This window comes from Symphodus melops (assembly GCF_947650265.1).
Source record: "Symphodus melops genome assembly, chromosome: 20".
NCBI lineage: Eukaryota > Metazoa > Chordata > Actinopteri > Labriformes > Labridae > Symphodus > Symphodus melops.
Window position 1 is genome coordinate 4232363 of NC_136710.1, and position 71265 is coordinate 4303627.

Here is a 71265-nt window from a genome sequence, read left to right on the forward strand (position 1 = left end):
GTGTACATATTTTACCAACTAAACACAAAACAATTGTCATACAAATTGTGATTCTGGTTACATGTTAGAAATCATATTACGGTTGAATAAATACAGGTTTACTTGCGATGGAGTTTTTTCTCACCTCACATCTGTATGAAGTTAAAGATCTGTGATTTGTTTTCCTCAACTGGTGGATCATCAATTACAGGAACTGTTACTCAACTGCTTTCAATCCCATTGACTTCCTGTTGCTCTTAAGTGTCCTAATGTGTGTTTTTTACGCTGTCTCAACCATGACTCGCTCCCTTTAACGTGCACGTATCACCGTCGAACAAACCCACCCTTTCATCATATTTCAGGAACATCGATTACAGGACATTCAGTCCAGGTGACTGATCTTCCTCGTGATTGCATTTCTGTGTGTGTGTGTGTGTGTGTGTGTGTGTGTGTGTTTGTACAATTGGACAATTGGAACATAACCCGTGAGTACAATAAAGGACCATAAATAAGCATGATCAAAGGAATGCAGTGTTTCTAACAGGTTGTAATCTGCCTACTTTACGACCTACATGAATGCACAGAGCGAGGCGTGTCAGTGAGCTCTTACTGGCAAATATAGCAAAAAACTAAAGGAAGCATCAGGAAGCTTTGCACAGCTTCGAGGTTGGGAATGAAGTTATAAATAATGAAAGAAAATAAAGACTCATTGTGGGTTATAAAGTTGTTTCCTTTGACCTGTGACACATATTGCAGATCATCCTTACATTGAAATGTTGTTTGATTAGGGCTGTCAGCATGAGTTCATTTTGATTAACTGAAATAAATGCAGTCACTTGTTTTAATCAGGTCCTTATTAAAAAGTCAGGATTAATCACGTTAAAAAAAAAATAAAAAAAAACGACGCCGCTGCACCTTTGAATGTCTCATTTCACTTTAAAAAAACAAAAAACAAACCTCAGCTCGCTCAGATGAGTTAACAGTGACATCCACCTCATGACATCAAACATTTCCCTTTTTTAACGTTCCTTTGAGACGTTTTTATTTAGTTTTTGATCCCTAAAAACCTGTGGCCTGGCACCCGGGTTCAAATCTGACCTGGGGCTACTTTCCTGCATGTTGTTTCTCACTCTCTCTCTCTCTCTCTCTCTCTCTCTCTCTCTTCCTGCCTCTGTCCACTGTCCCGTCTCTCCAATGAAGGGGAAAAAAAGCCCAAAAATGAAGGATAATAAAAAAGTTTTTTTTTTTAAATTTTATGCTGCTTACTTTATTTCAAAACAAAAACAAAGTTGAAAATTCAGACTGAAAGTACTCTTAGTGTAAGACAGAACATAATTTCAAAATAAAAGCCTAATAACTTGTTTTTAATGTGAAAAAAAATGGAATATCAAACATGAATAATTATATTTAACAATTGAAAACTTCAGATTAGAATTACAATTAATAAAAATAGAGTTTGAGGATATTGAGTTTTGTTAGGGTTCTGTGCATTGATTCATTGTTAAATCTAAACGGCAAATTGTATTAGAATTTGGTCAAAATGACAGCTTTTATTAAAAAAAAAAAAAAAACTCAACCAAGTTAACAGCATTGTGTTTAATTATCATACTCAGGCTGGTATACAGATAGACTTTGTCCATACGTCAACGTGTGTCCTGATGTGTGCCTTACTGTCCCCGTCAATGAAAACACAAACAGAAGGACAGGTCACACACGTGAGCATCAAAACAAAATGTTTCCCAACAACCAAAGTCAAGGTTAAAAACACATCACATCTTGTTCCTGTTGCGGTACAATAACCTGATCATTGATCAACAAAAGCTGAGAGCTGAAAGGATGTCCTTTCCTGTTGACATTAATGTGATGGACTTTTAAAAAGTGGCTAATAAGTCACTGATACTACTGCAGGGAAGAGGGAGGGCGACGAATGGGAAGGGGCATGTTGATCAGAAAGTATATTTCCTCTTCTAGTTTGGGTTCCCTATTGTGAAGGTGTGTTCCAACAGCCAATGAGGATTGTGCAGCTACATGCGTCATTTTTGAGCAGAGGAGGTGTGGTGTTTCATGGGAGGGGGCTCTGGGTCTATAATAGAGCCGGCAAATTGCTTTTTCTTCAGACACAACTGACAAGAACTGAAGACTTTTTAACAGGAACACGAACTCAAGAAAATATTTTTTCTTCTATACCGTACTCTACTCGTTCATCAGCTGGACTCTGATTAAACTTTTCCCTGCCTTGGAATTAGATTTTTTCCCCTGCGCCTACAAACTTGTGTATTCACACATTTGCTCTTTCCTCGCAGCATCAGACACTTTTCTTTTTTTAATCTTCCGAGATGTTTCCAGAGACAAACAAAGGGTGAGTACACTTTTGAACAGAGTGTTCTTTCAGCTTTCACTTTCTCCATGCTGCCGGGGGACACATGGTCCATTCATGGGCAGGTCGAGGGCGAAGGGTAGAGAATAAAACAGGAATGTTTGGCAGGGGGCCCAAAAAAATTGTGCACATGTGCTTTGGTCAGCAGATGTTACGTAACGACAGCCATTCATTTTTCAGAGGAAGTCTACGTGGGGAGGAAAAAAAAGTACTTCTTTGGCCCTTTAAAAGCTGCTTTTTGACACCATAATGAATCTTTAAGAACATAACACCACACGGACTGATCCAAGTCTGGGTGGCAGTGAAAGCAGCAGCTTGTTAAATGTACTTCAGTTAGTAAAACTGTGTGAGTCACCATGAACAAGGGGAAAGATACCGCATTGACTCTGCAGGAATGAGTTTGTGTACTGTGTTCAAAACTCATATCCTTATTAGTATCAGTTGTCAGATTTGACGTGCTGCCCAGAAAATAACTTTTGTAATGTGATTAGCACATCACATGTTACTAAAAGTGTTCGGTGGCGAAGAAGGATAAACATGCTTCTAGAAAAAGCAAAGATCTGACAGTCTGATGACATCTGTTGGACAGAATAAGTAAAAATGTGCAAAAAAAATGCACTTGTATTATATAACTGCTGATCTTTCTGGGTTCAGTTTGCATTATTTTCTTGCTCACTTGGCTTCACACAAATGTCTCCCGCAGCCTTCCAAGACAAATCTGACTCAGCTCACTTGAAATATCGCCCCGACCTCTGCATTCACAGACAACAACATCGAGTTCATCCTAACCTTTGACTCTGCTTTTCATGTCATGCAGCTACAGCTATGACGACTGCAAGGCCACTGCCGATTGGCTGCTGGCCCAGACAGACGTCCGACCCACAGTGGGCATCGTGTGCGGCTCAGGGCTCGGAGGGCTGGCTGACATGCTGAAGGACCAGGTGGCCTTCAACTACAAAGACATCCCCAACTTTCCCCAAAGCACCGGTGAGTTTAACTCCAATAAAAGTGGCCACGTTTTATTTTTTTTGTTTTCTGTTCATATTCACTGAGTGAATGTATTTTAACAGTGCACGGACATGCTGGTCGGCTGGTGTTTGGCACCTTGAAGGGGCGGCCGTGTGTTTGCATGCAAGGGCGCTTCCACATATACGAGGGCTACACGATCCAGAAGGTGAGTGTGGTGCAACATCTTAAAGAACAGTCATATACTTGTAATTATATTAGAAAATACATTAGCCATGAAATCCACAGCCTTTAAAGAAAGATCTGCATCTAGTTATGCTAGTTGCTAGTTAAATATCCTGTCAACTGGAGATCCTTCTAATAGGTCTTACAACATACGTCTTCCTTTCCAGATTACACTGCCCATTCGCATCTTCAAGCTGCTCGGCGTGGAAACAGTGATGCTAACCAACGCTGCCGGTGGCCTCAATCAGGACTTTAAAGTTGGAGATGTCATGATCATCAAAGACCACCTCAACATGCCAGGATTCGCTGGCAACAACCCACTGATCGGACCAAATGATGAAAGGTAGCGTCATGCAATTCTTTTCTCTACCAACGAACAACTCAGGCCTGCAGAAGTGGTCTGCAGAAATTCATTCTTTTTACCTTTTCCCACTAAACCTTCCACCTGTTCTTCTTCCCCTCCCAGGTTTGGTGTGCGCTTCCCCTGCATGTCTGACGCCTATGACAGAGAGCTCCAGCAGCTAGCCATGGACGTCGGGCAGGAGCTTGGTTATGGAGACTTCCTGAAGGAGGGCGTGTACTGCGTGCTGGGTGGACCTTCCTTTGAGACCATCGCGGAGTCCCGTATGCTTTACAAACTGGGCGCCGATGCTGTCGGTGAGTACTCTGCTGAGAAGAAAAGGCAAAACATTAGTAGTCAGTCACCAACACAATATATCATAGTTAACATACAGACAGTACTACTGTATTCAGATAGGGTTTGATATGAAAATGTCTGTATTCAGCTAGCAAGATTAGCTCTACCGTTCTTCCACTGAAAAATGTACTTTGATATTTATTTTGGCATCCAGTTCTTTGTTTAATTTCAATGTGAGGTTTAAGCACCGGCTTTGTTTAAAGTTCAAACGATAATGTAGCTAGCCCCTTTGAGCGATACTAGTTTGAACGTGTACCCTTGCAGATATGATAGTAAAAATAATCTTATGCTTGAGTCTCTCTTATCTATCCAGTTACACTTTTTTAAGGTTTTATTTTCATGTGCTTTTCCTTGGTATGGGCACAGGTGGTTTTTTGAAAGTTTGTTTTACTGTAGCTACACTGATTAGCAACATTAGCTTTTTGCTCCTTCTTATGCTTGTCCTTGTTATTTATTTATCATTTCTACTCACTAGGGATGAGCACAGCCCCTGAGGTGATCGTCGCCCGTCACTGCGGCATGCGCGTCTTCGCTCTCTCGTTGATCACCAACCAGGCGGTGATGGACTACGACAGCCAAGAGAAGGCCAACCACGAGGAGGTCCTTCAGATTGGGAAGCAGAGAGCGGAGCAGCTGGAGCGGCTCGTGTCCACCATGGTGACCAGGATCGGGCACAACAACAACTTTGTCTAAGAGACACGATGTTCTGTAGTTCTACTTAGAGGCTAGATTTTTGAGCGATGTAGTAAGAATGTAGGAGACTTAAAGTGGTCATGGTTCAAACATCCTGCTCTTGTGACAAAGAAAAGCTACACACTTAAGTATTAAGATGAGGATTGGACTTCTGTGATATTCTTTAAAACAGACCACACCGTGCCTTAATGTGACATTTTACATTCCTGTTTCGAGCGGCTCTAAAACAAAAAAAAAAGTTGCTCATCAGTTTTCTTTTTGTATCATTTGAAATGAAACTTGTTTGTTCTAACTTAAAACATATGATCAGCTTGTGTAAATGTCTGCAATTTAACTTAACAATGAGCTCAAATCTGCTGTAAAAATTGAAATATTGTGATGTGGAAACGTGTACATTAAGGTATTCTACTGTATGTTTGTTTTTTAAATATGAATGTTGTTACTAAAGATGCTATTTATTATCGTATCAAATGTGTTTGTGCTGTTCTTAAGGGTGTATTAATGAGGCGAGTCATCTCAATCATAAAAATAACCATAGAGCCTTTTATTAGATGCATCAACAGAAAAAATTGATTATTAATCCAGACAGTCATAAATCCTCCCTGTTTAATTCCAAAGTGTGAATGGAAGTTTTCCAGACACACTCCGCTGTAAACCAATGAAACGGATGATGAACGAGTCCAAAGGGGGCTCTGAATGTTTCTACTCGAAGCGTTCGGTTACATAAGCATTACACTGCAGAAAGTGAAGACAAGAATGCTGGCATTGCCATAAAAGTCAAATAAATCAAACACTTCTGGGGTCACTTTTTGTGAATGTTTCAAATTGAACCCCTCTATTTACAAAATATGATGAGGGTTAAAAATATTGGCAGGACAAGCTGTTTTGGTATTTGAACGCTTGCAGGTCACATTTTCAGATAACAGAAATATGACACTGTTCATGCATCCGAGACATACATAAAAGTGACATTATTTAAAACCTCTTCAACACTTGCTCCCCTGGTTGAACAGAAAAGAGGCAGGCAGAAAACATTTCAAACAGCATGCATACGACATCTACTTATCTTGCATAATGCATTTACCGTCACTGTAAATATTGATTGTTCTTGTTCCCTTCTGAAAGGTAAACTAACAAGGCTGACTCATCCGTTTTTTTAAAAGCACTGACATCTAGTTCCAGCCTTGATAAAAAAAAGAACATTTCATTCATTTTTGTATTTTGTAAAAACAGTCTATAAAAAGTGCCATGCGTTAAGAAAAGCAATTTCTCTAAGTCTTAAACAGGATTAGCTTTCAAGAAATATAACTAAAAACATTCTTTTGTGATACAGAACATCACCATTGTCTCCGCAGTGCAGGGTCTGTAAAAAACGTAATAATATACCCATGATGCTCAGAAAGCTAACTTTGGCACCAGATGTAAACAGAAAATGCCAGACAGGCAACAGCACTGCTTAGGCAAAGTAAAGGTCATCAATAGATGCTGAATATTGTGTGTAAAAAAAAAAGATGTGCAGAAAACAAACAAAAATAAAACAACAAAAAAAGTTCCCACTTCAAACAACTTTTGGCACTCACACAGAAATATTTTGTAATTTTTTTAGGTTTTCCCGGGCTGATCAATTCTTGGTTGACTTGCTGCCGGATTATTTAATAACAAAAAGAAGCTTAACTTTCTCACTACAGATAAATGTCACTATCCCTTATAACCAGGTAAACATTCTCATTGAACAGTAATCATTCATTATTAATGATTGGTTGCCAGACCCCCCCCCCAAAAAAAAATAATTATTATTGATTGATTTAAACATCTTGAATGGCAGACATTAGTTTTGGTGTTAGATTGAGCAATTGTAGCAGAAATGATCATATCAATTATTTGCACTGCTAAAAACAGTATGCCTCGCTAACAGCCGGGGCTACCGCAAAATGAACTGCTAGGCTACAAGAAGTACACTCCCCGTGACAAATAAAAAACAGGTTTCCAGTAGAGGCACTGTAAAGATGAGTTTACAGTACGTAAGCGTTGGGAGGACCTCAGAGGAAGAACTGGTGAGGAAGAAAGGCACTTCTGAAACAACAAAATACTGGGAGCAGGAGCTGCAGCAGGATGCAGTGCAACAGGTACAGAAGAGTCCACTCAGCTTTAGGCAAACATGGTCAGAGAAATCCACTGTAGAAAACAGAGGAAGGTGAATGAGGTCACGCTAACAACAGGCACTTTAATCAGAGAAGTGGTTTTAAAAGTCCAACACAACATGAGAAAACACCAGCTACATAAAAAAAAGAATACAGCCATACCTGATAGAAGTTGAGCGATATAAGATTGTCATTGTCTGTGTCTATTGTCTTGAAGGTTTCTGCAAAGATACAATAAAAAATACTTACTCATGTGTCAGGTATTTATCTTGACAGCAAGGTTTTATTGGCCTTGCATTGTTAAGTCTTGGAAAATATGGATAAACAAACTGGTCATGTAGTCTTTAGGGAAACCAGTGTTTGGTATGCAGTAAAGGGACTCACTGTGCATAGTCTCCAGTCTGACCAGACAGGTGACAAAGTTATCAAAATCGACAGCCATGTCTGCCTCTGTGTACCGCAGGATGATCAGCTGGAACAGTTGGTTGTTCAGCTTGAAACCTGTCACAGGAAAATGAAGAGTATCAGAGGCAGATCAATGAAGACATAAAGCTAAAATGTCAGAAATAAAAAAAAACAAACTAAAAAAAAAAACTGTAGGGACACTCTGATCCGTTCAGTTTTTGTTGAATTGAAGTAAAAAGGGAATGATACCTGCAGATTCAAGAGCCATCCTCATTTCATAGGAGCTCATGGTGCCCGATTTGTCCAAGTCAAACTGCCTGAATATGGTCTGACATGGTGGCAGAGACAGGTGGAGAAAAATGAATCAGAATGGAGAAACAGAAACATATATATATTTTTTTTTTTTAAATAAAAAAGCTACTTTTTAGATAGAACATTTAAAAACCACTCCACTGGCAAGACATCAAAATAAATATTGGGCTGACACAAGTGCAGTTATTCCAAATCAATAGCTTACTGTTTGCCCTGATTTCTCCATCCAACTCATCAATGTTCAAACTCACCAGATATCGTTTGATCTTCTCCCACAGAACATGAAACTCGGTCAGGCCAAGCTTCCCACTGCCGTCTGTCTGAGCACATTAAGTTAAAGCAAAACTAAGTCTGATAAAAAAATATATATAATTCAAGTGATGTCACTCGAGTCATGACTGTATTGTACGGAGGGCTACACGTTTGAAATTGATAAATCTTAAGTAAGGTAAGAGAATACTCTGGCGCCTTCTTATCAAAGCAGCGTGAGGCTAACATAGCTGCTACTAGCATAACACAGCTAATCAGTGGCAGTCTAGCTAGCAGGGTTGTTCTCGGTGTCAGATATCTTCAGTTACGCTACATCGAGTTTGCCAATTTTTTTTTGCATAACTGCTAGCAAAAAAAGCCTACTAAACCGCCTCAAGTGACGTCACTAGAATCAGTTTCTGTACTGAAGACTACGTGTTGTAAAATGATCAAATTCTGGGTTTTAGACGTTCAACTTCAACTCTTTTGCACACTCCTCATCACGGCTACATGCTAGCAGCTTGAGGGCTAAGTGAGCTGCTACTTTGGGAAAATGCTCATTCAAGGACCTTAAAGAATCTACTGTGTTTGACCCTGATGTTATTTATGTTTTAAAGCTATTATCAATATTGAATAGCGATTGTAAAGGATACGTCCATGAGGTTGATCATGCTGCGACAAGCTTCTTTACCAAAGCCGTCGGTCTTCAGGTCTTTATCTGTTGGCAGTAGAAGTAAGACAAAAAAAATCAAAAAAAAAAAAATCAAATTTAACTCTCTATATAGTTTTTAAAACACTAAGAATGAATGTTACTGTTAATTTATTTCAATACTGGTCATAACACAGTCTTGTAAATCCACTACTAACGTTTGCTGATGATCCTGTTCAATATGGTCTGCAGCTCAGTAATACTGATCTCCATGTCCTGTTGGTACAAAAACAAAAGGGTGATTATAACAATGGAAGTTTATCTGTGTCAACAATGAACCCTTTCTCCCAGCTGCTTCTTCACTCCATGCCAGGCTCACTTACCGGCCCCGCCAGCTGTCTGAAGAGATTCTTGAAGCTTGCGTCGATCTGGCTCTCATCGAGCTCCGTCTGAAAGACAAACATTAACGTCTTCAGTGTTTTGCTTTCAGACATCCAGTCATCATTGCGTGTACTCGTGTGTCAGCGTTCTAATGTTTCATCCTCTTACCTCTACTGGAAGATCTGCTTTGATGTCATCGTCAAGCTCTCTGACATGGACAGAACAAAGACAAAGATTTAAAATAAAATCTTTAATATAAGGACATGTTATTATTCCCAAAGCCACTCACTCAGAGTTGGCAGGTTTCTCCGAGAACACCCGAAGGACAAAGTCGGCCTCTTTGTGCGGCTCAAACGTGGACGGGACGATGATGTACTCTCCGGCCGGCAGCTGCAACCGCGAGCTGACCTCCCTCAGGTTGATGAAGAGTTCAGAGCGAGCGCTGGACGCGTGGGTGAGGAAGAAATCTCGCTTCAGGTGGACCCCTGATCGGCCCACATACTGAAAGCGACATAGTTACTTTAACTTCTATGTTTGAACGTAGAAGTTAATCAGGTTTAAATCTGTTATGTTAAATTAAGGCAAAAACACATACCTCTTTTGGAACCTGTATAGGTCAGAAAGCAAGACAGGAAATTATTGTGATAATAAAGAATAAGATAAGAATTTCCTTATTTTAAGTGTAGCAATCAAACTCTAATAACCATAACCAATAGATGCAACAATAAAGTTTAAGAAGCCCACCATAGAGAGGAAAGGTTTCCCCCAACAGAGACTACAAATCCCATGTTGCATGACATCAAATTTCCCCCTCAAAAAAACCACTTAAGAAAAAAAAGTATTTGATATGCAGTTTACCTCATAGACAGCAAACCCGATGGTTTCCATGTCTTTGCCCTCCCGCCGTTTTTTCCTGCGGTCCTTCTGCATGAGACCGACCAGGAAGCTGCAAGCTGATTGGCCAGGAGTGTCCGGGTGCTGCAGGTCGAGCTTGAACTGAGGGTTCAGCCAAAAGGTGGCTGGGAAGAAAGTGCAAAAAAAGGTTGTTAAATTGTTGCACAAAAATACCTTCAAAAAAAAAAACACAGGCCAACTAAAGTCTTGCAAAGGTTTAGAGACAACACGCTCAAACTTCTTGCATGTTATCAGTCATGATGGGTGCTTTCCAAAATACTGGCCACTTCGTGTTACTTATTGTTTAAATTGGAGTCACTGGTTCACATTCCTTCAGTATCCTCCTTCCTTCCACATCATCCAAAAAAAGTCAAATTGAGGAATTCAGCTGCTTGGTAACGTAATTTAACATCATCATATGATCCCAAAGCTGTTGATTAATGGAAGGAGAAATGTGTGACTTTTAAAGGAGTAACTGTGGTCTGAAACTCAGAGAGTAAAAATCCTCTCCACCATGTTTATTCTATTGGTGAATGACTTCAGTGTCATATTTCCCAGTTTTTTTGCCCTTCTGTCCCGTCTTACCTGGGAAGTTCCTGCAGCCTCCTGCAGTGCTGCCCCTCCTCCACTCTCCCTGGTAGAGCGAGGAGCTCCATTTCTTCAGCTGGCTGTTCTGCAGAGCGTCAGCTGTCAGGTTGCAGAGCTCCAAGCGGGTAAACTCTCGCAGGAAGTCACTGAATGACATCCTGAGAGGCGGTGATAAAAAAAAAAAGCTTGGTTACAGGACAACGTGGACGACTTCATCATCATCATCATTATGACACGAGAAAACTCACCAGAATTCGCCGTCCTCGCTGCGGTTTTGTAACCGACTTCTGACAGAGCGGTCCACGCTGTCCCACTCTCTGGAGCTGAAGATTTCACAAAGAAAAGAGTTGATTTTAAATGAAGAAGAAGAAGTCAAAACATCCCAGCTCTATTCTTCCTTTGATAGCAGATTTTTTTTAGTTACAGTGTTCAGTGTTGATAATGATCAATGACTCTGTGATGTAACAGTGGCAGTCATAAGTGTGGAAAATTTCACACATTTTTCCTCTCATGACTTCGATGATACATTATGTAATCACAGCTGGGTGACTCTTGTGCCCGATGCGGAGCACGCCTGAGCAAGCCAGTGAATCCCCCTCCCCCACTTTCTTTCTCTCTCTCCTTCTGGGCCTCTTTGGGATCAGAGAGCTGCTCTGAGACTGACTGCACATACAAGTAAAACAGTTTGTAAACCTGTAATCACAATAACATATGATGGCTGGATCAAGGTGACGAAAGAGTTTAAAAAGTAACAGGTGAATGAGTGTTCCTCCGATCTGAAATCTTTTCGTAAACCAGAACATAAGTTTCTTATAAATCTTCAACCTGTCACTCCAGGCTCCAGTCCACTCCACCTCTCCCCACGGATTCCTGATCCGGACCAGCTTGGTCATGTTTCCTCTGTACACCACCTAAGGGTGAGAAAACACCACATGAAATAAACACTTTGATTGTTTGAACCTGTGTATCCACTTTAAGTTCGTCTGGGATTCATTATTATGGTAAAACACAGCACGCTAAGTGAGGGGAAACGGACTCGGACTAAGTTCTGTCCTCTGCTTGTGTTCATTTAGCGTGTGACGGGAAAAATCAGGAATGCACTTTTGTTCAAGAACGTGGTTTTCTTTGTCCCAAAGTCGGTTATCTCAAATGTCTTTCAGTGAAAATTCTACATTTTGAGAGCAAGCTTCGAGTACAGCTGCCATGAAAACTTTTTAATACATCCAAAGTGTGCTTTTTTTCATTAATCCACATTCTTTATCACATTTCTTATCATTATGGCACATTGTATTTTTCCCTCATATCATGCAGGCCTACTTCAGGGTAGAAAAGCACTGGCTGTGCGCTCAGGGCAGCTTGCATGAAGCGTTTGTGCGCTGAGAGGAAACGCGCTGCACATCTCACTCGTCTCCATGACAACAGTCTGTTGACATTAACCGCTGTACGACCGACACAGCTCCTGCTACATTGCTATTGTTGACAGAAGTCTGTCTGGAAAAAGGGTTTTTCTTATTTCTCTGTACTGTACCTCATCCACACCGGTCACAGAGTAGGCGTGTCCTTTCACCAGCTTCTTGAATGTAACAGCCTCCATGTCCCTGGTGTTGCTGATCTGGAGATGACAAAGAAGAATCAGAGTGAAACAAGCTCCACGCACGATGTCCAAACAAGGCTCAATCTTAAAGATTAGTAATGGCGGCTAATGAGTTCAAACATGACAGAAAATCTAACACACCTTCAAACAGTCCTAAGTAAACAAAAACATGTTTTGATGTCTCTGCTCTGATTTGCTCTGGGTGATCAAACTTGACACGTTACTTTTCTTTTTGTTGCTGCGATTATGTTTTCGTAGTTTCTCATCTGTGTTGCACATCTTTGGGGTTTTTTTTTTTTTTTTTTTTTTTGGCCAGATTGAGATTCACAGTTCTTTCCACCAAAACAGATCAGCACAGGGAGGCGAAGGAGACAAACAAACAGACGAGCAGACAGAGTTCAGTCCCCTCTGTCTGCAAACATCCGCTGCGCCGACGTGTCCTTGAGATTTACATCGACCTGCTGCCAGGTCCAATCCATTCACTGCAGGTTACATAATATCCACTGTGTTCCCAAAGATCACATTTCAAATGGACTTCTTCTTTTGAAAAAAAAAAAAAGAAACACACAGTATATGTCTATATATGCTGTTTCCTATCAGGACTGTTTAAAAATAATGCAACTTTTAGTCTTGATAAATCTGTGATGAGCCAATATCGACCCACTAATACATCTGTCTCTATTCCAGACTTTAAAAGATGCACTTGGAATAAAAGGAGAGATTTTTAACTAATGATTTCCTAGTTTTTACATAAACTTCACAATCTGCTGTCCATCTGTTTTAAATGCGTCTGTGTTCTGGTGTCACAGGACAACAGAACGACTGTTGCAGTACTGACGTCTATGGAGCAGCCCAGCAGCGATCCCCTCTCTATGGCCCTGCTGATGATGCTGAAGAGGTCAGAGGGGGCTTTCTTCAGCTCAAACATCTCCGTCACGCCGCCCGTGAAGTCCTCAAAGCCCTCTGACGTGCTGCCGCCTGACAGAGCCTCGTAACAGCCGTTCAGCCTGGGAAACAACCACAGATTAAAGACGATTTCAAGAACAGTGTGAAGGGCCATGAGCACTCCTTATATGGGCGTCTAACACAGAGGGATGTATATAATAGATGGTAGATGAGTACATATAAACTACGCAGTTAAAAGAGCCCATGTTGCAGTGAGTGTTCTCCATATATGAACACATACCTTCACAGGGTAACAATGCATAAATCTCCCTCCCTGCTTCAGATGTGCAGTCCACTTAACTATGCAAACACAAATCTCCACACAAAGTCCTGCGGTCATTACAATCTGCCAAATATCTCCCGTAACAGCTTTATGTGTTTATGAATTGTTTTACCAACACTGACTGACTTTTGAAACTTTTTCTGCACAAAATTCTGACAGCAGCTGGAGTCGTCCAAAAATCTGAACTTGTGATTGAGAGCTGAAACTTGACCGAGAGCCAGCTCTTTTCATGTCGTGTAGATAATTGAGTCATGGGAGTGTAACTATAAAGAATAATTATACAAAGGGCGAGGAAAATAAATAGTGAAATCCATTAGGAAGAGACATTAAAAGAAAAATTACATCTAAGCAAACAACCGAGGGATTTACTTTTTCATATTTTTGTTTCCTATTTAAAATGTCCATATTTTAAATTGAAAGTTGTTCTTTTACTCATTTCTATTAAACACCTGATTTATTTATCTTTTTTTTTCTCATTTTTTTTTTACAAACGTCTTCATCATAAATGAATCCTATGACTCCATAGTTTCTATTTCCACATGTAATACTATGAAAGTTAACTTGAGCCGCACAATGCTTGTTAGAAATAGCATATATAAGCTCAAATACGTCCTGCTTTCACATTTTCAAACTAACAGAAAGTGTGAACATGATCCCTGTAAAGCACTCAAAAAGATGAATGCAGTAAAAAAAAATGCTGGTAGAATTGATTTTAAAGAAAGCATAATGACTAACTTTGCGTAGGCCTTCTCCAGCAGAGCGCTCCAGAACTCTGTTCCCTCTGCTGAGTGGACAAACAGCAGCTTCCCATCCTTCACGGGCAGCCGGTCGTCAATCACCACCTCCAGCCATTCGCCAAACTGCCAGAACTGCAACACGAGAGAGAAAAAGAACCACAATGTTACAGCTCAAGTCAAAAAAATATTATTCTACCCTGCTAAAGATGAGAAATGCAGCATGTGAGGAAGATGATTAAAGGTACACTGTTTAGTTTAAAATAAGTTTAAGTTGAAAAATAGTAGGCTATACACAACAATCTCAGCAGAGACTAAGCCATGGACACATGATCTTTATTCATGGATTTGTTACATATCCTCAAGAAAATCACTGGTTTACAGGAACTTTTGAAATAACCCTTTACTGTGCTTCCTTTATATTTATCAGAGAAAAAATCTGGGGACTATGGAAGGGCTTTGTAATGCAGCAGGAGTAAGCTGGACAAGGGTGAAGTTCACCCATTTGCCAGCAGGTGGCGGAAGAAACCAACACAACAAACTGGATGAAAAGAACAGTTTGAAAATTAGGTCAAAAGAATAATTTTAGAAATATGCAAATCCTGAGGCTACAGGCAATTTTCAAGAGCGTTACCGAGAGTTGTAAGCATTCAAAGTTTAACACAAGTGATAAAAAAAAACACTGAATGAAAAAAAGAATAAATTATCCAGAACATATTGTGATGAAACATCAGTAGCGTACACTACGCTCTGTTACAGTTCCCATCCAAAATGTCAAGATGACACTGAACAGTAACAGTTCAGGCTGATTCTTCCTCCAAAAACAGAAGCCTACATACAAATAGTACATTGGCTGCCTTCAGCATCTACTTTTTTACAGCAGCAGAGAAGAACAACATCAATCATTTATTTTGCTAAGAAAGCAAATAACAGCAATGTGGTGTGAGCAAAGAAGGTATTAAGCTAACAATAGAAAAACAAAACAAAAAGTCTTTTTTCTTTGATAGTTTTAGGGGTTTAGTAAATTTGAAGTTAAGATAACCAACATTAGAAAAACTCAAAATAAAGCAGCTTGTAAAAACAAAAATGTCTGTTAAACACTCTTGGTGGACACAAAATGTCCACTAAAGCTGCTACAGCCAGCTAAAGCTAATGTTCGCTATGACTTTTTAAGCTAGGTTAGGATATAGTGCATTAACAAGGCCGTAAAACAATGATAATAGTGATATAATATTTAACAAGTTAGGGTGCATACAGCTTTTAAAATACTGATGTATGTATAACCCTACATGTTTTGGAGAAGGACTCAATCTTAAGTTGAACTAGCAAAGTTTAGCTGCGTTTAGTTTCTTTTTTTTTTTCTTGTAGCTTTTTTGTAGGGAAGCTTACGCAAGAGCAGAAAACATAAAAGGCAGACTGAGAAACTGGTTGTTCTCACACAGAGACTTTCAGGCAAGAACCCAAAAATTCCTGATTGTGAAGCCGGAGTGCACAGTGAAGTCTTTATTACACTGAGGAAGAGGAAATATTTCACTGTCAAAGTAATTTGAATTGTATGAGAGAAAATGAGCAGGGTGGGTGGGGGGGGAATGCAGGTTTGTCATTTGGCAAACATGAAGCCACAGCTGTGTGTGTAAGTGTATCTGTGTGCATGGTTATTTGTGAATTAAAAGACTGTGTTCACTGCAGTGTGTAAGCCAACAGCAGGGATGATAGATGGAGGTATTTTGCATGCCTTGCAGAGCTGAAGCCTCCTCTGGGAGGAGCTGTGTCACAATACAGCTGACTGAAAACACACATACAGACACACGCCCCTGGCAAACACACCAGCACACACACACACACACACCAGCACACACACACTCGCTCATTTCAAAGCAATAAGGAAGCGACAGACCCCTTCACTGAGGGAAAAAAATGCTCTGACTACATGTGTGTCATCACTCGCACCAGGCATCAAATCTTAAGAAAAAACCCCAAATACAATTCAACTCTGTTCTGAAACAGGGCTAAAAATAAGAATATCATAAACAATTCTGCCCCAGTTAAAGGTTTCATTTGTTTCCCGGCTGAGACGGCTGAGATTGCATGGTTTATAATTCATTTTCCTCCTTTTGTTTGACGCCCTGCCTTCCATTTCCCGCTTCTCAAACAAATTAAGAGCCCCACCGCTGGTGCTCATAATTACATTTTGGTATGACTCATTCAGGTCTGCAGTAATTTAGCCAAAGGATTAAGGAGCAAACAGATACAAAGGGGAATCCCTGAAAGACTCAACGGTGCAGAAAAGCAGCGAACAAAAAAAGTGGGAAACTTGTTCGGGCAGGAAAAAACTGCAAGTAATGGAAACACATTTCATGAGAAATCTTTTGGCTGCCATAAAAAAACACAATGATGAGAAGCTACAACAACAGTCACACAGGCAGAACAGAAAAAAAAAAAAAAAGAAAAAAAAAAAAAGAGGGTGACGAATCTGGGCCAACTGTTTGCTATGTGGAAGCAGACGCGTGTATTTTACGAACCATTTGGCTTTAAGGTGCATACATTAAACACAGGCGTGCTTTTTACAATCCTTTAGAGCAAATTCAACCATTACCTCTCAAGCAGAAGGAGCATTTGTGTGCATATGAAGAATGGTGTTATGGTAGAGATGCAAAGATGAGCACAGAGTAATTAGAAACATAGGGGGCAAAACAGGAAGCTGAAGACACATGGATAAAAGAACAACCAGCACATCGTCAGGATGATGTGAATACTGTAGTGAGGATTACGTCTTCTCAGCTTCTCACTACTGAACACTGACTCATTCACACACTGACAGCAGAGGCTGCTGCGTAAAGTGGTTCGAAGAAATTCGGTAGAAGTGTCTTGCCGAAGGACATCCAAATGTTTTCATACAAACTACGGCAAGCAAAACCACCACCATTAAACGTGATGATTGTAGCATGTCCAAAACAGTTCCTTTGATGGTGTCACTTATTTCATTTAGCTTCTTATTTGTCAGCTCAAACTACGGCCCCGAGTGAAGTTTTGTATTTAGCGTTCTGGACTTGACCGCTTGACAGCACGTGGCATATTTATTAGGCTACTGCTAACTTGACCTCAGAGCTCTGCATGAGTAAACCTGATGCTAGAGGAGAACCTACAGAATCACATTTTGATAAGTTGTCAACAGACCAAGCTGGTGTGTACAAAGAGTAGGGCGTGAGATGCGAGTGTATGTGTTTCATCGACGTTGCAGGCAGGTTTCCAAGCATGTTAAACACGTCTGTGATCTATAAGAGCTTCCCCTTTGCACTCTCATTCCTTTTCTCCTCCGTTCTGTCTCTCTCTCTCTCTCTCTCCCTCCCTCCCTCCCTCTCCCTCTCTCTCTCCCTCCCTCGCTCTCCCTTGGCAGGCTGACAGTCATGTTGGCACAGCACTCACTGCGTCAAAGAGGGCAGCCGCCTCAGTTCAAAGCTCTCTGTGATAGCGCTCATCGTTGAGATAGTGGAGAACCATCGGCTGCCCTGTCTTTTTGCAAAAAAGAAATTAAAGATGATATTAAAAATTCTCCAGCTGTTCGGGGAGAGTCGGAGCACCTGGCGAAATGAGAGGCCGCCTAGCAACACATTTTAGGGGGTTTAACAGTTTCTCCTGTTCTGCAGACAAGCTGATGTCAGATCAGAGGGGGGAGTACACGCACACACACACACACACACACACACACACACACACACACTCACTGTACTGTACTGTTCAAAAGGACTTACTGCAGTCTATTCAGCTCTGCTCTGATGTTTTCATTGATCAGATGTCTCATTTGCTTTTCATGGCACTCCTGTATCTGACAGAACGACTCGAGTGTGACCACAAGTAAGAGTTTGAAAGCTGCTTTGTGCAACAATACTTTTGCATGTAGTCTTTAAAAGTGTAAAAACACAGCAGGGCCTCAGAAAAAGTAAAAAAGCAAATCAGGGAGAGCAAACTGTTGGGTATTTTTCCCTCTATACGACTTGTGTTGGGAAAAATATAAATCCTAATTTTTTTATCCTATCCATATTCTTCACTCTGATTTCAGCTTTTCCTCTCTGGGAGGGTAGCTGGCTGAACCGCTACAAACAGTCATTGATGCTGATGTCCGTAAATACTCTGAATAACAGATGATGGAGGATGTACCTGTGCAATAAGCCGATATGTTAGAAGGGTTTTTTATGTATATGTGGACATGATATGCTGTGTGTTATATGATCTCTATTTATGTATTTCAATTTGCATTCTCTTGTAACTGGAGGAAATAGAAGAGAATAATCCTTTGGGGACAATAAAGTATATCTTTATCTCGATCTAATAAAATGTCGGTGGAACAATAGTTCAGTCATAAACAGGTGGGGCATTTATTTTAGCACTTTTTGCACATGAGATTTGGAACACAGAACTTGCACACGTTTATCTTTAGCCACAAAAACACCTGCTTTATGATGTGATTTATTTGGTCTCGATGTTGCCCATAAAAGTTGAAAGAGATTTGATTCCAGGGTGCCGACATTTTCACATTCGTTTTGAATACAGAGTTTTATCTTATCTTTAGAAACCACTGCTGGATGATTTCCATATCTCACACTTGGTTGAATATATCCCTGGATGTGTGAATATACAAGGATGTGTTCAGACACACCTATGTCACTACTTCAAGCTGAGTGTGATATGTACAAAGCAAAATTCAGCTGATTGAGTCTGACAGAATCTTGACCATAGAGATAGAATAAATAGAACACATATTTTAATGTTACAAAGCAGCAGGACTGGTCTTTGGCGTCGGGGAGGTGATTCTGAAATACATCTTTAAACAGGGTTCTGTGCTGTGTTTTGTCCTTTTCACACATTACTGATCACATCTTCTCAAGGCCAAAGACTCTATGTGAGAAAAAGAAATGGGCGTTGGTCACATAAGGTGAGTGTGCTCAAATCCTCCCAGGTTTATAGACTGACTGACTGACTGACTGACTGACTGACTGACTGACTGACTGGGTGTGGATCAGAGAAGACGGTTCTCTAAAATGACGAATCAAATCCTTTTTTTTTTCTGGGAAATTTTGAGGAGAGAAGAAAAGTGAATCTCACCATTTTAACATGAACTACTGTTCAACAGGAAACCTCACACTGCAACTATGACATAACCAAATATCTTCCAGATTAGTTGTATCAATCTTTGCAATATACTACTGCAACACTTGCTGTAATCCATAATGAGAGACAGAAAGAGAACTGAAAGTCTAACACAACGATACTCAAATTAAATGCTTTTTGACAGGTGAATAAATCTGGTGACATCTGCACATATCTTTGGTCAAATTAGCTGATCTGATAGACACTGGATATGCAAATATCGGCTGGCTGTTTAATCGATCAGGCAAAAAAAAAGGATAATGTGAGTTAGGTTTAAATCTAAAATTCAGGATCTTCCTTTTACTTACGTTCAGACATTATTAAGCAACAGCTTCAAACCACAGAAGGAAATAAAGAAAAACACATCAGCACAATTTATGCTTCAAAAAGGAAAACTTGAGATTTAAAATGGAAACTAAACGTGATGTAAAGTTAAATCTAACACCATACAAACACCCAAACCCTCTTTCTCACTTTGGTTTGGACCAAAGAAAACAAACATTACAGTCACTGTTGCTCTAACCAGGAAATGACACAACAGGAAGTGTTGATGTAGACACAGGTTACATAAACTGCAGCCTGCTTTAGTTAAAATGAAGTCCTGACTTGTCTGTCATTTAGACAGGTGCAGGTTTGTAATGATGTAAATCCTCATGGTTTAGTTTAAGCAGCTCATATTTCACTACATTAGTCACATTTTATTACAGCAGGCTCTCGACATGTCGAATAAATATCATGTATCAGTGACATTATGATACGCTTACGATAAAGAAGTTTCTGCATTCATCAATGCATTCAGACATTTTCTACTAACAAACAACAACTAACAAAATCTGCAAATGAAACTGATAACTGTACGTAATATTTCACCCACTAAAAAGGGAATACTGGAGTTTGAGTAGAGAAAATGTGAATACAGAAAGTGAGCGTTTGTCACCTGGAAGTGGAAGATGCCGGCGTATCCCTGCCCAAATGTTTGCCCGTGAGGAACCACCCTGTGCAAGAGGTTGTCATTTAAGGTCAGCGAGGCGATGGCAGCCAGCAGCCAGCAGTCCCCTGAGAACACACACACACACACACACACACACACACACACACGCACACTTTTACCACCCTGAGATCAGTTCTGCATTCCAGAAATTTGAACTCAGCCGTGCAACGACATATTTCAATTGTGTTTCTCTTCTTTGCAACATCAAATCCAGTTCCTCTTTTCCATAAAGGTAATTCATTCATGTTGGTTAGTTGAAACTGAAATGCACTCAGTGGGAAGACGCTCATAAAAGTGGAATTCACCCCTTTAACAGCTCAGGCGAGATGCTAGAACTATGTTTGAACAAGCGTTGCCCTCTGGGAAACTGGAGAGGCGCTTGTTCCTTTGGATCACAGAGAGGAAACAAGCACAGCTCCAAAATCACCGAGTGATACTTTAAGGAAGTTAATGATTCACGGTTAATGATTCATGTTGATTAAAATAAAATTCACTGTCTTGACACATTTATTTTTGGTATGTCGATCCCTCAAACACAACTGGAGAGTAACGTGCGTGTTCGTGCATCACCACTCTGGAGTCAACGCTTGTTGTATCCATACAGCGCCTCTCCTGCTTAGGTTCAGCTCTTATCGAGTAGATCAACATTTCATTTGATTTATCTTCAGGTCTGTGAATCATTGTCTTGATAGCTTCTGTTTTATTCTATCTCATGCTGGTTCTATTAATGCAGGTTAATGATACACAGTGTCCTTGAGCTTTTATGCCAAAAGTGATTCAAGGCCGGTTGACCTTCGCATTAAATTCTTATCCATCAACTTATCTATTAACGGTTCCTAACAGCAGCCGCTGGTTTGTCAAACAGATATCCCCCCCCCTGTGACTGATAAAAATCACTCAGTCTTGCTGCATTTTTGGCTGTACAACAAAGTGAAGCATTATGTTTCCCAGCCCTACATTTTAGGGGGTTATTGTTCTGCGATTCAGCCGCCCCTCTGGGAGAAATGGGGTTTTAGCTCTGCATATTGAGATGAAGGAAACAGCTTCCTGCTCTGCCAGAACTGCTGCAGCAGAGGGAGCGCTGCTCTTGTTTACAGATGTGAGGCAGAGAAAAACAAAGCATGAATTATAAATGCATTTCTGTGTCGAGCAAGATACATCTCAGACTGAAAACTGTAACCGGTGCAGCTGAATGAACGGGTAACTCTCTCTGTCAGATCGTCCGTGTCCATCTGTCACTTAAGCGCTGATTCAGTTTTGCCCTGTGGACTTTTTTTTATTCATACTGTAGGATCAGTTTTATTTACAAAAGGAAATTTACAATAGGAGTTAGATAAAGGGGGAAGGATTTTCTGTAGGATAATTAATCTTGACAAAAATCTTGGTAAACTGTACTACGGTGTTTGTAAAATGTGGGATTTTATCACTAACCCTATTTTACAAGATTTTGAGCTATGTATCAAAAATACGAACGAGTTTTCCTAATTGCCAGTTTGCCTAATTACAGCACAGTTACTAAACCAACAAACTACGCCTGTTTGTTTCTTTATGGGAAAAAAACTATAAACCTGGCCTTAGGATAGGTTAAGTGCCTCAAGGACATGTTGTTCATGGCTCTCGGGAGAGAGGAATTCCTCACTTATTCATGTCCTACATTTCCCAGTTAGACCTGGGATGGCAACTTGGCAACCCTATATTATTACACGTGTTTCTTTTGGCTTCTGCCGACATTTTCCCTCAGCCTTTCAACCTGCTTTTCACCGAGCTCTCTCTCTGCTCTTCTCCAAAAGCTTGATCATGGTAGGTTCTTGTGAATGGACTCACCCAGAGCTCCCTGACAGATGTCCGTGCGTGTCGCTCCATCTACGATGAACTCTGGCCGTTTACAGAACTCCTGCAGGGAACAAAATACAAGAAGAGCAAATCAGTTTTATGCTTGATTGATTATTAATGCCCATCAAAAACAGATGTTATTGATCTCACTCTGCCTTTAAAGGGTTAATCCAAAGAAATGACACAACACTTGGTTAATACAGGTTGCATGAAGTCAAGTTGCTTTTAAGTTTTATTTCACGCATTTAAACTGAAAATTACATCAAATATGTGTTTATTAAATTCAGTTAATTACTCTCAAGGACTTGGCTTTATTTTTTGTTTGTGTAGTGATTAATCAGGGTCATAGCAGCTAGCAAACAAAGACTGTTTCTATTCAAATATTTGTCCAAAAATGACATTTTAGTTAACAAACTAGACACCTGAGTTGACTTTCAGCATTTCTTTTCAAGCAAATATGCTTACTATGCTACTTATGAAAGACATTTAAAGCTCGTTAAAGCTAACGTCTGACCATCCCCACGTCTTCTAAGAGTTATTGGTAAAGATCCCTCAGAACAAACAGCCTCATTTTTAAATGTTTCTGCACCTAGTAAAAACCAGGACACAAATAAAACAGTATGTAAGCTTTCATCAGTTCAAAGGTTTTTCACTTTCTTTTTTTTCTTAGCTAGGCTAGCTCCTTGCACTAGCATCTCGATTTTCCTGCTTCGCTAACAACAAAGAACTTTAATTTACTCTGTTTTTAACAAACTTGTCAGCAAGCTTAGCAATTGTTGTTTGTCAATTGTTGTAACATGCAAAGTGGTTTCTCTGGTGTCCTTAATGTGGATATTTTGTGTTTTTTCTACTAAATTTGAAGTTTTTTAGCCAAGAAAAAAATAAACACTCTCCTATCTAAAATTAACTTTAAAGTATCGAGGTATCCACAGGTATTCAGTAATATATATTTTAGGAGCATAATGTTGCATTTTAGTGATTCTTGTTTTCCAGTAAGCCCTCTTTCCTTTAAACCATGTTCTGCTCAGCATGTTGAGCGTGAGAAACTGCACATGAAGCTATAAAAAGAAATATTCCATTTATCTTCATGCCCCACACAGACACACAAACCATTAGATACATGGTTGAATACACAGACACACGAGCATCACATACACAGATTTAAATTCCTTTCTTTCAAGACTTACATAGAGCACAGATTTTTGGAGGGAAATATGAACACCATGAACCCTCTTGTGCAGCGTAAATATTACAGATCCTGTGGTGCAGGACAGAGCCCATGCATTATAAAACACAAGACTTTTTTGGAGAGATGAGACCCCAGGAAGCATTAGGGCTGCATGTTTCACACACACATACACACAAGCTCACAGTGGCTCTCACACACTCAAATGGAGGCTGCAAGACGAGCTAAGAGGCTGCAGTCACGCTGATGGTCACGACCCCGAGAGCTTTTAAGATCAAGACTTGTCTCCCTGATGTTCCATCACAGGACTGACAACAGCGACCTGACACGCCATGTGTGAGTCTAACAGCGATGAGGGAGTACTGTCTTCAAGGCTGCCGTGATAACACCCAGTGAAAACGTGCATGCACAGATACAGATACTGTGGTGTATTTATAACACTAAGACTGACTGGGAGAGAGGGAATATCTCTGAGACATTCACACAGTCTTGACGTTTCAAACTACTAATCAATCCTGACAGGGTGGTTAGTGGTCAAACAAAAAAATATGAATCTGTTAGGACAGGTTTCTCAGTAGCAGGGCATGCTCAGACTCTATGTACTGGGGTGGCCCAACTGGCACACTGACCTGTGCAGGGGTGGTCTGAAGTTTGTCTACACTAATTTTATTCACTTTTAAGTAACACAAGATAATGGCGACATATATTGTACATCTTCTAAGCTTAATAGTCAAATTAGTCAGACAAATATGTATGTCCAAAGTCACAATTAAAAGCAAAAAAAGAATTAATCAAACCAATTAATTCACTTTTTCTTCTTACCGTGGGCCTCATCCAGCGCACTCCTTGGGTCTTGGACGATCTTGGTCCAAGCTCGTTGAATCCCAAAGAGGATGCGGCACAGGGGAACAAAGTATCCTCAAACAGCCTCCCACTCTGGAGGCACTGGGCTCTCAGGGAACCATAGTCCTGACCCAGGAACTTCACAGCATTGTGGTTTTGTCCAAGACCGTCATCACGATCCCATTGACTCCTCAGCCTGGCGGCCATGCCCGTAGCTGAGTAAATGTGCTCTTCCATCCTGAGCTTGAGGAGTTGAGAGCGTAGGGTTGACTGTCACTTTTTTGTTGGGTGTTACAATAATATGTAAAGGATATGTTAACAATTAATGAGACAACTGTACCCTACCGTAGCAACAGATTGGCCTAAACTCTTATAGAAGGTGGTAATAGCTTGAAAGGCTTAATTATGAATCAGGATGTAAAATCCATAGCCATTAAGATGCTTTTAAATATTTACAACTCTCAGCTGCTGCTTGGTTGTGGTTCTGCTGTATAAGGAGGATGCTTCAAATCTAAAAACAATCAGTGCAGGGGCTCAAAATATGTGAAAGATAAAAATGTCCTCCTCACAGTAAAGTCACAACTTATTCCAGAGTTCTACCAATCATTGTGTGTTGTTATTTTTTCATCCAGACACGAGAAGCCAACAGGAGTGCAGGGGGTCAGTCTGTCTTTAGTTCCCAGCAGCACATAAAGCCTAGGGGGAAAAAAGAAAGAAGAAATGAGAGTGCAAAGTGAAAGTATGCACAGATGCAGGTTCACACATAGTTCGATACCTATACATGCCAAACAAACAAAAGCAGCAGCTACACCCTATGTTCAAGCTTTATGGGCGAATGGACCCTCCCTATCTCTTTTCAGTCAACAGTACACACATGCTGGCCATGCATAGCAAAGGGATTAGTCACAATGGGTATATCAGTGCTACATTTACTGCCTGCTGCTGAAAGTGTACACAGTGTCAGTCAAAAACCCTTCAAAGTCAATGTTTAATCACAGTGGCATTAAACAAAATGGGGGTCTTAGTTCCTTGTGCGAATGGTGTGTTTCATGGGCACAGGGCTGACAGAAACAGAGGCTTTCTGAGAGTCTTGATGCACAATGAAGGCAGCTAACAAGCAAAAGCTCTCTGGGACTCTTTAATTAAGCAGAGCCACGGACGAGTAAGTGTAAACTGTCATTAGTGCCTCCGAAGCGCTTGACAGAACTGGAGCTTTGCGAAGAGTTCATCTTAGTCCGCCTGTCTTTTGTAGTACTCGCTCTGCTTCTTTCAGGTCTATTTTTAACACCTCTTTTTTTTTTTGTTAAATTAGTTCCGCTCTGTATCTTTTTTTTTTTTCTTGAACAGCCACAACTCTCCACGATAACCAAACACTCTTCCTGTTTCAAGAATCGGCCGTCACAACAGACGACAGAAGGAGTTTGACTGTAGTTGGCTCAGAGGGAGCAGCAAAACCCTGTTACTGTTTCCACCAGTCACTGTGAACCACACCCATCAGCTCACTGACAGAAAAATGTTCCAGAGCATGTGGCCACAACAACAGGTTTCCACAGCTGTTACAAAATGTAAAAGACTTGTTCTACAATAATTCAATTATTTCACAATGATTAACACTGCTACAACTTAAGTAAGGATAGTATTGCTACTACGAGCAAGACAACGAGCAAGGCTACTACGAGCAAGACAACAGCAATTATTATAACTGCTGCTAGCACCCGCTAGCTAGCAGGACGAACAGTGCTTTAAGTTCATCTACAACAATATCACTTTTTTCTAAGTTTTTTTTTACGAGTTTGATATCTAAAACAGCTACTACGCACACAGTTGCCTTCAATAACAGTAGAAATTGCTTCATTTTTGTTGAATATGACATAGCTAGCATAGTGGTTAAATTATTTCTGCTAGGTTAGCAGTAGCGGGACTAACATACTTTATTTTTTCAACAACATTTTGGACCTACATTGTTTTATGAGTATTAAATCTAAAAGAACTACTACGTTTACCGATTCTTACACTAAAACACTTTTTTTCATAGCTAGCATTGAGTATCAAATTATAAAGGGCTAACATCAGTTAGCATTGTTAAAAGGCCTATTGTTCTTTATTGTTGTTGAAGGACATTTTTAAAATGCCAATGTTACCATCTTGTTTGTTTGTTTTTTCGGCTTTTATTTTGTGGCGTTATTGATGCCAAAGCCGAGATTAGCTAGATCTGTTGTTAGCGCTTGTAGACCATCAACAATGTTAAATTTTTCATACAAATATTACTTAACCTCCTGAAACATATGTTACTTTTACAAATATATATATATACCACAATTACAACATTAGGGCTTCGCTTTTAAAATCTGCTATCAAAAATTGTTATATCTTGTTGTTGGTCTATTTTTAATGAATTTTACTCCACACTGTGACTTGTTTTGAAAAACAACTACATTCGATACAATAAAAAAACTTTAACACATATAATAACAAAAGCTGCCATCCAGGCTGACTGCAGTACTGGACTGAACCGTAGCTTTTTCCAATTAATAACCATTTTGATACTTGCCTTTGAAATACAATATACAGATAAAGTGTTTGTGATCCAATCTGTAACCAAAACAACATATAACATGCAAACCATTCGATGTTTATTTTATTTTTAGCTCAGCTGGATATCAGGGCTCACTCTGCCCGACAGGACTCCAATCTGGATATGATAAATATTTAATTTCCCCTTGCATGTGAACATATAGCGCCCCCCCCTTTCCACACACACTTATAGGCTACATGCCAACACACACACGGAGGACATCCTCCACATCAGTGCAGGTAGTGACATATAGCAGAAATGACAAGCTGCAGACAACATGTCCAGACACATAACAAAGAGGCCTCTAGTCTTCACCCAAGCAGTACAAGATGGAGCAGAATTACAGTAATAACCAATAAATATATAATTCTGCAGAAACCAATAAGGGAATTACTAAACCCACTGTGTTTGCAATAAAAGTCTATCATTATATGGTTTTTTTTTGCCACGGGCCTGGTAACATTACTCTATAGGCATCTGCATGATTTCCTCCATAACAGACAGTATGCAAATTACATTGTCACATCAGACTGATTAGCTGATGTAATGGGGTCATTAAGATGCAGATAATGGGTTTTTTTGGTAAGCAGAAGTCCTTCAAGACTTCAAACCTCAAACCAAAAGTCAACACAGTGTGTCACTGCTTTTCTGCTGATGAGTGTCTGCGCCCAGTTGTTTTAACTCCTCACGACACAGTTGAGAGACTGTTGATGATTATAACTCCTGTGTGTGTGTGTGTGTGTGTGTTGGGGTGGGGGTGGGGGGGTCTCGTGTTTGTGCTGTGAGTAAGCAGTCTGAGAGCCCCGGGTGTATTTTCTGCATGCTGAGGTTCATATTCCAAACACTGTGAAATGAAACATCTAAAGTATTTGCAATAAAGCCGTGAAGAAAATAGACCTGCATTGCAACGAGACACGCACAGTGTCTGATGGAGAAATAAACGCTGACTCTTGCAGCGCCCTTATAATCAAAGTAGGATGTAGAGATCTGCTTCAAAACAGGGTGTGCACGTAGATAACGACCTCTGTACTTCATGTAGTTCAAGAACAGTGAATTTCGAGTAACTTAGATGTATATTTAAGTAGAGTATATCCTCGTTCATTTAAAGAAGGACATACAGTGTTTGTGGGGGTCCAGCTGTCAAACTGCAACTTTCATCTAAGTTGACCGACTAAAACAGCTGGACGAAACATTTTCTTCACCTCTCGCTGTGCACAAACAACATCCGCATACATGGAGCAGAGAGATACATGAAGTCCAAAAAGATAATACGCGGAAATAACAGAACATAAACATGATCAGCAGATTTCACGGTCATGATGAGTTATGGAAGTTGTGCGAGGCTGATGTTAAAGGAGGGGTTTCTCTAACGTGAGTTCTCCATGAAGTGGCTGAGAAACTTAAAACTCATGTAAGGGGGGAAAAAAAAGTTCATGTCAGGGATGTCAAAAACATTTTTAACATTAACACTTTCAAACCTCCATGCATGCTGCGCGACAAAAGCTGATCAAATAAAAAATCATTTTATATTTACCTTGGCTTGAGGTTAATCCTGTTACATTCAATGTACAACTTAGCCTTCTCTTTCTCCTGCCATGTTTAGTGGAGGTGTCCCCTCCCCTGCTTTCTACCAGCAGTTATTATTTAGAAACGCCCAGCTGCGTCGCTTCTGAGCTTGGAACTACTCATGTGCGCTCACGAGTGCGCATGCGCGTTATGGAAAGCCAAGCGTGCCATTAACATCGACGCTTGTTTCATTTCTCTTTCATGTGTTTATGCTGTCATTCCTTTCAAAGACGTCAACACCTGTAAACAGTGCTGTGAAGACAATTCTTCAGTGTGCTTTACGGCTTGCTGTATGAAATGTACCATATTGAATGTTCAAAGAGCCACATTTTCCACAGTAGCAAATCAAGGCATTTAATAGTTGCACCAGGCAAATATACACATGAAACGCTGTATGTTTCTTTAGGTGTTTGTGTGGAAACAGAAATACGACATGTATTATGTATAATAATTATGTATTTGGGCAATTGATGCAACGTTGAACAATGGTTAAACCATATGCAACTTTAATACGTGAAGATTATTTCGACAGCCTTGTTGTTTTAGAGCACAAGGCATGGATCCAACTGTAAGAACCTATAAGCAAGGTGTTGATGCTGTCCTCAGTAATCCCCCTGGTTCCTTTCATGTTTAGATGAAATCAAGTTGTTAGCTTGTGGTATTATTTTCATACCCATTATTAGGTGACTGAATAGAATTGAAAATCTAATTTAAACAAACCCCTCAGACAATATACACCTGACTTTTATGTACGCTCCTTTTAATCATTCTTTATTTATGTTAATCTGTAAAGAGACCTGAGCTTACCTGAGTGAGCTCTCTGTGATCAATCCTTCTCCACGATGCAGTAAAAACAAAAACTCATCTTTATAAGCCACAGAATTGGACCAGAAAGACCAATTTCTTCCACCCCTGCAATAAAGTAATAGATCCGTTTTTCATGGGGAAAAAATGAAGAACTGATACTTACAAATTAGAGGATAGATCAGAATACTTCCTCCTTATCTTAAATTGTCTTGAAACAATCTCCAAGAATATCAAAAGGCCACATTATCGACTACATTTTATTTGTGCAACAACTCTTGTAAGCTGTATTCTTTAAGTTTTCCGTAATAAAGTATTAATCCATCAAACAGAGAATGGTTTTAAAGCTATTAAAAAGGTATTGTGTTTAAACTATGAACGGTATGTTTAAACACTGACATCTAGGGGCTACAATACGTGAGCGCGATGTGATCTCTTCTGTACTTCATTCCCCAGCAGGCAGTGTGGTGCAATGTTTCCCATCATGCTTTGCGCCAGCTCCCGTCCGCTCTACTCGCGTGTCTTCCGCCGCCGCCGTTTGTTTCATTGAGAGAGAAACTCAACATGGCAGTCGAAGGACCACCGGGCACCGACTCTCTGCCGTCCGATTTAGGGAGTGCTATCGCGGGATTAAACGCATGGAGCCACCCGGAGCTCCAAGCCAAGCTGGCGGAGCTGGGAGCGCCCAACATGGGTAAGAAAAGTCCGGAGAGAATCTTGGAAGAAGCACTCTGTTTAGCTAACAGATGCTAACTCTAGCTAGCATAACGTAACACAGCCGTCAGCAAAGCAGCAAAAAGCCAGGCCCACGGCGTGTTTACACTCATTAGATAGGAACACAGCTTCCTATTATGCAATCAGTGTATTAATCTGATGCTTATAAACACATATACCTTGATATTCAGATGTGCAGTCCACAGTGATAGCTTCCTGGTTAGCATTGCTAAGATAGCATGTACTGCTAAGTTTAGCACTTAGTAACTTCTCTGGTTTGCTGTTTTGTCCTTGTGATGACTGAACGGTTTTAGTTCAGCATGGTCACATGAAGTTATTCTAATGGTAATGTGTGTATTTCTCCTTTAAAATGTGATGTTTTCATGTTCCAGGTCCCAGAGAGGAGCTGATTGACAGACTGAAGGGCTACATGATGCAGGTAACAGACCTACGTTTCCTTACTTCGATAACTTGTTTATCAAAAAGAAACAGTTGTATTTGTTCACATTGAGTGTGTTTACATGGACTTCAGTATCCCTATGTTGATCATATTGGGAATATGACGTTCACATGCTCACAGAGAAACCCCATGAATTTCCCTTGGGATCAATAAAGTATCTATCTATCTATCTATCGTGTACCCTTGTGTACATGATCAATAATAGTATCCAGGTTTCTGATTACTGCATCTGATTTGCGCACATATATATATTTTTTTACAACATAGACTACGAACATTTAGAAATTTGAGAAAAATGAGAACCCTGAGGCTTATGCATAAAAATTGTAGCAAAAACATCCTTTTAATTTATCCCTCCTATGAATCCAAAATAAAAGTCCCAAACAAACAAATGTGGTCTCTGAAAGTTACGTTCAAATGTTTTACTCAACAGAAAAGCAGGAAGCCATCATTCACTCATCCAAAACAAATTCAATCCACCCTAAAAAAAAAGTAAAAAAAGAAAAAAGAGAGAGGGATAATCATCACCAGGATACTGAAGTCCATGTAAACGCACTGATTGAGAGATTGAACATAAACTTCTTTTAATGCTACTCCTCCGAAAGCATCCAGTCAGTCATTAGTGTGAGTGTGTCTCCTTACAGACCGGGATCCTCCTCAGCAAACCCAATGATGACAAGTCCATGGGCTCCCAGGTAAATGTCATAACCTATGGAAAATAGATAATAAATCATTTGTCTGTTAAACCCAATATTTTCTTTTTTTTGTTCATAATTTACATCAAAAGTTATCATGTTATGTGGTGAACTGTGTTTAAACAGCTTTTCATTTGACAAGGATAAGGGTATTTGAGAAATTTATAGTAAATAGAATATTTAGATAAAATCAGACGTTGTCTTCCCTCCAGATTCCCGGGATGCCCCCCCTGCCCCCGATGCCCATGCCCCCTATGCCTCCTGGTATGGGGATGCTGCATTCGATGAGCATGATCCCCGGCGGGCCCCCTCCGCCCAACATGCACATGAGCATGGAGCCTCCAGGTCTGCCTCCCCCGGGCCTGTCGCAGGACGACCAGCTGAAGATGGTGCAGCAGAGAGCGGCCATGGTGTTACAGCAGGAGGAGAGAGCCAAGCAGCAGGTGGAACCGACCGGACCCAAACGTTCACTTCCTCTGTACTCTCCACCCTTCACTTCTCTGAAACACAAACTGAGCCTTCCTCAAAGAACACAAAAAAACATCCCAAAAAAATCTGCTTTTGATCAACTTTATGTAAAACAACAACAATTAGCCGTCTCATAGGTGACACTGCCTGATAAACAACAAGCACACTTTTATTTAATTTATTTATATAAGCCAACACAGACAAGCCTTTATTTATTGGGCTGTTATTCAGTCTTTATTGTCTCCGTGTATCACAGGGTGAACCCCGTGTCATGGATGAACAGGAGCTTCTGGAGCAGCAGAAGAGGGTGAGACGATATAGATAGTCCACCTGGTACATCCAATCCCTTAGTTTTTTTTATTTTTATTTTTTAAGGTTACAACCAGGAACTAATCGTAGGAATGTATTTAGCCAACAAGAACCTTGTTGTCTAAATAATTCACTTTCAGAAGTGATCTTTAAGCAGTCAGGGCGATTTCTTTTCCTCCTTCTTTTCCTTCGTACACCTTCATTTCTCCTTCTTTTTTCCGGAACATCTTGTACTGAATGGTTTCCTCCTCCCGTCTCTGTCAGGCTGCGGTGATGATGGAGCAGGAGCGTCGGCAGCAGCCCGGTCCGGGGGCCAGATCCATGCCCACCGTCAGCGTGATGAGAGGTGTGTAGGTGGATGTGTTGTCTTGACCTTCTGCTCTCTATCTCTCTCTTCAAGTGTGCAGTGATGTTTCACTTCTATCGTTGGCGTGAATGAAACGGGGAAGCTGTTGTTTTGCAGGTTTGGATCCTCGTGGACCGCTGCCCCCCGGTGTCAGCATGATGCCCCTCCAGAAACAGAGAGTTCCTCCTCCTCCAGGAGAAGACAACCGCGAGGTCGGTGCTGAATTTCACTTCTTTGTGTCTGGTAACTAGGCATGTGTGTTGCAGGCCGCCATTTTCACTGTAGTGAGGCAGCGAGCGTAACACAAAGGATGATGGTCTCTGTAGTTCCCATTCAGTCTACTGCAGCGGAAACAAATCAACACTTTTTTTCCCTGAATGATCGATCATGTCATCCTATCGCGTGTCCACGACCATATTTAGTTTTGTTTTTTTGCATGGATTCCAGGCGTGGCAGAGCGACGAGGTGAGCATCAGCGGGCCAAAGATCCCTCAGGCTCTGGAGAAGATCCTGCAGCTGAAGGAGATCAGACAGGAGCAGCTCACAGACCCCACAGGTCGGTACTGAAGCAACTCCTCTGTTTGAAGGTTAGCCATGAACATCTGTTGACGTCGATCTCGTCCTTCTTGCAGGAGAGGAAGAGGATGAAGAGCGAGCAGAGATGGACATGAACAACACAGCTGTCATGTCAGAGACCGAAGAGGACGATGGACAGATATCCAAGAAGGATGTAAGTCCTGATTTTGTTGCTTCATTATATCCAACTCTCTGTGTTCTGGACAGTTTTTTTCTCAACTCATTGAACTTCCTCTTCAGAAAAACCGCCGGCGTAGAAACCGCAAGAAGAAGAGCAAACAGAAGCGGGCGCAAGAGAAGAAGGAGCAGGCGGAGCAGAAGAAGGACGAAGGAGACGACAAAGAGAAGGAGAAGGAAAAAGAGAAGGAGAAGGAGCCCGAGGTGGAGATCGAGTACATAACAGAGGACCCGGAGATCTACGACCCCAACTACATCTTCTTCAAGAGGATCTTTGAGGCGTTCAAGGTGACCACGGAACACCTTCTGATGTGCTTAATGCTGCAGAGAAATGTTTCCTTGCTTTTGTCCTGATCTACCGTGTCCTCCACAGCTGACCGACGACGTGAAGAAAGAAAAGGAGAAGGAGCCCGAGAAGGCGGAGAAACAGGAGACGGCCGTGCTGCGGAAAAAAGGATTTGAGGATGAGAGGAAAGACAGTGACGACAGCGATGAGGTTTGAAACCTACCACAGGATCAGAAAACGGAACAAAAAAAGAACAAACACCAATTAGGTTGAATGTAAAATGTTTGTGTCTGTACAGGAAATCCGACCAGATGTACCCAAACTCTCCAAGAAGAAGCTGAGGAGGATGAACAGGCTGACTGTGGCTGAACTCAAACAGGTAAATCAAGACTAACTTTTAGATTAACGGATCTCTTACACGTCTTCTAATCTTTGTTGTCCTTCTTGCTGAACTCAAACAGGTAAAGAAAAAGACCAACATCTAGATTAACTGATCTCTTTTACATATAATAATCTTTGTTATCCTTCTCGCTAAACTCAAACAAAACCAACCTTTAGATTAACAGATCTCTTTTTACATCTTCTAATCTTTGTTCTTATCGCCGCAGCTCGTGGCTCGTCCAGACGTGGTGGAGATGCACGACGTGACGGCCCAGGAGCCCAAGCTGCTGGTCCACCTGAAGGCCACCAGGAACACGGTGCCCGTCCCCCGTCACTGGTGCTTCAAAAGGAAATATCTCCAGGGCAAGAGAGGCATAGAGAAGCCCCCGTTTGAGCTGCCCGAGTTCATCAAGAAAACGGGGATCCAGGAGATGAGGGAGGCTCTGCAGGAGAAGGTGCGGGGGACTACTTTTACCTTTCAGAGCGGCGTCTTTTTAAATGTCCTACGCAGAAGGGTGACCGTTTGTTTTCCGTTTACAGGAGGACGCCAAAACAATGAAAACGAAAATGAGGGAGAAGGTTCGTCCAAAGATGGGAAAGATCGACATCGACTACCAGAAGCTGCACGACGCCTTCTTCAAATGGCAGATCAAACCCAAACTCACCATCCACGGAGACCTCTACTACGAGGTGCGACGTCCATAAAACCGTCAAAAAACATCTGTGAAGAAAACAGACGTCGTTCTACGTCGATTTACTCGCGCAGGAAAGGAGCAGACTCGGCTTCGAGCTGCACACGCGTTGACCAGTTTTCTGTTTGTGTGTGTCCGCAGGGCAAAGAGTTTGAAACTCGTCTGAAAGAGAAGAAGCCTGGTGATCTGTCTGATGAGCTGCGTATCGCTCTGGGCATGCCGGTCGGACCGGTGAGAGTCAACAAACACAATTCAAAGAGAAACTACAACGCTCGACACTTTTTTTTCTTCAACACTTATCACGCCCGAGCCATAATAACAGTCTAACTCTACTGCTTGAATCATTCATTGGGCATCAATGTTTCCGTTTCTTCTTCCCTAGAACGCCCACAAAGTCCCCCCTCCCTGGTTGATCGCCATGCAGAGGTACGGCCCCCCTCCCTCGTACCCCAATCTAAAGATCCCCGGACTCAACTCCCCCATCCCAGAGGTGAGACGCTTGCTCTGCTCCTGCTGCAACTTTAACCAGCTGTGCTTGTGTTTGTTCTAACCTGCTGTCCACTCTCTCGTCGCTGTTAGAACTGCACGTTCGGCTATCACGCCGGAGGCTGGGGGAAACCGCCAGTGGACGAAATGGGCAAACCTCTTTACGGAGATGTGTTCGGGACAAATTCTGCAGACTTCCAGGTCAGGACTCGAACGCCTCATGCTTTATTACCTACACAGGGAAATCTACCTGAGACTCCAGCTGCCTTTAAAGTATCAATATATCTATATTTATTGCACCAAATGATGAGAAAAGTTCTCTCAAGACATTTGATGAAAAGAGAGTTAAAAAAAAAACAACAAAAAAACTTCCTTCTATAAGAGGCAGAAATCATGTTGTTAATTTTCTAACTAGATCTTTGTGTGTTTCTTTGTGAACAGGCCAAAGCTGAGGAAGAAGAGGTGGATCACACGCCGTGGGGAGAGCTGGAGCCTTCAGACGAGGAGTCGTCGGAGGAAGAGGAGGAGGAGGAGAGCGACGAGGAGAAGCCAGACGAAACGGGATTCTTCACGCCAGCAGACAGGTACGTGACAATGAAACGATTACATCATCTGTTTTCTTCTTCTTAATGTCCACATGGAGATGCGTTCAAGGACCATCTTGGAGGAAGTCACCGTGCACTGAGTCTTGTTGTTTTGTGTTTTAGCGGGCTGATCACGCCCGGAGGGTTCTCGTCGGTTCCCGCAGGCATGGAGACGCCTGAGCTGATCGAGTTGAGGAAGAAGAAGATCGAGGAGGCCATGGACGGGTGAGTGACGCTCTGCATTTGTTCTATGTATGAATGTGCCGTAACTTAGCTCAACACGTCTTTGTGCTTTCCCAGTGTAATATGACGCACAGCAGGAGCGCCACGTGTTACTCGCAGACATTATACTGTGGTTAAACCTTAATATTTTAGATAACTTACGAGCAATATTGGTAACAAAACAAATCATCTCGATTGCTCGGTTTGTTTTTGTCACAGAAATGAGACGCCTCAGCTGTTCACCGTGCTGCCAGAGAGAAGAACTGGTCCTGTAGGAGCCGCCATGATGGCCTCAACGCACATCTACGACGTGTCAGGGGTAAGACGAGTCTGTTTGCTGTGTCCAAAATTAAATTTAAATTAAAGAGAAAAATCCTGCTTTGTTTATGTCTGTATCCACGCTTTTAAATGAAATCCACTCTCTGCTGTCTTCAAGGCCATGGCAGCCCGTAAGGCGTCCGGAGGGCAGGAGTCTCAGGGCGTGGAGGTGGCTCTGGCCCCCGAGGAGCTGGAGCTGGACCCCATGGCCATGACGCAGAAGTACGAGGAGCACGTGAGAGAGCAGCAGGCCCAAGTGGAGAAAGAGGACTTCAGCGACATGGTGGCGGAGCACGCTGCAAAACAGAAGGTACACAGTTTACACAGTTACACAGACGCATAACCAATGTGGTTCGCCTCTTCCTTTTTTAGGTTTTTTCTTTCTTTCCACATTTGTATATTGACGACCTGTCGTTTCCCCTCCTACACGCTCTTATTGTGTTACAGCAAAAGAAGAGGAAAGCGCAGCCACAGGACACGAGAGGGGGCGCCAAGAAATACAAAGAGTTCAAGTTTTAGAGAAGAGACGTCAAGAGGATGAGCCACGACAGGAGACGAGAGAGAAAGAGCCAGTTTTTTACTCCACAGGATGCAGTCTGCAAAAACCAATCAGCTGTTAGACCAGTAACCGTAAACCTGTTTGTTTTGTTTTCTTTTAAAAACATGACGCTTTAGTGACGCGCCTCGTGTGATCAGTGTTACATGGCAACATGTACTTTCTTTGTATGACTCTAAATTTTATGTTTTGGTCATTTTTTTCACTGTATCCATTTTATTTCTTTGTTTTGTTTTGTAAATAAATGAAGTGATGATGACCGTCTCTTTCCATTTCATTTGATCCATTGAATCATTTGTTTTTCTGAGGGGATACTAAGTGTTTATGAAGTAGATCATCTTTGCCAGCTAATCCTGTCAAAGGATTAGCGTTGTAGCTTTGGCTACAAGGAGAATAGGAAAACTCATTCAGTTCTTTTTTTGATTGATTCGTAGCAGATATTGTCTTAATGCCTCTTAGGACAATTCAGTATTTTACTGGAATACTACTGCAGCTAAAATTACATGGAGAAGTTTAGTCTCTGAACTCGCTTCAGCCTAAATACTCTGCAATGATATTATAGAAAGTGTAAATGGACACGTTAAGATAATAACAGAACAAACAGTTCTTTTGTGATAGTTTTTAGTTGGAGGCTTGTTCTTGTTTTAAATTGTGGTTTCCATTAGGGGTAATTTTGCCGATTTTGTTTATGGAAATGTATTCTGTCCATGTGCTAGCCTATTAGCCAACCTAGCAGCTTAGCTTTTAAACTCTTTTCACGATGAAACGGGTTAAAATAATTTCAAATCTCAGTCATTTGCACGTTAAACGTAAGTTTCTTTAAACCAGTTTGTATTATGTATATAGTTTATATGACACAGTTTTTTTAGGGGATTTGTGTTGGACTGTGTTTTAGGTAGGAGCTGTGACTTTGTGGAGAATTTGCTTGTTGACTGATAACCATACAAGATTAATAATCCGACTCGTTGCCAATGTTTAATAAGAACTTTTTTAATTAAAATTGTTTTATTTATTTATTACTGGGAGGGATTGAATCACATCTTTGAAAGAGTTCAGTTTGTATATTACGACACACCAGGCCGCAGTGTGCGTTTCTACCACCAGAGGGCGGAAGAGGACTGGAGGTGACGATCACCTGACCGTGAAGCACAGTGACCTACATTGCGCATGTTGAGGTCAACAGTACACATTAACACACACCACAATAAAAGGCTTTCATCGTCTTAAAGTTACAACAGACATTTAAATGATCCCGAAAACGTTTTGGATGATCACTGTAGCAGTTAGTATTATCAATAGACTATCATTGATGTGGATGAATAATTAACAGCGACACCTCTGTGATTTGGAAATGTGCCTATAAAATGACATCATCTCCTGGCATGTAAGCATGTGTTTCTCTGTTTGCTTGCCCTCTCATTGGTCCAATAGTGCAGATTGAATGTGATGATAACCTACTGCTCATGGAGACAAATATCCTGCTAGTGTCCCATTATTTATAGTTAATTAGTGCTATTAACAAAAAAATAAATAAATAAAAAATCTTTGACTTCTGCTGCTGGCATATATTATAAAGTAGTGGAGCTTTTTATAGATAAGTAGTCGACAGAATAATTGTGATAATTATCTACTCATTTATTGCAATAACGTTTTCTATTCAGCATGCTTCCAGCTTCTCACTTGATTATTTGATGCTTGTCTTGTAATAAATAATGGTAAAATCAATGTTTTCACCTTTAAATGACTGTAAAGTCATTGTGCTTTCACTTTTTGGCATTTTTTTTGGCACTTTCATCCTGATCTCAAAGAAGTTTTAATCTGCCTTTTTCAAAATACAATTAAAAAAAATTTGGGGACCAAAGTGTTACTCTGCAAGAAACACTGATTGTGGCTTTACAGCCTATATAAGGATTGTTGTAATGCAAACGTTGGACTGTACAAATGTTTAAAGTTTGCCATAAAAGTTGTCATTGTACACAAGGTTGGCTATAATTGTGTCACATAAAAAAAACAGTCTTAACTAAAATCGATTTTGACATTGGCTTTGGACCTTCTCCAGCATCATTTGATGACCTGGCAGATTTACGGGGCAGTGTAAAAAGTAACACAGGATTATCCCGTGACCGTCTTTTTAATCTGCTTGGTTATAATCTCTTTATCGAAGGCAGGAGAGAAGCGTGTTAAAAAGAGCAGGGGGGTTTGCACTGTGTTTAGGTAATCTGGCTCATTATCTAAAGCCAGGGAGAGACAGAGCGATTGTGGGCGGGCCGGGCGCAGAATCTGCATGGTTTTAATTCCACCTCATCAGTGAAGCATCCGATTTCACTCTGTGTTAGGTTTGTCTGTTAGCCTACTGTCGAAAAGAAAAAGGCCTATAACATGGCGGACTCCCTGGAGCAGAAGCTGCTTTACTGTCAACATAAAGATTTAATTCAAAGGTTGTTAAAACACAAAGTCTTATATTCAGAAGTAACTTAAGCAATAAAAACACATTTTAAGATCATATTCCATTATGTTGAAAGGCCCTCGATCTTAGAAACTGCTTAACATTTTTTAATGTTAGCTTTAGCTTGCACCTACATAACATTGTTGTAGGGAAAGGCCCAAACTCAAAAACCCCCAAACTTTATATTCACTCTGAATTTGGCAATGTGGCCGACTCAATCCTGTATTTTTTGTGACTCAGAAGTGACCGTATTTGAATGACAGGACGGAAACACACTGTCGACAGTCTGCTGCTATCGCCTTGTCTATCACTGGAAGCCCTAAACATAGCTAGCTTTATGTCGAGTTACCTGAAATAAGACCATCATCTAAAGCAGACAAAAACATCCCGCTGTATTGAAGAGGACTTTTAAACTCTTAAACTCTTTTAGAAATGTTTTTCTGAGGTGATGAATAAAAAGAGAAGTAGAAAAAAAAAATCAGGGGACGGCCCCTCGTGGGTTGAGGCATTTCCGTGTTTGCTTCCCTTTTGAAATCAAGACGCCACCTCGGCTTCTTCCTAAACCTGCTTGATATTTAACAAAGTGCTCCAGATTTTCCTATTTGATGATAAAATGCATTTACAATACTGAAATAGCACATCCATAATATAACTCTTAAATTAAATTAATTAGTTGCTAAGATAAAGCTCTCAGGTGCTATAGTTGAAATATTATAGACCAAAGCAACAAGCAGCAAAGTGTTATATTGTGCTGCAGAGACTGAATGACACATTTGTTATAATAATGTCTTTATATGAACAAACATGAATGCCAAAAGTTAAGGAGGGGACATTTAGTACAAACATATAACGCCTCTACCTGTTGGCGTTTTCTGTTACATCATCACCACTCAAACTCAGCACACAGAAACGTCTGAAAAGCATCCAAGAACATCTGAGGCACATGACGTCGGTGTAAGCCGCGATCACGTATGATAATCTGTCTATGCTCAAAACGTCAAAGCAGTGCTCAGCCAGCCAGGAGCCGTGACGTGACGTCGGCTGCGTGATTATAGGTCACCTTCTGATTTCACAGATTGTAACCACAGCTCAGCCTTTGTCACCTGCGTTGTGCAAACAATGCACCTGTTTAATGTCGTTGCCAAACACAAGGGAGAGCTGCAGCGTGGCGGGAGTGTCGGAGGGAGGAAAGATGGAAAAGATGCTTCCATGTGGTGACGATAAAGAAGTGAACAGAAACGCCAAATTACATGTGAGATGAGCACTTGCTAGATTTCTTGATGATGAAATCGGAAAACCACATGTGATTTTTTTTTCTCCAAATGATCAGCCCTTTTTTTATTGTCAGCAAAATCGTTATTTGAAGATCAAACCAGGTTATATGTCAGCTCACCGGATGAGTCAACTAGTTCACATTGCAAAAAAAAAACAGATTTCACAGACTACAACCGGTTTTGCACCATTGTTTATTTGCCTGCTGACAGCAGCAGAAAGAAGGTGTGTGATTGTCGGTGAGACAGCACGTGTGTATGACTAATGGGACACACTTTGAATCACACCTGAGACTCCAGTCAGTGTGCCATGCAGGCCTAAAATAGAACAATTCACTTTTGATTTACCCACTCTGGGCCTCAGTTAAACCAAAGAACATGTTTTGGTTTTACTCCATGAGAGTAAATATCTCTTTGAGTTCTGATTCATATGTTGTCGTTATCAATGTGGGTCAATACAGGCGCTGATTTCGATTGGTGGGTCAGATCGATGTGCTGCTGGTGTTCATCAACGGTGTGACTTGTTTGAATAATGATAACCTGGATTACTTCAACTTTTCTGCAAATGAAAAACATCATTGATCGAATGTGTGTTTGTTAATGTGTTAGCATTAAAATGGGTTTATAACCGACTGCACCTTTAAGGCTTCAGCACCTCAGGATACCTTTCACTTTTACAACATGGAGGTCAACAAAACATGCTGAATAGTGATTCTGTTCGATCATTTTCATCAAGAGGAATATGTGACTGTTGTATAAGATACATGTTAATAGAAGCATAAACAGGAAGAAGAAATTAAAGTGTCCATAAGGGACATGAAGCAAATGAATGTGCAGTAACATCTGAGGATAGTGTGATCAGTTTTATTTGTTATAAACTCAACATTTCAAAGTAATGTATATTCTGAAGAGAGTGCACTTTCAGGATTAGGTCGCCTACAATGAATCGGGTCGAAAGTCACAAAGCAGTTTTGCCTTTCCTGTTTTTGGTTTCACATTTAAATATGCTTGTTTTTGCATGCTGCATGCAGGCTTTTCTAAATAAACAAATGTGGTTCTATTCCTTTAGTATAAACATGGTTTATAAAAATAGCGTAATATTTCAGAATGAATATAAGACACACAAAATGTGTTCCACGTTACAAGAACAAAAAATAAATAATGAGGCCTACATTAAACCATACATGCTACATCGCTGTGCAGCAAACTAAATATACCTGAAGATACATGATATTCAGTATTATGAATAATATTAATATTTTACAGAATTAACGTGTGTAAAAATAAGGCTAAAAATAAACAATATATTTTCACAAATATTATTTAGACAAGGAATAACATCACGTAAATTAATTTGGAAAAAATGTGAATACTAGAAATTTTTCCCTTATTTCTGTTCTATGTAGCATAGATAAATCTGTAATAAAAGAGACAGTAGCCTTAATGAAACAAATCTCAGCCTCTACGTTGTAATAAAAAAAAAGTAACAGTCTGTTTAAAAAATAAATGTAATTTAAATTAGTAAAGTAATACATGCATGCAGAATGTGATAAACCGTATCGTTGCATGGGGAAATATTATACAATACAACTAAACATCGAAACAAAAACATACAGAAACCAGCCTCTCTCTCTCTCTCTCTCTCTCTCTCTCTCTCTCTCTCTCTCTCGCTCTCTCTCTCTCGTCGCTCGTGCTCTGCCTCTCGTGCTCTACGTCCTCCAGCTGAAGAGGCGTAGCTCGCTGCTTGCTGCTCATTGTGCGACTCCAGCGAGAGAAAATTTCCGCTTCCTGCACCGATAAAACAACAACCGAGCGAGCGACACACAGCGAGCCGACGCGAAGTTCATTCGCAGGGGGGGGAAACAGGGAGTGGGTGAACGCTGGGGGATTTAAGCGCCTGTCTTGGGGTTAAAACACTCCCGACGACTGCAGTATGTTTTCACTAGCAGGCGGTCAGTAGCACCAGACGGAACAACTTTCCGTCTGCATTGTACGCGCGAGCGTTTTACGCATTTGCACCACCAGGAGCCTCTAAAAAAAAGGCAAAGAAAGGAGGAGCAGGCACCAAAAAAAAGGACAACACACAATTAGTAGCCAGGCTACTACGGGTATTCCTCCTATCAGCTCCGCCTGAAAGCCCGTCTCCAGCCTCCAGGATGTCGGAGCGAGGAGGGCTCCCGCGGACTGGGGGCGTCCCTTCGCCGCACATGCAGCCCTCCAAGCCGGTCAGCATCACCTCCAACCGGCCGGTCCACATGAACCTGTACGCCACCTGGGAGGTCGACCGCTCCTCGCCCAGCTGTGTGCCGAGGTACGTGAAGGGGGGGCCCCGCCGAGAAAAGGCTCATGGAAATATGTTGTGGGTGGTTGTGAATGAGAAATGACCCAGTCAGTGTGTTTACAATGGGGGATTTCAAATAGATTAAAACCTATGGGTGCCAGTTTGGAAAGATTATACCCTCATATGACTGGATAACATGCAGGATTATCAAATTAAAGACAGTAATACAAAAAAAATTGCATTTTATTTGCTCTAATTACCTATTTTGACCCCATTAAAACCCCCAAAGCTGCTTTTAGATCCCATTTTGACCAGCAAAATAATCACCACCCAGTAGCTTTTAAAACAGTGTTACAGATGGCACAAACAGACGTGCACCCCCCGGTTATCTTTCATTCTAATAAAGAGGGCTCGTGTTGTGACAGCTGCTGTAGATCGCCTCATTAGATCAATACAGGAGGCAGATCGATGAAGCAGAATGTCACGGCTGGATGTTGTTTCCACATGTGACACGTCTGTATCATCGGTGTGTGTGTGTGTGTGTGTGTGTGGGGGGTCTGATGGGAAAGAGGAAGGGCAGGAAAATGTGTTTGTGAGAGGTGAAGTCATTTTTGAGCGTCAGATGTCTTTTTCCACGACATGATCGTCTCCCGCTGTGACGAGATGAAAGTTGTTGTGCGTTTATGTGGCTGTGAGTCCGATTGAGGAACCGAGACACCATAACTGCATCACAGGGCCCGGCGTGTTGGAGCGTCGAAGACGAGGGAGCACAGGCGATGACTTTAAGGTGACTCTGCAGGCTCACCCCCCCTCTCTTGACTTGATCATTGAAGGCGAGGATGCAACAAACACTCATTTGTTCACGTGGACAGTGCTGCGAGCCCACTGCAGATCAAACTAAGCCGTGCGCCAAACGAATACTCAGGAAAGGCAGAAAAAAAGGCTCCATGTCAGGTCACGGTGAAGTAGATAATGTGGCGTTTGTTCATGTGGAGCGTGCAGTAAGTCCACAGAAGGCGAGACACCTTATCCACCTGAGCTGAGCACCAAACAAAGACATTCAAGTAGGCTGTCTTTGTGTGCCTGTGTGTGTGTGTGCGCCTGTGTGTGTGTGCGCCTGTGTGTGTGTGTGTGTGTGTGTGTGTGTGTGTGTGTGTGTCGGATTGGATGTGCCATAAAGGCCCTTTTTGTGTTTATGGAGCCTTGGTAATAAGCGTGTTCAGGAGCTGGAGTCAAGGTCAAAGGTTAACAGCTGTGACTGAAGCGCTGCTCATGTGATTCACAGCCCGTGGACGGAGTGAGCGGGGTCAGTCGAGCTGAGAGAGAGGAATGTAACAAAAAGATTAGTTTGTTTTTATGTCTTTAAACCATTTACAGCTCCTATCGTATTTTTTTACCTTTTAAACGTAACTTTTCACACTTTCCAATAACGTAACTTGGCGTACGGTGCGATGTGAAAAATGTGGCTCAAACGTGACGATAACGGTGGTTTTGCGATGAACGATATTTAGCAAGACAGCAGGCAGCGTGAACATCCAGCCCATCGTGGTTTATCCGACTGTTTGACAGATGCCGATGTCGTCCTTCGACTTCGACTCCCACGACGCCATCGCGTCCTCTCAGGTGTGACCTCGACGACGGATCAGAGTTGGTCCAACAGGTGACTCATTCTGCACGCCGTGTCCTCATTGAAGCGGCGCAGCGCAACGGATTCTGTCGACCGAGTCCGATCTCGACCAACACGATGTGACAACGAGGCGTCGTGCGTCCCAGACACCTGATGACCTGAAGACACCCAGGATGCCAGGTTTCTTCATCTCTTAACGCCTTGTCATCGATGTCCGACATGATCCTGGTGTCTTCTTCTTCTTCTTCTTCTTCTTCTTCTTCTGTGTTGAATCAGCTGCCCTCGGTGCCTCCGCGAGGAGTCTTAAAGTGGTCACACAGCCAGAAATCCATCGACCGCACGGCCTTTGAAACACTGATATTTGCACTCCCATAAAGTGTGGAGAGTCAGAACTGTTAATTCGCAGGCGTCCAGACGAGCTCAGATGTTTAGGTTACTAGAAGCAATTAGTGGGACTAAGCACGCTGGTTAAAGCATAAAGCTCCACACGCCGACGTCTTAATGCCGCTTTCTAAAATACTTTGGGGCTTTGCTGGGTTAGGAGCAAAGCCTCAAGGGTAATTTTTGCCTCTTAACATTTTGTGTGAGTGTGTGCGCTTGTGAATAAATGATACAGTCCTGGATCTATATTTTGTACCAGCTTGCATGAATAAATCCTCCCGTTGTTAACCTACATTTAAATATCTCTCCTCTTGACCTTTCCTTTTGGATACGGATTAGCACTTTCTTTGTGTTCGCTGATATCCACATACGATTTCCCCCCTTTTTTTTTTTTTTTGTTGCCATTGTGCTTCCGATCGTGATCGTTGATGTTTTGTTTTGGGGCCTTTTTTTTTTTTCCATCCTCAGCAGCCGTCACGGTCCGTCAAATATCTTCGATTTCACTGCAGCAGCGGAGCGAGGCTCGCAGAGCTGAGAAAAAGAGAAGGAGCGAAACGAGCGGATGAGACAGGGAGATAGGAGGAGGAGAAGCAGTGGAGGCTCTGTCATCTCCATTCAAACAGGATTCCTCGCAGACGCGGGCAGCTGACGACTCGTCTTGTCTGTTTCGAGCCTGAAGAACCTGCGTCTGTAAAACGCTGACATTCAGGCCTAATGATGTTTTGCAGTCGGCTGAATGTGGCCTGTTCACTTGTTGTTGCTCAATCTTTGTTGCTGCAAGAAAGACTCCGTACTTCCTCTCCTCTTTAGTCGAGGTGTTGCCGCTGTAACCTCTTCCTGTCTACTCATAATGCCTCTTGATTTGCTGTTCAGATGCAGCGCTGTGGATTGAATCTGCCCTTCGAGGGGGGGGCAAACATGCTCTCATCTGCCTTCCCCTCGAACCGGGGAAGAACAGGAAACATTTAAGAGTGAGAGATGATATCACCAGTTTGAGCTCAGTTTTCAAAAAGTCGCCTGTAAAAAGTTCAAATATCAGTTTTGGATAAATCACAGTTGGTGTGAGATGCAAGTACTTCAGGTACATCAGGTTTACGCCCATGAAGTCGACACATGAGAGATACGATTGGAAGATGATGTGGCTGTCGCAAGCAACCGTTGTTTTAAAGTAGCGTAGAACTCTTTTTCCATAAATATCGATTATTTTAGCACATTTGAAATGTCAGAATTGGAAAAAAAGAGAGGAAATCATCTCTGTTCACTGTATCAGTCTGAACAACAGGGATTGCACAAGTCCCGACATCCGTCCATCACTGCAGCATGTGGTCCTTTCTGTGTCCACGCCTGCTGACCTCCTCTAGTAGTACTTTACTAGAGTGGAAGAAATCACAACTATGGCTTCAAACCAGCTCTCTCTGTGCCATGTAGAGGGTGATTCCTCTCTCTGCTGTCTCTTCGAGGCTTCTGTGCTATCATCAACACACACACACACACACACACACACATGTACGGGTGCTTGGTGCTATCCCCCCTCTGCTCGGTTCAATGCTTCCTCTTCTTCACCTCGAGGGTGAAACCGTAATGTTCTGCTGCCGAATAATCCCACTGATGAGAACTGTAGCCGGCCTAGCAGACTCAAAGCCTCCCCTCGCTCACACAGAGGCTTTAGTGAATACAGATTAGCAGCTCTCAGGTGCGTTTTTAAAGTCAGGTGGAATGTTGATACTGCCTGCCAGCGTTCACACTCGCGAATGGTTTGGATTCCGACATCCAGCGAAGTTTAGTTGAGGCCTCGTCGTGCAGCGACTCAGCGTTTGGTATTCCAGGAATGGGCCTTGTCACAGAGCTCTTCGCCCTTGCATTATTAAAGAAGGTCTCCTTAAAGAGCTGAGTGGAAAGTCCCATGACTCAGATCCATAGATTGATGCTGAGTCAGTGCCTTAGTGGTGCGTCTAAGACCACAGATGCATAGAAAGGAGTGTGGACACTGTGTACAAATTGAACCATAGAGGAACAAAGCAACAACTAATGGCTATCTGCTAACTACACATATGTTTACATATCTTTTATTCGTTTTCTAGTTATTCAGTCAAAGCATTAAATTACTTTTAAAAAAAAGAAGGTGTATATGGGAAACATGATTTAGCAAGTAGCTCTACAGTATGAAGGACTTTCTTTAGCCAGTTGGTAGCTAGCTTAGCCAGCATCACGTTACAAAGCGTTCTCAAAGTCGCTGCCCAAACTAAACTCACCAAACTCTAAAAAGTGACTCCTTCATTTTAAGGTTTGTTAGCTTGCTCGCTAACTCTTGCTAAGAATACTTTTTAAATGACAGAGACGCTAGCTGCTTTCTCTTTAAGCGTTACAGACTGTATAAAACATGGACATTGTGTCAGTGACGTCACCCATTGGTTTATATAGGAGAATTTTAAAGCCCATCGGTTGCCGTGGCTACATTGGAAATGCTTTCTTAAACTACCGTTCAGTCCTGAAACATTCTCTAATATAAGCACTTGTGAAGGTTACTGACATTGGCTTTACTCTGATGATAAAAGAAGCAACCATTAAAGAATCTCTTTCTGGCTAAGTGGTTCACCACTTGATCTCTGAGGGAAGTTCAAGGTATGAGTGCTTTGCTTTAAACAACCACAATGAGCCGAAAGAAGTAACCAAGAGGACACATTTAGATCTTCAAATATTCATATGAATAAGAGCAGAGAAGGCCATTGCATTACATATACACGCTTATATAATTTATATTGGCCTGCAGAAATCCAGCAGATGTTCTTAGTCATACACTGGACATTTGTTAGACCGGTTAGCTCTAATGGCCTTGCAGCACAATAGTGGACGACACGCTTTCCCCCGACTGTTAGCGTTAGCATTATCCACCCTGACCCCTAACTCCCCGGCTGCCTAACACACACACACACACACACACACACACAGTAAGAAATGGAAAGAACCCACACTCTCAGATGGGGTCACAGCGTTCATTAAGAAGCCTTGGCTCTGCCACTTGCCTCGCTGCTGCTCACTCTTCTGCACAGCTGAGTGGCTGGGAGGTCTGAAGTTTCCAGCTCGCCTGCTGGAGGAGATGGGGGGGGGGGATAAAGTGCAGAGAGCAAATTCCCTCCTCCTCTTTGGCCTTCCTTTCCTCGGAGAGTTTACTATTTCTGATAACAGCCGTATAACCTCGAGCCCCAGGGAGAGCAGAGGATGATGACATACATGGCCATTACCGCCGTAAATGATCTGTTGATTCAGTGGATTTCCAGATAAAAGAATTTACTTCCATAGAAATACTGCAGTTGAAACCATTAACCAGTGAGGAAGAAGCAGCAGTGAGAGGAGTATTTTCTTGGTGTCCTCAGCAGCTTGAAGGCTGCAGGTGGTAAAAATCTGCTGTACAAACCTCTAACCCAGCTTTAAAAAGCTGCTAACCCACTCGAGAATTTGGCTGATACTACTGCAGTTGTGCCCAAGTCGTGGTCTACATGCACTTTTTAAAAAATCTTTACAAATCTACAGCTTCAGTTTGAGACCTAGAAATTAAACAAATGTGAGTATTGGCACTGGATTTTGAAGTCCATATTTGAAGCACTATTCTCGTTTAGTCGTATTAGTCCAAGAACAGTTAGCGGTCATCATCGAAAACAAAGTACTTCTTTAAATGTAAATCACTTTGTATTTATTTTATAATTTTTCCTAAATGAATCGGAGCCCTTTTAACGGTCCTCAAATATTTCAGTTTATTTTTACAGTTTCTCACAGATGGCCCGGGCTGTTAGCCAACACGTACTGAATCCTTAACTCGCTAACATAATTAGCGTCACATCACTGTAATTAAAACAATCAATTTTACTGAGCATATTAAACAACCAACTTGTAGCTACAGCTGTTTATTAACTCGGTGGAGACAAACTTTCAAAAACTGCTGACTCATGCGAGTCTGCTCTGCTGCTATGATCCATCTTTCCAAACGGTCTACGCGTGACGCCGCGTGGCTCGCTCTTTACGTCGTCGGTTCGTGGGGCCGTGTCCCTCTGCTGCCTTTTGGTCTCGTACGCCAAACGAAGCTCCTTTCTCTGGTGTGAAAGTGAAAGCAAAAACTAACAAGAGTCAATGGATGCTCGGAGCGCTGGAGTCTCGAACCCAAGACCAGAAACATGTCACCAGTAACTTTGGATGTGTAGAATTGCATTGCATGAATAGCATTTTTAAAGCAGGTTAGACCATTTGACTGAACAACCTTTTAAAACGTACGTGAAGCTAATATAAAAACGGCATTCGGCGTCGCCTTGTTATTCTTGTGGGGAGGGGAGGGGCGACGCCCGAAGGCTCTCTATTGATCGGCCTTCGCTGCCAATACTGATCTTAAATCTAGTAAACGCCAAACTGTGATCTTTCTTTTTTTTTTTTTGGCTGCTAGACGAAGCAACGAGTGTTTGAAGTGCGTCTGTTGTAGCTGCAGTGTCGATGTTTAATCAGAGCGAGCTGCTTTGGACCGAGGAGACCTTTGTGGCAGAATTGCAAAGCGTGTGGGTTTTTTTCACCTCTCCTGGCTGTGATCCCCCTGCTGTGGATTCAAACACTCCCATCTGGCAGCTCGCACACACACACACACACACACACACACACACACACACACACTTTGACACACACACGCACAGATTTCCATCTCCTGAGTGTAGAGACACATACTTATGGACAATGTCGCTGACATATGCTTCGCTCTCATTGAGTGTGTTATAAACAAGGACACTGTGGCATCCAGTTACACAGAAGGACACGTTGTGAGGGAAACATAAACCGAGCTGACAGCAGGAACATCGTCACACTCAAACACACACAGTATTTACTAAGCGATCCCAATTTCATCCTGTATACGTATCGTTTTTTTTGCCTTCCAGCGCTTGTTTGAATTCTGCAGTTTTCAAAGGTGTCCAAAAAATCCTTCTCACTAACGGCACAGTCATACCTAAAAAAACAAGAAGAAAGATGGAAACTGTACACCTGCAACGCTGCTCATCCACAGACTTGCAAAAAAAACACCACATACAGCACCTCTTGGATGTAAAGAGGTCAACACAACCTCCGTCCATGTCCATTCAAATAATGTGTGAATGTGTCTGTAATCCTCTGAAGCTCAGGTTACAGGTTGCATCCCCGGTGTTATAAACACTGGATAAACATCCACACAGTTTATAATCACTGACAATCATTCATTGTTCCCTTAAAGCTTGGAACCCTTTTAGTTTTTATTTGCTATTATGTAGATTTACGTTAAAAAAAACAAAACACAATGCTATCTGATTTCCTGTAGGGATTTCCTGCTGCTCACATTTAGTTACCTCCTGAAGTGATGTGAAAATGAACAAGAAAATGTTGTCGATGTTCTTCAGGATGAGTCAGCAAGACAGTGTGTGGGAGCTTTCCCTTTTCGACATTGATGTGAAAACAGCAGCAGAAACCTTTCAATAAATAATTATGATTTTTCAGTTGTGTTATATAAGCAGTTAGTCATCATCTTGTAACAGAGGCTCTTGTTGAAGCCGTTGGACCAGTGACAGTAGTTAGCTCTCCAAACATCCCGACCAGGACCTGCATCAGAACCTCGGTCTGATTTCGTCTTCACCAGTACACTAACTGGCTTAAAAGACGCACTTCACACTTAACGTATTCAATGTGGAGCCTTGAATTGTTTCCCCCTCCGATGTGGGCGGGGCTTAATCGTGTCTGTCTGTGATCAGACAGAGGTTTCCGGATCTGCAGTTGTGCGGGGCGACGTTGTCTATCCTTCCCACCTCCAGCTGAAGGGGGATTAGACGGCTGCTCTGCTCATTAATCTGTAATCGCTTTAACAAAGGGTCAATTAAAACGTGTGTGTGTGTGTGTGTGTGTGTGTGTGTGTGTGTGTGTGTGTGTGGAGGCAGATGCAGGATTCCTGCTGAACGTGTTTTAGACCCAACACATTTGTTCACATCAAATCAAATGGACTCAAACTCACACACACGATCGCACATCGAATCACCTTCATAACAAGCATATTTCCCCTTTTCTTTACACACACACACACACACACACACACACATACTGGTATCTCCTCTCTCACACACAGTCACACGTTCAGTCACATGCTCAGTCTTGCAGGCCGAGACAAAAGCCCCGTGCTCTGGATATCAAAGTGCAAACCAGCAACAACATGATGAGCAACCTTTTCAACAACGCTAACTTTCTGCTCAGGCTGAGGGTTTGTTGTTTCTTTAAGCCACAGACAACGCTGCGACACGAGCTAAGTCTCCAGGTATTTCATTGTAAACATTTGTAATAGGACTTGACAGAGTCGAGTTTGCTATATGTGTGTATAAGAGGAGATTTGTGTGTGTGTGTGTGTGTGTGTGTGTGTTAAGGTTGCTTCTGGCCTCCTTAGGAAGTAACAGGCCTCCGTGTGTCCTTGCCTGTGGCTGCGAGAAGTAGAGCAAGACGGAAAGAGAGAGAGAGAGAGAGAGGTTGGCACAGAATGGGCGAGAGAGGAAGGCGATGGAAAGCAGGCAGTAAAAAGAGCAAGAGGTCACTTTCTTCTTTATACACACACGGGACACCTTTGTCCTTTTTATTGTGCGAGTGTGTGCAATAATGGTGTCGCTTTGAATTGTGGGAACGGAGAAGAGCTTCCGGCGCTCACAGCAACAAGTGTTCGATAGGTAGGGAAGGTTCGACCGCGAAGAACCGGATCTGTCACAGCACGCGTGGTCGTCAGAAACAGTCGCAACAAAAACGTCATAGACGGGGGGGGGGGGGGGGAATGGGGAGCAATGTCTTTGGAGAATACTGGGAAAAAATGTTCAAATCCAGACACTTTCGTTCACACATGAAGGGACCCCAAATGTGCGACATATTCAAAAAGGTCGAGACGCTCAAACCCAAGATCCTCTCTGACCTCTGCACGGCGTGGACATCGTGAATGTCTCCAATAAAAGAATCTACGGGAGCGTTCGTAAGTATCCTCCAATCACGGCTCGAAGAAACGTCGGCTCTCATTCATTGGTGGATCTCGCACAGACTAAAAAGCGGCATTCAGCACGGCTCCATGTAACGTCGGCTAACCTGCAGATCCTTGAGACTGACACATCATAATCAACCCGTTTGTTTTATGGGCCACGCCGCGTTAATGCAAAAGAAACCACAGAGAAGATGCGGCCATATCTGAGACAGCAGGTCTCCTGCAGTTAAATAAATGCCACCACCTACTCCTCCCGTAACACGAGCCGGTTTCACCTTTATTTGTCTCCTTTGTGGGGAAAAAAAACAAAAAACCTACTCTGACACCTTAATGTGTTTTTATGGCTGAGGCGAGACGTAATGCAAATAGAACAATGTTGAAGTGGCGTGCAAAGTAGCGATTTATTGAGTAACTTTATTACAAAGCTGCGTGGACAACAAGAGCGAAGAGGAACACATATGAAGCGTTTTTATTAAACGCTCGTCGCTCGCTCACATGGGCAGGTCAGGGCCTGTCGCAGGATTTGTCCCCGCCCCCTCAGGCTCGATTATAGTTAAATGCATGCTCTCTAACATTCAGCCCCCCCCCCCCCCCCCCCCCCCACATCGATATCACACGGAAAATTCAGTTTCAAGTCTGAGTGAAAAGTTCAGCTGCTCGCGTTCAAACACGCACGCTCACCCTAAAAACTTGAGGAAGTTTTCAGGAGTTTTTTGTGGAAGTGTGAGAAGCACCGTTTGACTGTGTGTTGCTTCGGGCAGCAAATTATAACTTCCCCCTTTCCTCCGTGTGCGTTAACCATCCCCTTTAAGCTCTATCATTTCAGAGGCGAGAGATTTGAAGGTGGAAGACCTCGACGGATGAAACTTGTAGCAGGAGAGTCGACTTGTCCAAACAAGTCCCGTTCATTCAGAGTGATTATGAAACTAACAAATCGTAACGGCGTCCTCACACATTCGGCGCCTTTCGTCGCGGCTTTGCGCTGAACTCAAAGGAAGCGCTGAAGGCAGTTTGGCCTCGACTTTGCACGCTAAGTGCGTAAACATGTTTTTGTGTTCGTACTCTCCTTGTCGTGTTTTCACAGCAACATTTTCCTTCACCTCGCAGCTTGATTCGAAGACTGTTTGTGTGTAAATGTGCCTTAGACTGCGTGCTGTTTTTGTGTTATAAGCTGCCTCGTGTGTGTGTGTGTGTGTGTGTGTGTGTGTGTGTCTTTGTTTGCTCACATTGATTGCTGCTTCTAAGTATCATCATCTCTGCATTCTTTCCTTCGCCTGAATTTGCTCTGGTCTCACCCGCTCATTCCATCGAGCTGCGGATAAGTGTGTGTGTGTGTGTGTGTGTGTGTGTGTGTGTGTGGTGTTTTCACATCGGACGCTGTCATTTTCATTATATGTTTGGCAGCACTGACCTTGCATTTAAGTAGCAGCACTTGTGTGTTTAAGTGTTTGTACATTTCAATATCACTGTGCGCTTCACATAGTGTCTCGCCTCACCTAGCAATTTACAGCAGACGAGGCTTACTCTCTGTGTGTGTGCGTGTGTGTGTGTGTACTTTAGCGCCAGGCCAAGCGTCAGCTCATGGCAGCTGAGAAAAGACGAGATGAGAAAGTAAATCAGTAAAGTTTATTCATGTAGCACCTTTCCAAAGACCAGACGTCACAATAAAGGATCGAGCAGGTTACAGTTACAGAATCTGAAATCCAGTCGAATCAGACGTGTCTTTAATGGCTTATTAAAAGTGTCCACAGAGGAAACAGCTCTCAGATCTGGGGGACGACGGTTCTAAACTTCAGGTGTGACAACCTCAAAGGAAAAACTGTGAAAGTCTTTTTCAGACTTGAGCGAGGAACAACTCAAGCGGCGACCTCCGCTCTGGAAAATTTCAAGTCAATGCAGAAGTACAAAATCCTGCAGTTCCTCGACTGTCCACTTGAGGCACAGAAGAAATAAAGCTGTTTACAGCCTGGTACAAAAAAAAACAACCTGAAATAGTTTAGTAATAGATTTTTGATTTTGAAAACATGTTATCTCGAGTTAGGGGCCGAGCCGACATGATTGACAGGTGGCTTAAACCCGCCTCAGCTCTCAGCCTGTCGTCAGGTTGACGGAGAGTGCGGATGAGACAGGATTTCCAGCACAGCCGGCTGCTGCTGAGCCTCCAGCGCCCCCTGCAGGAACAGACGGCTGACGTCACCTAGTCCACTGATATTTACACTCCGGGAACAACCCAATGTTGAAGGGAAAAGGAAGATTGATGTATTTTAAGAAAAGGAAGATTGATGTATTTTAACACTTTTTTTTTTTTTTTTTCAACAAAAATATTGATATATTTTCCCCACAGTCATTCAGTAATCATGACACTCATCAGGACAACAATGAATTGCTAAATCGATATTTTGTCCAAAATTAAAAAGTTTACAGTAATTTCCAAAAGGTTTTAAGAAAAGAGCCGATGCATCTGGAACCTTTGCAGGGACTTTAAAGGACTAGTTTGAGTAATGTGTATATTATAAACAAAATGTCATGGTTATTGTCACTGTCAGTGAATTAATGGATCTTTTGTTCTGATTCGTCTGTTGCGCTTCACTTTTTAGAATTAACAATATTTCCGGCCGTCGACTGTAAACGCTAATGCTCAGCTATGCTAACGTAGGCTAACCCAGCTGTCTGTCGGGGCAGAATCAAAGGCCATGTCACACTGAATAATGGAGTGATAACAAAACGTCTATTCATCTGAATGCCAGGCTAAGGTTAAAGCAAAGAAGGGGGGAAAAAAAGTGTGTATCATGCAAGAATTATGAGCAAGACGAACAGAAGGTGAGGAGTGGAGGTCCCCACTTTGTAAGGAGTCAAGAGGGGACGGAGTGTGAAGCTGTTGAGGAGGAGACGAGAGCAGGAGGGTTTAAAAAAAAAAAAAAAAAAAAAAAATTTAGATTACACTCTGAAGGAGAGAAGAGGAGTTTGGGTGGATGAAGGTGAGAAGAAGGGGGAGGGAGAGGCAGATGAGGAGTGAAAGGCGCGGCGAGTCGCTGAATGGGGAGGCAGCAGCTGGTGTGAGAGGAGGAGATACGGCGGCGAGATGTCAGCTGATGGAGGAATTACACCCTGCCACATGCTCCCTCCTTCCCCATTTCTCTGCTTCATTTTCCCCACAGCTCAACGCTCCTCCATCCCCGTTTCTCCCAGTGAAACCATGGCAGCTCACGCCTTCTCTCTGGATCCGCTCTGATGGATTTACCGCCTTCATCTCGGACGCCATTGTTTCTAGAGCAAGGTGTCTTTATTGTGTCTTTTCTCCTGCTGTCATAGATCGGCTACATGGCCTCTATTCCTGTCCTGCTGCATCATGTTTTCACCGCTTTACGCTTTATGCAAACAGCTCGCATCTTAACTCATGTAAAGCAATGTCGCCTCAGACTCTGCAGTCACAATGTGTCATGCAACGCTTTTTAGCTTTCATGGCAGCAGATAAATCCTCAAATAATTCAGTTAAGTTCTGACTTTTCTATTTAAAATATACTGCTTTAAATATATATCTTTTTACTAATCAATAGGCAGGATGTCGGATACACGCTCTGCACAAAGTGAAAAAACATTTTGAAATATAACTTTACGAGATGACCGTTCAGGAAGTTTCTCCAGACTTGTTCACATTTCGTTTTCCAACAGAACGACAACATCCACACAAAAAAAATAACGTTTCACTTTATAAGATTTAGAGTTTAAAATACTGAACTTTGATGGAAATTTCTTCAGCGACACGCCCAAGAGAAAGTCCCTGAAAGTCCGGCGTGTGAAATGTGGATTACAGTTTTCTTTAGCTTGTCTGATTGTTCTCTCGGGTGTTTTTTTTTTTTTTTAAGAGGACATCTTTGTGTTTTGTTTTTTCAGGTACTTTTTAGAAGCAACAGTTGGAATTCCCTGCTCACCTCCGACACGTTTAATTCCACTTTAGTTTCGTTCGCCACTTTAAAACTTCCTCTGTTGTGATTACTGGCACACACCTTTCTGTGGTTTCCTGCTTTACAGTGTTTCACTGATACTCCTCACAGGTTGTTGTTTCATGTGTGCGTTTGTGGCCGAGATTGGATGTTAACCAGTGAACCTTGTTTTTTGTTTTTTTATTTGTATATTTTCCAGTCCAGATGTAGAGCAGAGTTACACTTGAACATGCAGATGGCAATGCTAGACCCTGGGGAAACACACACACACACACACACACACACACACATGAACTCTGTGAGTGACTTTGCTTCCCAGTAAAACACGTGACTATAATGCAGTCTTTTTCATTTAATTTAATCACTCTATTTTCTTTACTCGCGTCCTCAGAATCGGCCTCTTTATTTTCTTTTCCTGCCCCTTTTTTTTTTTTCCCCTTTCAAATGAAAAAACACAAAAAGGCTGCGCTGTCTAAGCCCGTGTTTTCTAATCCATCTACAATCCCTCCAATCTTTCCCAATTTTGAGTGTCTCTGGGGATTTGAGTAATAGCTAACTTCTCACGCTCACACACACACACACACACACACACACACACACACAGTGCACGTTTAAACCTTCTAAAATGAGGCAGCGGCCGCCCACGCACACAGTCACGCACACTCGATAGCTCAGTATAACAACATCAGAAAATGAAGTGCCCACCCACCTACACGCAATCACACGCTCACATAGCTCCCCTGCTGTCGGCCAAAACCACACGGAGAAGAGCCGTGCCAGGATTTGGGGTCTCGTTTGAGAGCAGTGGTGAGCAAAAGGTCTGAACACCAAAACACACACACACACACACACACATTTACTGTTACGGTGGAATCACTTCTGCTTGGCTTTGAGATTAAATGTGAGTCACCGAGCAGGAAAACACACACTGACGGATGCATGAAATAACTGTAAAAGCCACAAAGTGCTCGCCCAGCGATGCATGCATATAGTACATATTGTACATATTGTCCATGCAATCGGCCTTTGCACATCCTCCATATTACCTCTAACCTACTTACACTAATGTACGCTCGCCCACTCTGCTGCTCCCACACACGGACACGTTTCCACTCTCCACACATGTGCTGGCAGAGCGACGCTGGCAGCGCTTATTCATCGATGCAAACACACACACACATGTAGGCGTTGGAGATCGCTGGTGTCATAAAAGGACATGGCACAGACAGGGTAGAGTGTGTGTGTGTGTGTGTGTGTGTGTGTGTGCGCGCTCTCTAGCGAGGTCACAAGTCTTGGCGATCTCGTAAGCCTGTTGTGTTGCTTTTTGGCAGCTACGGGCATCTTCACACTTTGGATGTCGGAGGCGTTCGAAGTGCTGACTCTTTCAAAATAAAAGGTTGCAGAACTGTCAGAGCTGACCCAGTTTTTCAAAAGATACGCACGTGATTCATTTGCTTTGTTTATTCTTCTTCATCAGATTATTTTCACTTTGTATTTGACGAGGTCTCTATCAGTTACATTCGTTTGATTTTCAATCACATTAATGAGAAAACAGCCGTTACTTCACCAAGTTCCTGTTCTTACTGTTCGATTACAATCACATGATGGAGGGAGCTACATGTGTGCAGCCTTTGAGTCCAAGACCAGAATACTTAAAGTGTATCATACGTTACCTGATGGTATCCTGATCCATCTTATCGTGTTGTATTGTATTTTATTGTAAGCTAAGCTATGGTATTGTAGGGACGCCGGATGGCCGGTTAACGGTTAGCTGACCCGTCACGCCTTCCCACCAAATCTATCCATGAAGACCGGACAATCCCAAAAATGAAATGTTGAAAAAAAAAAGTTTTTATCGTAACGTAACGTGTTGAATTGGTAAGGTGTCGCCACTCGGAAAAAAACCAAAACATCCACAGTTCGTCGGACCAGCGACGTTATGTCCCAGAAAAACCACAAAGTCAATATCACAAAAACCTGAAGTTTTTTTTTCATTAGAACTCATTATCAGTCAGTCTGATGGGAAAAGAAACGTTAAAATCGTCATTTGTGTCCTTTTATGGACAAAATGTTTCTTTAAGGTTAACATTTAAAATATTCAGAGATGGACAGTGACGCAGAGTTGGAGACTGACGAAGCATACCAGTAAGAAAACGTCGACATGTCAGAGAGGGGGGGGGAAAAGACGGTGACAAAAAAGCAGCAAGCAGAGACAGATCGAGAGGATGGAGAGTCGTGGATCGCCGGAGGAGGAATGGAAAAAAAAAAAAAGCCTTGAATGAGGAGAAGGGATTGGGCAGGAGATGAGAGGCAGACGGTTCTGCTTTTTGTCGGCCGACAGCTTGTGGAGCTCGGAGAGATAAGAAGTAATGAGACAAAAAGCCCGAGGCAAACGCACAGAAACGGGTTTTTATTTTTTGTAAATTGTGCCAGAGTGACCGTCACGTGGTCGTTAAAGCCTCTGATTCAGGTTATCAGTAGGAACGAGCAGGTCGAGACCACTGACTGCTCATGAAGATGGAAGACGCGTCTCCACCTCGTCCTGTTGTCTAAAAGTGAGGCGAGTAAAATGACTGCACGAGAATTATGTGCTGAAATTTTTGTTTCTGTTAAACTGAATTAAATTGATGTTTTGTTAATTCAATCGCCCCCTTTTGCATTTTGGAAGAGTGGCGAGGATTTTTTATTTTTTTCGATAGGCAGAAACCTCGAGCAGAATCCGACTTCATTGGAGGACAGCCGTCTGCCACAAGCAGCCGAGAACACCTTGAGAATTCATATACGATGCTTTTAGAGGTTACTGAAGCGCGCCATGTCCAAATGAATAGATTCAGTTGTACACACACACACACACACACACACACACACACACACACACACACACACGCGCGCATCGTTTGAAAGGAAAATGTCACGGAGGAGGAACAGACACCAGCTGGATTATCTGTCTGCTTCGTTTCACGTGTAATCTACCCAAACACGATATTCCGCTTCAAACCAAGCGTCTCCCATCATCCGGCGAGCGCCCGCGCTGTGACTAGCGTCTGGCTGCTCATTTCAATTAGAGCTCCTAACTTACAAAGCACTTCTCCTAGATTGCCACCAAAGCCGGCGTGTACCTGGAAAACCACGACAACAAGAGCAGATGGGAGAGATAAAGAAAAAGAAAGGAGGAGAGGCCATTAGCTGATGAAAGATCGTTTAGTGTCGCGTCGTTCTTCGCCGTCGTTAAATCTCCCCTTGGATGTGAAGGTCAGGGTTGGATCTATTATCGTCTCGCATTCGTTTGGCAGACGTGGAAAGAAAGATCAGCGGAGACGAAGGTGCATCTGCGTCTGTTTTTTTTTTTTTTTTGAAGTGTCCACTTCTTTTATCATTTCGACGTTTTTCTGGAGGAGGCTGAGAGTTGGTCGCTCGTCACAGGGGAATGTAAGAACGTCACCCTGAATGAATCAGCAACGCACACGGAAAAAATACGTCTCTTAAAAAAAAATCTAGAGCCAAAAATACTTCGGCTGCCCTTTTGTGGACGTTTGAACCCAAACGAATGAACGAATGAAGTTCATAGCTGGTCACGGCGTTCCTCACAGTGCTTCTGTTATACGTGAGGAAAAGTGTTGGCATACATTATCCTGTAAATGAGACTTAACCCCAATTAATCCCACTTGACCCTATTTAACACTCAAATATCCAGGAAATTTAAACATGATGTAAGCAGATTTATTTCATGACGCTCGCTCTGCTTTTTGTCGACTTTTTCAAAACTGCTGCCTTTGTCATTATCACCCTCTATCTCAACGACCAATCAAAATCCAGAAGGGGTGGGACTTCTGATGTCAGCTTTGCAAATACGAAATTCTCGGACGCCTTTCCTTGTCAGTGGTTTTCTGGTTTTCTGTGACATTTCATGGAATTAAAAAAAAATAAAAAATCCTTAAAAATGCAGAGCAATTTAAAACATGGATAAAGTCACCACAGAGGGAAGTGAGCCAGCTTTTATAACTTAGCGATACGAAGCGCTGGTGAAAAGGCAAATTAATGGAACCTGGCGCTTACATTGTGATTATTTATGAAGTTCATGTACGTCAGTTTCATCACAACCAAAGAATAACAGCTGATGTTAGCAAGAAGAGAAAACATAAAGAAAGCAGCTGTTTAAAGTATTCTTTACAGTCTTAATCCTTTATTTATCTCTACCTTTCATTTCATCATGGACAAATTACCAACAGATTTCATGTCAATAGAGTGAAGGTAAAATATCAGTATTACCAGCATCCAAAAGGCTGTGAAGAAGCCTTGTGGAATGAAGTGCATGTATGTGTAATAATAACCTGAGCTAGCTTGTCGAAACACCGGAGCTCCTTAAAGCTGCTGTAGGGATGCAGCGTCCATCGATCAATACGCACTTTATTAAAAGCGGCTGGATTAGTGTTTTGTTGCCCTGCTGCTCCTGCCTCCCTTTTCTCATCCTCTCTGTCCCCCCGCCCGCCCGCCTCCCTCTAAATCTCTGTGTCGGGGCTAATAGTAAAAGCATTCATGCATATTGATTAGCTGAACCACAATTACCGCCCTGTGTGTCCGTGTTTGTTTTCTTCTCTCCCGGTGTCGAGCGGGTTGGACGGACTCTGAGCAGCGTTCGGACAAACACTGATGAGGTGTGTGTGTGTGTGTGTGTGTGTGTGTGTGTGTGTGTGTGTGTGTGTGTGTGTGTGTGTGTGTGTGTGTGTGTGTGTGTGTGTGTGTGTGTGTGTGTGTGTGTGTGTGTGTGTGTGTGTGTGTGTGTGTGTGGAGAGATGATGTGCCGGTGGGCTGTTGATGAGGAGTGTGTTGACTCACAGCTCTCGGCACATCATCCAGAAGTTTCCCCACGACTCTGATTAGAAAGTGTTTCAGCTGAAGATGAAGCTGATTATCAGCACAGCGGGGCTTTTTAAGGATCATGCTTTTAAACAAATTCTTTTGCCTTATTCTTATTTTCATGAACCCTCAAACACTTAAACTTTTAATGATTATTTTCCCTCCAGTGGAAGTCCTCCAAACACCACTGAATTATATAACAGGTAATACTTTAATTATGGCACAGGTTTTGATTGGGGGTCATAACCAGCCTTTAGTGTTGGGTTTCTGTGGTAATGGTATTATCATCAGTATGTAGTTATTATGCTACAGCATAAAAAGCAAGCCAGTCTCTCCTCTCACCACTTCTCCATTACACCGATCACACTCGGGGACGGAGGAATCTGGTATACAGGCGTTCTAATATCAGCATGGATTACGCTCAGCCGCTTCCATGCACTTCTGTCACTCTGGATTAGCCGTCATTGTTGTGTGTTGCTTTGCAAGTCATGGAAAAGCTTTTTAAAATCCAGTCCAAGCAGCAACAGAGTCCAGACCAAAATACTGCAGTGAAAATACGACTGGAATCCCATCTCAGACTCCCTCAAAACATGTCGCTGCAATGAATACAAAAATGTTCTCTCTCTCTTTTTTTTGTGTGTGTTTTTGCCACGTGTACTTTTTTTTTCTTCTTCTAGATAGTAAAGTTTCAAAAATATTCAACACATTGATACTTCATGGTGAAACATGTTAAAAGAGGTTCAATCTGCAATGTTTGTACGAGCAATATTACTGAAAATGACCAAAGCTTTAAAAAAAAGAAAAATACAGCTCTTCACTCATATTTTAAACCAAAAGCTGCAATCTATACAACATGCAGAAAAAAATACCTATTCCTTGCCTTTCAGCATGTGTGAATATCATTAGATTTTACATTTAGTATTGCAGTTTAAAATAAATAAACTCTTTTTATTTGATATTCTTGAAAAGAAAGAAAACAAAAAACGTAACATACGCCACACATACAGAAGCTACGCCTGAAAGTAAGCACCTGTTCTGCACCGATGTTAGTGCAGTTTAAAATGAAGTTAAAACCATCCTGGATCTGCCCCTGAGCAGACTTTGCTTTTCAATGTGAAACTGGACAAAGACACATTTTATTGTTTTTGGAAACTGGAGTCAAACCATCACAGCTTTAAACGGTTTTAATGTGAAGACTTTCTGCGTGGTGTAAAGATAGAACTTGACAATCAAACGGCAGATTTTTCATTTGACGTATCTCTTCGATGACTCAGTGATGATCAACAAAAGCCCGTTACTGCTCCTCAGGTGCAGCTGCGGCTCCTTTGGCATCCAAGTTGTTGATGAACTGAAACAACAGCATCTCCGGCTGCCTGAGTCAGAGGATATGAAATGTGATTCCTCCCACGTGAAGATGATATTCCCTTTTATTGACGTAACTTTTTACTTTTAGTCATAAGTAATTGAAGGGACATGGCAACACAATCGTAGATGGGAAAGATGGCTGACTATCCCCAACCTAAGCCACAGACCGAGTCCTTAGATTGAACATGAAGTGGTTGGTTGCATGATGCTATACTGTACCTTTGAACAGGATGGACACAAATCATTACTCTGAAATGTGAATTCTCATAATGAGTGAGCTGGTGATAAATCCTCTATAACATTAGCTGTGTATCACAGTCTTAACCTTTCAAGCACTGGACCATGAATTGGTTCAAATCCTTTGACTTCTAGCAGATTTTAAAAACGCTATTTATATTTATTTAATAATATGAATATGAATTCTTAGGTATCCTTTGTTCGGTTTATTGTGCCTTAAACCTTCTGTCAAGACAAAGCTCAATATCTTCCAGTTGTATCATATCACATAGTAATATATTGAATCATAAAGAAACAGTCAAAAGGCTAAATGTGATGCTAATCGCTCTGTGTGCAGACATTTGGCCTCCTCGGCAGATAATAAAAACACAGACGCATCCTTCGTCTTACTTAATCCAAACCACAGAGTCTGTTTGCTGTACTTCCTATAAGTGTTTTTACAGACTGTTCTACCATATTGTCTTTTCATGTTACTGGAGCATTAGTCTGCTGCACCAGTGTGCACAAGGAAGGAGGAAGCCTCAGCCTCACTGGAGTCTGTCTGCTGATGTGACCAGCATGCTAATCAGGTGTAACAGCAGGCTAAGGGGGTTTATAGACACCATACAGGTACATGCACACCATTCTAGCTCCAACCCCATCTTCAAATTTAACACGATTTCTCTCCTCAATGACCGATGCCTTGGTGACTAATCGCCACGCCTCATCTCTTCCCTCTGCACTCTGTAAGCCCCGCCCCTTCCAGCAGCTCATTGGCCGTCACAGAGCTGTCAGAGGGTCGTGGAGGAGAAGCAGAGCAGACTGCAGAGCGTTATGAGTCATTCTGCTCTGCAAGCCCGTCGAGCTCCTTCTGAATGGGAGGCTCTGAAAGAAAGCTCAGGTGTTCAGCTCTGCTAAACTGGCAAAGCGGGGTCCATGGCTCTTTAAGCTCTGGAAAGTCCAGGTACAAAAAGTGTGATTAAAAATGATATTTACAAATATCACCAAGAGCCTAGATGAAGGGATTTCCTCGTAGGTTTTGCATAATTGTCGCTTTGTTGAGGCTTGCAGCAAATACATGCTGACTGACAGTCTGCCAACCCACAGCGTTCATTTTATCAGTAACATCATTGTTGTTGTTTGCTGAAGCACTTCACTGTGATATTGGTCCAAACAAGACTTTCAATGGGGAATCGTAGCCAGAAATGTGTCAATGAAATCCACATGGTACACCTTTTTGTTGTTGTTGGCAGAATCACATACATGACCTTCGACCGATTATTTGGCCAGCCGATAATATCTGCCGATATTAACATGTAACTGTAGGAACTGATAATGTATCGCAGATATAGATTTATTGATCCGTTAAATCGCATTTACTTGAGTTTCATTGTCTTACACTAGCTGTTGTGTTTCACCAGCAGAGGGCGCTATATGGATTACAACAAACATCATCTGTCTCCATAGGTTTCATAGATCGAAGAAAGTCATCGGCCGATATGATAGTGTCACATTTTTTCTCTTCGCATTATCGATGTCGTATTGCCCCCCAAAAATCCCAAATAGACGGGATGCTTTTAAAATGTGTTTGTTATTGGATTTGTAATTGCCGCCTCTCTGTTACCTGAAGATACTACGCCATTAAAAATAGGATGTGTTAAACTTTCCCACAGCTATGCTGTTGTGCGTCTTCAATCACTAGCTCACGTCAGAACATTATGTGAAATATTTGCTCCTGTCTTTTGATGTTGATGGAAACAAGTAAATGTGGCTGCGTTGTTTTAATCACAGCCAAAAACTGCTGACTTAATAACAGCTTGACTTCTCAGAGAGCGAAACTCTGCTGATGATTATCTGCTTTATTTTACAGATAACGCATCTTCGCCTGTATCTCTTACATCTAAAATTACACAAAGACATCGAGTTGTCTTCACTATAGTCACTTGTTGCAGCTGTTCTCTTTTTTTTCATCACACATTTTTGTAAACTAGCATGTTTAACATCGGGCAACACGCCAGTAAAATCCCGCTGTGGGAAAAATGAATCTGGAACATAATGACTCTAAAATTAAAAAAAAATCACATTTGAGTAAAACAAACCCTGTTGTTCCTCTATGACACATTTATGGCTCTTATTTCATGCAGTTACATCCCTCACTTTTAAACATTGAGCTTCATCCATTACTGCAAATGTCGGCTTCACTTTACATTCTGACAGGCCGTCGTTTTATTTATTTTAACTTGTCCAACAAATGAGAAATCTGAAGTATTAACCGCCCTCAGATGTGCGTAGCACCTCACTGGGTTTGAGCTCCTGCTGAGCCCGTCAGTCATCGGCTCCGTGTCGCTCTTCTCACTGAGAGCTTCAGACGTGTTTGCGGAAGGATCGCGCTGCTTTGCATGTTAAAATAACGCCAAGAAGGAGGAAAAAGAAATGATTCAGCGCTCCTCCGCCAAACTGTTGACATCTTCACAGGCTGTCTCCACTCAGCCCAGGAGCTATTTTAAGACTGTTGTTAGTGAGCAACTAAATGCTTGTTATTTTTTGGTCTGCCTGCGAACATCCACGCTACGAGATAACGTTGACTCGCCCTCCCCTTTCCTCCGTTCTGTCTCCGTCTCCGTCTGTCTCGTCTTTCTCGACTTGTTTGTGTGCACTCTGCATTTCCCCAGCAAGTTCATTTGAATGAGCCTATTTGTTTTTGCTGCCTCCTTTGTGTGTGTGTTGTGTATGCACTACAGTGTCTATATATAGGTCTGTTTACACTGAGGTTTCAGGGGTCAGCGTGTGGAGGCTGCTGATAAGTTTAAAGTGAGAAGCTGGGAATCAAACCCCCTGCTGTGTTGAGGCCTTACACCACACACACACACACACACACACACACACACACGGTGGAAACTATTGAAGCTTTAATATGAAACTCCACCATAATGCCTTATCGTCTTAGCTTCTTCTGTTAGCGTCATTTCATTAGCTTCTGAAACACATTTTGATGTTCCTCATTTCAACCTTTAATTTGATTTAGTTTACCTGACACCTGCACATTCCTTCATGCACATGCTCTTATAACATGTTTGAGATATTTCAGTTCTCTGTATCCAAGTCGAGGGCTCTGCTGTGTGTGCTTTGGAATGATAATGAGTTTTGGAGGAGAGATGAGGGGAGGCTAATAAAAAAAAAAAAAAAAAGAGGGGTGAGACTCTCATTCTTTCTGTCAGCAGCGGCATCAGCACTGCCATTGATCACGATTACCAAAGAGAGGGGGGGGGACGGCGGGTTACTTCAGAGAGGAGACGGGGTGGAGCTGAGATTATGAGGAAAAGGAGGAGAGGTGAGAAAGGCAGGAGTCGAAGGAGGTGGAGCAATAAGGGGGGTTGGATGGGAGGAGGAGGAGAGTGAGAACGGGAGGAAAAGAGGAGGTGAGAAAATAAACGAGGAGACACGGGTGTGAAGGTCGCCGGAAGGACGGTTTTCCTTCCTTACCGAGCACTTCTCATGTTGTTTTGCTTGTGTGACACGGGAAGGTCACACCTTCCTTGATGGAGCGTTGTCAAGGGAACCACTGACACCTTTCCTTTTTAAAGCTACACACATTCACACCCAGACATGCGTACTTACACATGTCACTCACAGCCACAGTCACTAAATTCTCCTTAAAGCTCATTTTGACACCGGCTTGACACGCCAATTACTTTTTGAAAAACGTGTGGATTTACGATTAACACGTCTTCACATTTCACGTCGTTTTTTTGGCGAACTAATTGAAAGTCATCTTCAGAATTTATATATTTGGTAGAGTCCGACCGATTAATTGGCAGGTTAGTAATAAATATTAAAAGTGACAAGTTTTATGGCATATATGAGTCAATATTACTTTTTTTTTTCAGCTGTCAAAAAGCATTTCATTTGACTCTGATCGTATCACACGAGCAGTTCTCTTTCTGGCGGTCACCAGCAGAGGGCGCTTTATAGATTACAACAAGCATCATCACCCTCTTTAAGTGTCAAGCGGTGATTGGCGGTGATTCGTGAAGTTACTTTACATTGATTGGACCATCTGGTCTCCATTATGTGTCTAAAAGTGTTTAAACGCACTAAATTACAGTTTATTTTTCTGTTTTTTTCACATCGCCGATAAATCCTGTTAAACACTGAAATCTTTGCACATTCAAATATCTCATTACTTTCTCCTCTTAGAGTCTCTGCAGCTCCTGTTTCGGAGGCTTTTATATGGATTATTCTGCATCTTTATGGTCAAACTCAGGCGTCGACTCAACGCAGTTCTTGTTAAAGCTACTTCAAATGATTGGTGGTTTTGGGGTTTTTTTTTCCTTTGGTTTCATCTGTCAACAATAAATATGAGATTTTCATTTATCCAAGCCTCCAAAGGGACTATACACGTGACAGCAGCTGTTAGTGAGTTCATTGTTTGTTGGTTCCTGGGTGGGATGTAGTCATTACTATCCTCGCCCTTGTTACATCTACTGAGGGTTTAATAAACTGTTAAGTGTTTGAGAAGATGTTTTCAGAGGGATTTCTGCTCCTTTTATGTTCACACTTGTTTCTCCCCGTTGGGTCATTTATTTCTTTTTTGCCAAACATTCCTAAAACTTGTGATTGTCTCTGAAACGAGAGCTCAGCGCTGAAGCGTTGGTGCTTGACAGAACATGAATAAAACACAAACGCACTTCCCTTCCTCATTTCTTTAATACACTGTTGTATCAGCAACGTCTGCTTTAAGCTGCAGCCATCACAAGTTAAAGCCGATGTGGAGTTGCTCCTAGTTGCACTTCCTCTAAAAGCTGCCGGCTCCTCAACATTATGTTAAAAAGCACGTAATGTGTGTCGTCACATTTTTCCTCACAACACGCTAGTCGCACTTCTTCTTTTGTTTCTGCTGGATTTTACGTCCACAGAAGAGGAACATGAAGGTGGGCAGTGCTTGAGGTCAGATTTTTAGAGTAGATATTTAGTGTCCTGAATATTTCTCTCATCTTTTTTTGACCTGAAGTCTTCAGTACGTCCATTAGTAGATCGTCAGACATCAATCTACAGCAGCTACGTCTTTGAAACTACTTCTGTTTGAGGGGGGGTTGACAATCTGTCAATAGATAGTTAAGTAACAAAACCTTCATGAATGTGAAGTTCACATGCAGCCGTGTCCTGTTTTGTGTACCTGTGAAACAGTGGTTGAATATTACAGTAAACAGAAAACATCCCAACGAAGACGGGTTTGTGTGGTTGCGTTGAGCAGTGTTCGTGGGCGTCCTCGGGGGGGCGTTCCTGATTGCATCAATTTGTCGTCGAGAAAAATGGTCATGATTCTATATGACAAACCCTCTAAATGTTTAATGCCCCTCTGGTTGATGGCACCTGGTGTTTTCCCAGCAGTCCCTGCTTCTTGTTTGTTTATTTGCATGGGAGGATGAAAGAGCGGTTCAATAATGTCTGTGGGAAGACTGACCTGTGACATTATGGAAAGGCCAGTCTCTGAATAAACAGCGGCAGCATGTCTGCCAAAGATAACAAATGTAGGTGCACCGCTCACACAAATCACAGCCATAAATCAAAAGTTAATATAAAAAAAACAACCGGAAGGAAACGCAGCATGAAAGAGGATGAAAAAAAAGTTCTGAGCTTGTCGTATGAAGGACTCATTTAAATATTCACCCAACAGCAAGAACAACATTTTATTCTTGAAGTTTCCAAAAGGCCCGGCCGATGCACCGGACGATATCTTTCATAAACTCTTATTATTAAAGGGACAGGATGTACATTTGTCCACCAGGCGGCTCTCAGACAAAACAATAACAAAAGATGAGGTTGGCGGGGAATCATGGGAGTGATTCTCTGTGCTGCTCCTTCCACCCACATGAAAACAATCTCAGGGATGACTGTAGTCGAGACAAACTGCTAAAGACCATATGTTTACTTATGATCTATCCCAGTATTATCACAGCAGCACGTACAGCAACAGTACCGCTTCCTTACGTAGTGATTTTTTGACATCTGGTGTTTCCACGGCAACAAATAACACGTCATGTCTCGTTACAACTATGAGCTTACTGATTTCTCTGGCTTTAATAACTAAATGAAATATTGATGGTAATTTAAGTGCTCAATAACAAAAACAAATATTATATAACATAGGTTTAGTCAATTTTTAATTTATCAAGATATTTTAGTGTAAAATTTAAATGTTTTAATTATTTCATTTATTTACAAATAATCTGCAGATGAATGGATTAATAAACAATCTTAGTTTTCTCTACTCAACATAAAATCATTTGTCTGTGTTTTATTTTCTCTGTACTCAAACCTCAACACTTCACTCTACTTTTATTTGTTTCATACTTTGTTTTCGTCCATGTCGTTTTAAAGACGCCTGAACCAAAAAAACAAACGCTGTTTTGGGTGCTAGAGATTTGGATCCCACTGGGAATTAATCACAATCCTGGCTTAGCTCGACTGAAAGACAAATTGGTTTGTTGTTTTTTTCCATTATGTGTTGCAGACTGTAATTATATCCCGGCTGTTGCGGCGTAGCAGCAGGTTTGTAACGACTTCTGTGTATTTTTCCATTCTTCAAAAAAAAAAACAACAACCCTCCACTGTGTCTTCATTTTTGTGCTGCTCTGTTTCTTCAAATCCCACTTCCCTCTCTCCCGTTTAGTTGGGATTGACGATGACGTGTTGTGACTGCTCACAGTGTAGTGACAAGGCGAGAAAGAGACCAGAGTGGTGGACTGTTGTGAACTTTGCCATGTGATTCCCCTCGTCAACAAACGCTGACACCGCCTGTCGCTGGGCTCCTGTCGAGGCTGGAGAAGATCTTCGTTACAGGACTTGATCTGTCCGGTGGGATTTAGTTAAATTAGGAGTGCAGGGGGGTCACCTCAGAGCATTGTTCCCTGTGAGACAGGTGTAAGAAAACAAATAGAAAAAAAACAGCAGCCGTGAAACGTGGCTATTATAACTTGTCAGTTTTTGAAGCTAACGTCTTAGATTTCTTCTTTGATTGTTGCGTCATGAAAAGCTTTATCAAACAGAAGGTTTTTAAAGGCTTTGCTCTGGTGTGACCGAGTACCTGTAAACATAAAGCAGCCTACGTACCATCAATTTACTGCAACATTAAAGTTCAGTATTTACTATGAGTGTATCTCGAGGGGAAGTTTGCATTAATGCAGCTGTTAGACTTTATACATACATTATACGTTTTGTACCCAATGAGCCACTCAGACAAGTTGACACCTAGTTTCTGCAGGAAGTAAAGAAGTTCAGCTCAGACCTTTAAAAAAAAGAAACGTTTCTGATTTTGATTTCGAGCGCGGACAGCTTATCTGAGTTTAGATTTATAATAGGCTGTGAGGTGCTTTTAAGACCCAGCAGATGCTCTAACCTCCAGCCGTAATGTCTGCTGATGAAGGCCTCAGTGGGGTCGTAAACAGTTACTGTCTGTTTCCTCCCTGTGATTGATCACAGAGCAGGTACAGGCCGATGATGTCCTTCTGACAGGAGCCAGAACCAAGATGAACAACAGACTGTAGTCATCAAATAACAGACAGTTACATTTTTAAGTTCATGTGCGTGAAGAAAGTTTCGATATTCTGCCAAGTAGATAATAAACGTAGTTAATGTTAAAAAATCTAGCACGTTAAAAATGTTTAATAAAATGTTTTAATAGGATTTTCAGGAATTTGCGGGCCTTCAAAAAGTTTCCAAGCAAGGCACCAAAAAAAAAAGTGTTTTCTCACAATCATACAAAAGCCTCAGCACCAAATCAAAACTTCAAACAATAATGACTCATGTTGTCGTCGACTTCTTTAGTGACTGGATAACGATTCAGGTTCTTTTTCGACCAGCTCTGCCAAAGTTGAAGGTTCTCCGTTAAAAGGATTCGATGCCTGACTCACTTCTTAATCACCCACCCTCCTCCTCCGCCTCCTCTCCACCTTGATTCATCCACTCACATCCAGCAGGTGTAAGCACAGGCTGCACTTAGCTGGCCCGTTCTGTCCCAGGGAAAGTAAGTGGATTTGTTTTTATTCATGGCTCCATCCCGTCCTGGACACTTTGATGCGGCGCTGAAAAGCCTCGGGAAGTCGCAGAGAGACACTCTGGGTGTTGCAGCGGTTGCATCAGCAGTCGGGGCCACTTGTCCGTTTCACTGTCTGGATGTGAGCGCAGCGAGAAAGATGAAAGGCTGTGAGAGAGAGAGTGTGTGTGACGGTGTGTGTGTGTGTGTGTGTGTGTGTGACAGTGTATGTGTGTGTGTGTGTGTGTGGGGGGGGGAGCTTTTCAATCTTTAGAGTCCTTGTCAGAGGTTGCATTAAATGTTGGAGTTTGTGTTTCTGCACCATAATGTCACTTATAAATCTCGGCCCTGTCTGGACTATTGATCTGCGGAGTGCTTTTGTCCATTGTTTTTTTTAGTATTGATTGTGTTGATTGTTGTTTGCTGTTGTTTTCAGGCAGGGACTGAGGAGTGATAGTATTTTACCATGGGAGAAATCCATCCTGCTCCTGACATGTCACAGACTTCTTCTTTCACAAGTGTTGCACAAAGCCGGAGACTATCAGTGCTGACGCTCTCACAACTCAAAATGGTTAATGTGGTTTAAGTCGGGAAAAGTCTTCAGCTACGTTCAATGATTGTGGCTTCACATCACTACAACATGTACAAGAACATTTCTGAGCAAGGTACCAATGTGATGTATAAATGCTGCATACAAAACATCTACTGATTCATCGGAGAAGCCGAAGACTCAAATTTTCTTTCAGGTCCCAAAAAAATATTGTAAAAAAGAAAAACAACAACAACACACATTTCACAGAATCTTCACAAGATCCCAGTTTAATAAATAATATAATAATAATAATTTGGGTTTTAATGGAAAAAGCTACGTGCCCACATGGACAAATAACGTTTTTTTGAATTGAATTGTGCATGATCACATAAGCTTACGCTCGAGGGAATTCTCCGATTCCCTTTTTTTTTTTTAACACAGACCTAGGAGAAAAAAAAAAAAAACTGTACATATTGTTAATGTCACAACCAATCAAAGCATGCCTTGTTCGGTAAAATGCAACATGTGATTAGCCATAACCAAAGCAGCGACAAATCATACTACCAGCTGTGTAATTGACCTATCGGAACAAAGTTCTCAAAGTTCTTTTTCCTTAAAAGACAAAACAAGAAGCAGCAAATATTTCACATTTAAAAAGGTGAACACGAAAGCATCAGGCAATTTGACCTGATAAATGACTGAACTGTAAATTGGATATTATCTTTCAGCAAAAGCACAACACATTCGTCTGCATATTCCGTAATTCAATTTTATTGATTATAATCTTCCTATTTGTCCGAGTCCGTGATCGGCACAGGCTGTGCTGACGATCATAGCAGCCTTTTATTTACGCACAAATACAAAAAACACCTTCTGAATGTAAGTGTCCACACTTGATTAACATAATAAAAACATTATAGAAAAAGTATGAGTCTTCTCTCCTCATCAGAAAAAACAAAAAAAAATTATAATTTTT

At 41.9% G+C, this 71265-nt stretch overlaps 4 protein-coding genes across 5 annotated transcripts in view; 3 read left to right on the plus strand and 1 right to left on the minus strand.

The window, feature by feature from the left end:
- Positions 1–2077: 2077 nt before the first annotated feature.
- Positions 2078–5408, plus strand: pnp5a (purine nucleoside phosphorylase 5a). The gene is made up of 6 exons (XM_079371472.1): positions 2078–2338; positions 3174–3343; positions 3427–3530; positions 3715–3890; positions 4014–4204; positions 4720–5408. Exons 1-6 carry the CDS (start codon positions 2316–2318, stop codon positions 4935–4937), a joined length of 882 nt encoding a protein of 293 aa, XP_079227598.1. The 5' UTR covers positions 2078–2315; the 3' UTR covers positions 4938–5408.
- Positions 5409–5466: 58 nt separating this feature from the next.
- On the minus strand, positions 5467–28354 carry capn1 (calpain 1). The gene is made up of 22 exons (XM_079371466.1): positions 28223–28354; positions 24093–24809; positions 22076–22145; positions 20198–20316; positions 14114–14247; positions 12989–13157; positions 12085–12168; positions 11382–11467; positions 10805–10879; positions 10554–10714; positions 9933–10093; positions 9670–9681; positions 9364–9575; positions 9243–9282; positions 9077–9142; positions 8912–8969; positions 8698–8762; positions 8047–8115; positions 7733–7811; positions 7463–7579; positions 7241–7299; positions 5467–7112 (listed from the first exon to the last, which is right to left on the minus strand). Exons 2-22 carry the CDS (start codon positions 24348–24350, stop codon positions 7086–7088), a joined length of 2121 nt encoding a protein of 706 aa, XP_079227592.1. The 5' UTR covers positions 24351–24809; positions 28223–28354; the 3' UTR covers positions 5467–7085.
- A 1160-nt stretch (positions 28355–29514) lies between these two features.
- On the plus strand, positions 29515–36588 carry sf3b2 (splicing factor 3b, subunit 2). 2 transcript variants are annotated; one of them, XM_079370814.1, is made up of 22 exons: positions 29516–29752; positions 30165–30211; positions 30877–30927; positions 31140–31370; positions 31652–31702; positions 31969–32050; positions 32168–32262; positions 32498–32606; positions 32683–32780; positions 32867–33091; positions 33177–33299; positions 33388–33468; positions 33698–33925; positions 34011–34160; positions 34304–34393; positions 34545–34652; positions 34742–34849; positions 35090–35232; positions 35356–35457; positions 35674–35773; positions 35891–36082; positions 36220–36588. In XM_079370814.1, the coding sequence occupies exons 1-22, from the start codon at positions 29623–29625 to the stop codon at positions 36289–36291; spliced, it is 2616 nt and encodes an 871-aa protein (XP_079226940.1). In that variant the 5' UTR covers positions 29516–29622; the 3' UTR covers positions 36292–36588. The 2 variants fall into 2 exon arrangements, with proteins under 2 accessions (XP_079226939.1, XP_079226940.1); XM_079370813.1 differs by lacking the exon at positions 31652–31702 and having other exon boundaries at positions 29515–29752.
- Positions 36589–42075: 5487 nt separating this feature from the next.
- pacs1 (phosphofurin acidic cluster sorting protein 1) overlaps positions 42076–71265 on the plus strand; it is a 51378-nt gene continuing 22188 nt past the window's right edge. Inside the window, 1 exon segment of the mRNA XM_079371602.1 lies at positions 42076–42356. Coding sequence (XP_079227728.1) covers positions 42202–42356 — 155 coding nt within the window. The 5' untranslated portion in view covers positions 42076–42201.

Coding starts and splice junctions, on each gene's coding strand:
- pnp5a (XM_079371472.1), top strand. CDS start 2,316: ATGTTTCCAGAGACAAACAAAGG. Junction 2,339..3,173: donor TTTCCAGAGACAAACAAAGG/GTGAGTACACTT, acceptor CATGTCATGCAG/CTACAGCTATGACGACTGCA. Junction 3,344..3,426: donor CAACTTTCCCCAAAGCACCG/GTGAGTTTAACT, acceptor GTATTTTAACAG/TGCACGGACATGCTGGTCGG.
- capn1 (XM_079371466.1), bottom strand. CDS start 24,350: ATGGAAGAGCACATTTACTCAGCTACGGGCATGGCCGCCAGGCTGAGG. Junction 14,248..20,197: donor CCGGCATCTTCCACTTCCAG/GTGACAAACGCT, acceptor CTCGTGTTGCAG/TTCTGGCAGTTTGGCGAATG. Junction 7,580..7,732: donor GATGGCTCTTGAATCTGCAG/GTATCATTCCCT, acceptor TTCCTGTGACAG/GTTTCAAGCTGAACAACCAA.
- sf3b2 (XM_079370814.1), top strand. CDS start 29,623: ATGGCAGTCGAAGGACCACCGGGCACCGACTCTCTGCCGTCCGATTTA. Junction 34,850..35,089: donor CAAATTCTGCAGACTTCCAG/GTCAGGACTCGA, acceptor CTTTGTGAACAG/GCCAAAGCTGAGGAAGAAGA. Junction 35,774..35,890: donor ACATCTACGACGTGTCAGGG/GTAAGACGAGTC, acceptor GCTGTCTTCAAG/GCCATGGCAGCCCGTAAGGC.